Source organism: Apodemus sylvaticus, chromosome 21, assembly GCF_947179515.1.
Source record: "Apodemus sylvaticus chromosome 21, mApoSyl1.1, whole genome shotgun sequence".
Taxonomy (NCBI): domain Eukaryota; kingdom Metazoa; phylum Chordata; class Mammalia; order Rodentia; family Muridae; genus Apodemus; species Apodemus sylvaticus.
This window is the reverse complement of record NC_067492.1, coordinates 58,089,325-58,161,413: the sequence shown is the minus strand read 5'-3', so window position 1 is coordinate 58,161,413 and position 72,089 is coordinate 58,089,325. Positions and strand designations below refer to the sequence as shown.

The 72,089-nt window shown below is 40.6% G+C and overlaps 1 protein-coding gene across 1 annotated transcript; it reads right to left on the bottom strand.

The window, feature by feature from the left end:
* Positions 1 to 37,297: 37,297 nt before the first annotated feature.
* On the bottom strand, positions 37,298 to 53,260 carry LOC127671602 (NACHT, LRR and PYD domains-containing protein 5-like). The gene is given in 6 exon segments (XM_052166438.1): positions 37,298 to 37,469; positions 40,048 to 41,618; positions 45,143 to 45,192; positions 46,568 to 46,642; positions 48,183 to 48,260; positions 53,197 to 53,260. Coding segments are annotated over 6 exon segments (2,010 nt in total).
* Between the last annotated feature and the right edge of the window lie 18,829 nt (positions 53,261 to 72,089).

Here is a 72,089-nt window from a genome sequence, read left to right as displayed (position 1 = left end):
GGCAGTTTTGTCTTTGTAGCCATCTGGTGTTAGTTTGTTTCATTACACCATTCTTAATAAAAGTTTTAAAAAGCTGAAAATTTGTGATCTTCTTGTAATGGCCAAACAGAAAACATGAAGGGTGGAGTGGATACAGCTGAGAATTCTCTACTGTCTCCTACTTTTGGTTACAGGAGTAACTGGTGGTTCTTGTTCAAGGAAGTCCTCAGGGACCTTAGGCATCCTGTGTCTCATGTGTTCTGGGCCATATGAAAACCAGCACACAGCGGGCAACCTTGAGCATTTTGAGAAAAGTTTTTGCTGAATCACAATGCATGACAACTGATCTACACAGATTCTTCCCCTCCAAATTAATGTAGGGGTCTCCTTCAATTTCCATTTTATCCCTTCTTCCTTATGTGTAGAGGAGGCTAGTCCTGAACTCAAATTCACTTTGCCTTGCCTACTTATTATGGGATTAGTGGCCTGTGCCACCACTTCTGCACAGGAGAAACTTTCTATGTTTAGCAATTTCCAGAGCAACATTTTGCATCACAAGTGAATACGCATGCAGAAAAAGGACTGGCTAAGATGGAAGCTCAGGGCAGGGCTGGTCCTGACACAGAAAACCCAGGCACCTGGCCTTGAGCCAGTGTCTTTTATGCAATCCCAATCTTGACAGAGCTTAGATTTTATAAGCCTTAGTTCTGCCATTGGTCTTCCTGAATGTTTTACCGATCAGCAGAAAATGGATCTGAGGTAGGAATGCTTACATAGGCAGGGGGATCTGTGTGACTTCCAGTCCAGACAGAGTTACAGATAATTCTAGGGAAGATGGTGATATATAGTGAGAGGAACAAATAAATGAAGGGTAGGAGGGAGGAAGGGAGGGAGGGAGGGAGGGAGGACTAAGTGATGAATGGGTCTGAATTACAGGACTTGCCACATTTTTGGATAATAAAAAGAAAGAAGCTATGTAAAGCAGTTCTCAGGAACTGTGAGAGTCAGTGATATTTCACCTAGGACTATACCTGCACAAGACAATGCCTGGGAAGTTAGTAGTTCTCACTCTGCAGCCCACCCTTTCCCTCCAGTACCAACTATGTTCTCTATGTCATGCTGAGGATGTAGGTACTAGTGTTCAAGCATGGTCATCATCTGCTCTGATTTAAGATAGTGTTTTTGTATTTTAATGGACTGTTGGTTGCAGGTTTACCTTTTCAGTATTCCCAGGTATTTTAAGTGATCTTTTATTTCCCAGTAAGAATTAATCTGTGAATTAAGTCATGGACCAGGCTAGAGAGAGATCACAGAGCCATTAGTGTGAGGAGGACACTTAAGTATCATCCCTTATGGTCTTGGAGTTTTCTCTCTGAATACCATTTTTCAGGAAGTCAATGCTTTTTTTTTTTTTTTTTTTTTTTTTTTTTTTTTTTTTTTTTTAGGAAAGAGACATTTTGCTGTTCCTAGGATCCCTTCCATAAACTCCATTTGTTGTATCTGGCAGTCAAACTTACACAGGAACATCTGAAAAGGAAGAGTTCTTTTCTTGCCTGGAACTGATATCCTGCCATCTGTGGGTGGACAATTCAGAAGATTTTAAGTCAGATTGTTCCATTCTTGTCATTGTAACCTCAGATAACTCACACCCCCTCATGTACCCAGGCTTACACTCTGTCCTCTTCTGGTAAACAAGATAAGAAATCCTAGTGTGTGTGCCACACTTTTGTCCCTACCAAGCCCGTTAATGCCCATACCCCAACCCTAACTCCACCCACAAGGAAATTCCTCCAAATTAATTAGTGACCACTTTCTATATCAGATTTGAATCCAGACTTTGACCCTGAAATGCAATCACACAGGTGGAGGGGAGGAAAGGTGTTTATTATGCACCCTTTCCATCAGAATGCAATGATTCTTCATAGATTTTTTTGGGAAAATTCCTTAACTTATGAATTGAACAGTCAGGAGGACAAAATACAGAGACTTCAAGACTTCTGGGCATGTGGGGCACAGGCCCAGCTCAGAAGACCACAGAGGCAGGATGAGGCTCTTGCTCAGTTTTGCTCTGGCTCCTCCAGGGGATATACTGAAGGATTCAAGGTGTATGCTCTCTACATTGCTTGCTTTCTGTCACTAGCCATAATGGGGCAAGCTAAATCCAAGCAGTGATCATCCTGCTTCGGGTTATTATATAATACTTGACAGTTGAGCTCTTATTAAGCAAGGCTGTGAGGAATAAATTTTAGGAATGATTCCTACTATTGATATGCTTTTCCTGTTATTATTAAACATGTATAATAATTAATAGGTAGAAGCACACCCCTTTAGAACAGATTTCTGCAGATCTACCAAGATGTGCTGTCTTAAAGTGATGCTATGTAGACAAATAGATGATTTAAGTGTTAATGATGATCCTATAAGAATTCCTAAAATTGGAACTGGTGAGATGGCTCAGCAGTTAAGAGCACTGACTGCTCTTCTGAAGGTCCCTAGCTCAAATCCCAGTAACCACTTGGTGGCTCACAACCATCCATAATGAGATATGAATCCCTCTTCTGGTGTCTGAAGACAGCTACAGTGTACTTACCCATAACTATAAGCAAATCTTAAAAAAAAATAATTTCTAAAATTATATCTGTGATTATTAAGCTCTTTCATAGGGGGGCTGCTATTAGATCCTTTTCTGATATTCAAAATTGCAATGAGAATTCTGCCATTCTCTCAAGTGTTACCAATTATTTGCTCTTAGAAAGTAACCAGACAAGCCGGGTGGTGGTGGCGCACGCTTGTAATCCCAGCAATCTGGGAGGCAGAGGCAGGCAGATTTCTGAGTTCAAGGCCAGAATGGTCTACAGAGTGAGTTCCAGGACAGCCAGGGTTATACAGAGAAACCCTGTCTCGAAAAAACCAAATCCAAAAAAAAAAAAAAAAAAAAAAAAAAAAGTAACCAGACTTTCTCCTACTCAGAGCACATTCCAAGAGGCTGTAAAACAATTAACCAAAAGTCATAAAAAGGGAACTATGATTTATTACCGGTGCTAGGACAAGAGACAAAACATTAACTGGGTTTATCTATACAAACTTCATTCATACCTTAGTTATGATTTTAAATCTTAAGTGAACCTCTGGAGCTGAGACAGGTGATGGAATTTTAGTTAGATGATTACTCCTAATGGATATGCATGTAAACATAATCTGTTGTAAACTTCTTTTTCAATTTATGATTTGAATTTTTGTGTGAACTCATGATGAACTTTGTAACACGTAATCAAGTATTCTGAAAGAAGTTTAGGTACTGAAGAAAAGGAGAAAGGGTCTCTATCTCTTTTTGCCTTTCCCCACTTAGATTTAGGGTAAAATTTTTTCCCTTCCTCACTTAGACTAGGAATTTTTGATTTTCCCCACTTAGACAAGAATTTTTCCCTTTCCCTGCTTAGGATCTTTCAGCTTTTCTCCTTAGATAAGTTTCATAGGAAAGTTTTTGCAACTTAGTAAGAAATTCTATAACCACTTCTCTAAGTGACCCATTTTCTTTCCCTACTTCCCACTACCAGGCTGAAAGTTAGACCTCAGAAGTTCCTGCTGAGATAGAACTAATGTCACATTGCTTAATCCTATTAGGTGGCAGGTCTCCTAAACCAGCAGTCTTTTACCCTCAGAAAGAACAAAAAAGTTTTCAGGACTTTTCAGGAGTTATCTTCAGCATTTCCATAGTTAGAGTGCTAGAAAGCCCTGAGATCCCCAGACTTAAAGCCAGCACCAGAGTCCTACTCTGTAACTACACCACTTCCTTTCAAGGTCAGGAGGCTTCTAGCACATTTGCAGGTTCTTCTCTCATGTAATCCTCTGTTTTTAGTCATTTCTAGGAGCCCCCTCAGGCTCCTGTGTGTGGTCACATCCTTTCTGGTCCTGGGGTAGTGGAAAGTGCTTCAGCAGAGTCAGGCCAGAGACTTCCTGGCAGAGCAGATTCTGTGTGACAATAGCTGCCAGTGGCTCTCAGACTGTTTGGAAGATTTTGATTTTTTTCAGCCTAGGCCTTAGTCTGTGTACTTCCCTTTTGCTGAAGGTAGGCCAGTGCTGGGGGCCATCTGGACCCCACTAAAGTTGGGAGGCCCCCAGTGTGGTGGTGCCTGGATAATGCTGTGCCTTTTCAGCAGGGCCCTGACTATGGCCCATAACTGAAGATGAACTCCAGATTCCCCAGAAATTCAGGTCTCATCCCTGCCACCTACAGGCTGGCTTTGAGGTGTGGCTTGGCAGCCTCCTCTATTTTCCCTCAGCTGCCCTCCAGAGCCCTGACCTACAGTGCACACTAATTTTCATGCCTAGGATCCACTCAGTACCAGGCAGTCTTCAGTTCTTTTTCTTAGAAAATGGTTTCAATGAATCTCCCCCCCCCCCCCGGCAACATTTGGGATTGGTTCTGGGAATGATATAAATTATGTCCTCTCCTCTGTGCTTTCCTAGTGGTTTTGGACCTCCCTCTCCAATCCCAGCCCCATACATTCCCTCCCCTGTTGTGGGCTGGCAGACAAGCCACTGTCCACAGCCACCATGCTTCAGCCATCTCTTCCTGGATAGACTATAAACAGGTGAGCTGGCTGTCGGGCCGGGCGGTGCCTCATGCAACCCAAGCTGCTGAGCAGGCCCTGCTTTCCTGAACTGTGTAATTGAGAACATCTGAAACAAGGAAACTAGTTCAGGGGGCAACAAACAGGGATCCTCCTGGTGTCTGGACAGTTTATACCAAAGAACCCAATTTGCGGTCTGTAAGAGCAAAAGAGGCTGTGAATGCCTCCAGTAAATTAGGGACAAAGCCTTAGCCTTAAAAGAGCTTAAAATGGTGATGATATTGTTGTTGTTGATGATGATGATGATGATAACAGCCTTTGGCCTCTTCCTTGCTACCTTGTCTCAAGAGATTTCTCCTTGGTGTGCTTGTTTCTCTTGAAGAAGCTCCTTGCAGGCTGTTTGTGGACTTGCTCTTGGAAATGGATTCTGTCACTACACAGAGCCAGCTCTGCTCCTGCCTTTTTTCGTGGAAGACAAAATCCCACGGCACAATTTGCAGAGAAGTACCCTATTCTCTCTCATGGCTGGATAGCCCTGGAGTATGCATTCTCTCCAGGATACCTAACAGAACTGGGAGACTTCTGCACCAATTATTGGTGACAGATAGACCACACAGCAACATGCCTCCCTCCGATTCAGAGGTCTGCACATGCTCTGTGGGTACCAGGCTGGGGACTGCTCCAGGTGTATGTTAGAGTCACAGCACTGCCTTGCCTCCCAAAACTCTTCTGAGAACTCAACCTCTGGTTTCCTGCTTCCAGGACAGAAGGGAGGAGCAAAGCTGCCAGGATTGCTGTGTACTCTGCAAGGATCAGGTGTCCAAGATGTAACTGTCACCCAATTATAAATCTCCTAAACCGTGGGTAGGCCCAGGCCATGGCTGAAGTTTTTCCCAGGTGGGGACACAAACAGGCTGAGCCTCTGTAGCTCTCCCTGCTCTGTCAATCTCACACACAGGTAACTGGGCTCCATAGCCAAACATAGTCCTCAGCAGGAGGAGGTAAAGAGCTAAGTCCTGTGTAGCTCCATCCTCTGAAGTTTCTCTGTTTCATTGTGTCTGTATTGCAAAGTTTAGGACAGTGTGCTTGCCTAGAAATGTGATGTGCTAGAGCAAGACCTTCTGTAGCCAGGTGGCTCTGCATTTAAAAGTCTACCGGTCAGCTACACCAGCCAATTCTAGGAGGCATGTGGTAGCACTCCAGCCATGTTATGGAGGACAGTCCCTGCTCACCAAGTCAGGCAACGAAACACCCAGGAGGGGACTGCACTAGTTAAGGAACTGAATTAAACAGGAACTACAAAGTAGACTGTGTGCAGCAGCAGAATCAATACCATCTCTGCCAAGAACAGTTTCTACCTCAGGATCCTGAACATCAGAAGATACTAAGTAATTCTCATGGTGTAGACAATGAACTCTGGTCTGGGGTAAGTGTTTTCAAATTACAATAGAATTTGTCATTTTCCTGCCTGCTTTTTCCCTCCATCCCTTTCCATATACCCCTGTGGTAACAGCCTCTCTGTTAGTATTTGTAGCATACATGTGTTGTTTTTGATATTTGTATATATATATCCTACAGTATGTGTGTTAGTGTGTGTATATCCTTAAGTAGGTCCGTTTCTGTGTGTGTTCCTAATATACATATACACCCTGATTAGTCTGTACAAAGTCACTGGTATATATGATTTCAAGGCTGAGCACTTGGTTTTGAACAATCAATTTGGGAGCTCTTCCCTGGGGAAGAATGTTTCTCTTGCTCTCAGATTCCTTGTGCTTTTGTTGTTGTTGTTTTTGTTGTTGTTGTGGATGCTGTTAAAGTTAGTTATTTGGTTAGTTTGTCGAATACTGAGGGCTGCTGGGCTCCTCCACTTCTAGTTCTGCGTGTCTATTGCTGTTCTCCTTGTCCAGTGTACAAGTCGGCAGCCACACTGCTGAGACTGCAGTGCTGCATCAAAAGGTGAATTTCTATTAGAAGGAGTGGCTTCAACACAGGGGTGGAGATTTTTGTTGTTGTTTTAAATGATTGACTTCATTCAAAAAAACTCACTTTTTATCAAATAGATTAGGTTTTTATTTAAAGCTTGGATTTTTTTACAAGAAGGATTGACTCTACGTTAAGTAGGTTGATACTTTATTCCAATGATGAAGATTTTTTTGTACTAGTTGAATATTTATTTAAGGATGGAATTAATAATAATTCCAGAAATTACCAACAGACAACCATTCTAATGAAGCCTGCTAAGTTTTAAGTGCTTTTTTTTAACGGTCAGATAAAGAAAAGTCTATGAAAACCAAGATCAGAGGCACAAAATATTTAAAGGCTGGACCACAGATTGTTATCAATGTTATATCATAATTAGGGAAACCTTAAAATGTTCATAAAAATAATTTTGTCAGTTAGTTTTAAACCTGTAAATTTCTTGTTGATTAGGCCACTTTAGTTATTTTGGTGACCACATCTTGACCATGGGGTAGGCCAAGGTAATCTCCAATGTGTGGACTTTGGAGAGTGGAGTAGAGGGCTCAAAAATGTCTGGGCAAATGAAATTGAATCAGAATAGGATGCTGAGACATTAGCATCACATTAAAGCGACTGACTTTTCTTGAGCATGGCTGATTGTATCTTGCAGATTTATCACTTATTCATAGAACCGTCTTGAACTTGAAAGACTGATTTTTTGAAAAATTTAGCTTTTCTGTGAAGCAGTAACTTATCATTTAGATCATGAAGGCAAAAAAAAGTACAGGCTGTAGGAAGGAACACTACTTTTTTTCAGAACTGGGTATCTCCATTTTCAGATCAGTAGAGTTTTGTGAAACTTGTTTCATGTCCCCAACTATGTACAAGTTTTATAATGTCAAAAGTACCAAGGATCTTTCATATTGTTTAATTTGTTTCATTCTGTTAAATTTTTATTTTTCAATGTGTTGATTTATTCAGGGCTCATTCCTAAGTCTCCTGTCTCAGGAGCTGTGGAGCAGAAGATGTGTCTTAAAGCAAATCAACACTGTAGTTTCCTGTAGCATTGGGATGCCCCAAGATCTATAGTGTTCCTGAGTATGATAACTTAGGGAGAAAGGTACTCTGAGTTCATTCAGGAGTAGAGAGGTATGGGCGGGTCAGTAAGTGAGACTGCAGACCACCTGTGCAAGAGCAGATCCTAAAGGACTTTAATGACCTCACATGGAGAATTTGAATTATCAAGAATGCCCTCCATTGAAGTAGAGATCAAAGAAGCTTTTAGGGAAAAGGAGGCTAAGAACAGAGTTTCAGCAGCAGTCCATTCAGAAAGGACATCTTGAACAGAACTCTGACCTCTAGAAAGGAAGGTGAGCTAGGTGCTCAGCCCATGAGCCTCATGTGAATTCCTCTCACATAAGCATCTCTGGGCTGCAAAGTCAATGGTCTGCTTCCTGTCACATAACACAAGAAAGAACTTTGAGCCATGTGACTATTATGCTTCTGTCTCATGCTGCCATGCCTGCTGTCTGTGATGCTGGAGTCTGTACCCTGAGATTCAAACTGGCTTAGAGGTTTGAAAGCCTGGACCCACTTCTTGTATTTCTTAAGTGTTCATGTAGTAAGAACAACTGGCCTCTTCCTGCTGCTGTGCCTCTCCTCCTGTGTTGGACTGCATCCCAGTGAACTCTCTCACACAAAAGAAAACTTTCTTGTGTAGGTGGGGGGAGAGAAAAAAGATCTTTTTTAGAATTTAGAGACAAAATGACCAAACTGCTTGACATTGCCTTTGTTTTTTTTTTCTAGGTATGGAACCCTAGATAACCTGAGATCTTGCTGGTGCTTCAGTCTTCAGAAAGCTGCAGGAAAGATCTTGACACCCAGATGCAGTGTTGTAACTACTGTACCTCCCAATGCATGCACCCTGACTTTAACTCACAGTGTATAAGCAAGTAAGCTTTGTCATTTTTATAAATATATTGTTTCATTCATCCATCCATCCATCCATCCATTTTTCATTCATTCATTCTGTGGTGGCTCAAAGGTGTTTCTCACAAGGCTCATCATACTGGAATGTTTGGTTCCAAGTTGGTTGATCTCTTTTGGAAAGACAAGAATGTGTGATCTTTTTGGAAGGAAATGTCAGTAGATGTTCTCTCTCTCTCTCTCTCTCTCTCTCTCTCTCTCTCTCTCTCTCTCTCTCTCTCCCCTTTCCTCGCTCACACCCTCTCTCCCTTCCTTTTCATGGTGGCAGCAATCTCAGCCATTCCTGCTTTCTGCCCTCATGGACTCTATCTCCCTGAAACCATAATCTAAACCAACCACTTCTATCATATGTAGCTTTGATTTTTATTTGATTATTTTGTTTAATACAAGCCATGGAAAGTAACAGACATATTTACATAATTCCTGTTTATAATGATGTGGTGTTATATGTCGTTAATTTCATGCAACTATGTGTTCTCTTTCCGATTATTTCCCATCCTACCTCTCAATTATCCTTGAGTTTTTTAGTCAACCTTTCTCCACATATGTCACCCACCTAGTCTCATGTGACAAGTGGAAAACCTGATTTCGTGTATCTAGTAAGTCTAGGGACCAGGAATGAGAGACATGGGTTCTCTGTCATCTAGACACTTGGTGTCATCCATTGGGCATGACTGTCTCCGGGCACAAGCATCTTTCTGCAGAGGATATGTCATTCTTCTTATGAAAGACAATAATCCTGGAACATCTGATACCCACATTTTCTTCATTCAGTCTTTCACCACTGGAAAGGATACTTTAATTGGTTATATCACTTATAGTATAGAAACAGGGCTGAAAGAATATCTGCGGTCTATTGATTCTCTGGGCTCCAAAAACATTGGGCATGGAAATGCTATTAAGCCATTTATGGGCTTCACACATAGAGAGGTCAAATAAAACCACCAATAGCATCAAACCAAACCAAACCAAACCAAAACACGTAGATGCATTAGCAACTAGATGCAGCATTATTTGAGTTATAACATTAAAATCTATTAATGTACATAGAGACCTGCTACACTGTCATGCCAGGCATATAGTTTGAAACAGTATAGGCACATGGAAAGGTTATATAGGTACATTGTTATAAGGAGAGTCCCACAGAGGATCCTGCAGTGCTATAGTAGAAGAAGCCAGAGGCCTCAAACCGGACTGATGACCCATTGCAATGAATATTTTCAGGAAAAGCTCTTTAGACAAAAGTGTATATTGTGTGTCACACCATGATACACCTCAGCTGTCACAGAGAGATGGTTTGTATTAATTTATTTGTTTTTATATTTGGTTTCTTTTGCAGGGGATTTATAGGGCAGAGGGAGGATATGGAGGGAGAAGAATGGGAAGGTGAGTGGATGGGGGTGCAAATATACAAACCACAGCAAACCAATACAAAGTTAAAAACATTAAAGAGGTTATAATTAGTCATATCTATAACAATGCATGAAATAGCAATGAAAGAACAAATTGGCTACAAATTTGAAGGAGAGCTGAGATATATGCATGGGGGGGGGTTGGAAAGAGAAAAGAGTAGAAATATGTTCTCACTAAACAGTTATCTCAAAATTGCACAAAACTATCTGAGAGTTATCAGATATTGCTACACTACCCAAGTCTAGCATTGAAACCATACAGCATTAAAAAAACATACAGAAAAATAAAATCCTAAGACAGAGATTTGCAAATGATTCAGTTGAAAAGTTCTAGTTCACATAAAAATTGGTAGCATACTGTAAAAATTATGTGAAAGGAAGGCTTTCCACAGAGAAAGAAATTTTCCCATACAAAAACTGAGCACAGCTGTAGCTGAGATTTGGTGCAGACACCACTTTGTAATTTTCTGGGGTCAGATCACTTGGGAAACATATCAGACTCAAAAAGTGCTTTTGCCTAAGGCTCTGCCCATGCAATCCACAAACCTTAGAAATCAGAAGAATTGCCAGAATTTAGAATGGATGGCCAGGGGAGAGGACCCAAAAACAAAATCAAATCATGTATAGATAATATTTCCTGTATATTGGTTTGTACCAAGGGTTTCATCCAGCCTTTCTTCCACCCCTACCAATGGTTGGGCTTAAACCCGAACGGTGTGAGTGAGAAGCCATCAGGCCGGCATTGTCTGCCGCTTGCCCGCCTCACCAAGTGTATGCTAGGGCAATGATCAGGAGGCCACCTCAGAACCGGTGACTAAAGAGAGGCCAGCGGACATGGCACAGTTTTAGCTCTCTGGACCACGGTCTTCTGAGAAGCTGGAGAGCAGAGGAGGCTGGGCTTCTAGCACAGCAGGGGCAGAATCCCAAGCCTGCTTCACTTGCAGGGACCAGAAAGTCAGCTCCATGCTTGAGCACCACATGCCCTGGGAGGACAGCAGCAGAGACAGAGGTGCCTTCTGCAGGCCCCAGGCCAAGGGTGTTTGTAGTCTTCGAGGAAGGTGGGGTTCCGATGCATTAGCAGCATTTTCAAGCTGGAAACGTTATGAAATCAGTAAACAAAAGAAATGAGACAAAATTTCGAAGTCGGCCTCTCAGAGCCTTTTTCCCGCAGCAAAACAAAAGAACCAAGGAACAAAATCCAGTAAGCAGTTTGAAATCAGGGTCAGATTTCGTCCATAGTCTGCTGAGTGCAGAGCTGAAGTTGGCTCAGGGGACTACCCCAAGCCTAGAGAATGAACTTTGGGGATAAACACTAGGCAAAGAGCAGGCCCCAACAGCGACCCCTGCTGTGAAGAAATGACTGGAGTCAGAGCTCAGATCTTCAAAGCATTTTGTCTCCTGGCTAGGACTCCTTCCTGGGCCCCAGCTCCAGCTGTGTCCCCAAGCAGTGTGGACAAGTGAGCAGGCTTGTTAACTACTGACTTCCCCAGTATCAGATACCCCAATGCACTGGGAATGCTAGTGAGAAACAGTCAGCTGGCCTTCTCCTTCCTTTTGCCTGCTGGACAACTGCCTTGGCGAGTGGGAAAGGGATGCTGAAGTGGAAAGGGCCAGTCAAGAAAAAATGGCAGGAGGATCACGAGTTCGAGGCCAGCCTGGGCTTCAAGAAAGAATGGCTCTGGACCATTAAAACAGTGGTGCATGGAAAGGGAAGCAGACCCTTAAAACAGTAGGTGCATGGAAAGGGAAACAACTGTATCAGGGGTTTGTGTTCACACCAAATTTGTCATCTTTCTGGTGTCCTTTTCTCGTTTCTTCGAAAATTTCCCATTTGGAAAATGTAACTATTCCAGTGGCTCACAGCACGGAATCTGCACACAGAAAGAACCTGGACGATTTTCAACTTTGAGAAACACATAGAAGCCAATATGCCCAGGAAACAAACCGAAACCCAGGCGATCACATTGCATCTACTCAGTACTCTCTCCAGAATCTGTGGGTTCACACAGTTGTCCTCTGCAGCTGGACAGGCAGAGTCCAGTGCCCCTGCAAAAAAAACAAAACAAAACAAAACAAAACAAAATAAAACAACAAAAAAAAAGCACACAAAAAAGCATAATCACGTACTAAGTCATGAAATAAAATAATACACGAGATTTGAAATCACCCTCAGATTTAAACTCCACATTACTAAGAGCCAAGCTGAACATGCAGCTACTAGGGAACTTGGTTCAGAGAACTTAAAGTTCCAGAAGCTCACCATCATTACTCTCCATCAGTCAGAACGCCAGTGCCGCTGTGCCCCCTGTTGTAAAGGTGTTGTCAGTGCCTGCAGCTCCCAAGCCAAATTGGCAGTTTGAAATATTTTGGCAACTTTTCCCTTCTGGGCAGAATTGCTTTCTTGATTCCTGCTCCAAGGAAGCCCACTACCAATGCTGAAAAGTGGGCAGGCACACTAACCACAGATTTCTCCAGGAGGTCAAGAATGGGCTCAAACCTGGACAGTGCCAGTGAGGCTCCATCAGGCCTCTATCTTTGGCTGCTTGCCCACTGGAGAAGTACATGCCTGCAGATAAGAGGAAGGTCTCCTCAGAAAAGATGGCTATAGAGAGGCCAGCAGACAGGGCACAGCTTTAGTGCAAAGGACAACACCTTACCTGAATCGCAAAAGCCTAAAGTCAGACCTACCATCCCACTGGAGTCCTTTCTATGAATCCTAGGTATAGGCAATCCCAGCTGCAATCAGTGCCTTCGAAAACAGGCGGGCACTATCTGGAACATTCCCTTTGAAAGTATCTATTAAAAGATTAAGAAATGACATGGAGCATCGAAGGCAAATCCTGGGTTTTATTTTGGAAGCAGGGACTGCACTGAATATAGTTGGCTTCTGGAAATGGGGAAGTGTAGGCACAGATCCTGTTTGGCTGAGATTTCACACTAAATCACCAGAAAGGTGCCTGCTGCTCTCTAAGGCTTACTACTGCCAAAGGCCCACGGGCAGCAGCCACAGATTAGGCAGCTTAGCGAGCAACAACTGCACCCTAGGAGTCCTGACAAGGTGCAAAATCTAGACAGTCTCTAATGACCAGTCTCTGGGACTTGCTGGAGCAACTACAGCTATAGGTCTCAGGGATATGTGCATAGTCGCCACGGTGGGGCGCTGTAGAACAGGACCGGGGCTATATAGCCACTCTGAATGATTCTTCTGCACCATCCTCCAGGGTTCCTTGAGTTTCAGGTTTCTCTGACTGTTTCTCCTGGAAGGCTCTCACAGAATAAGGAATGGTGGGCTCTGGCATGCTCTGGATCCTGCAAGAGTAGGTCCTGGGGTAGATTCCCGTGAAGTTGCTGTGAAGGCTCCCTACAGCATTTCTGCCCCCCTCTCATGTCCAAATGGAGCTTCATCTAGCAATGTGGCTATTCTGGAGTTCCCAGGCCCACAGCACCAAGGGTGCTGGCAGGAAGGACAGCTCAGGGCCTCAAAATTATCCATTGCTCAGGCCCATGACCGTGCTTGTGTCATATCTGGAGGGAGGCATGTGGGGCTCTGGGTGGTCCTTCCGTCCAGGCAGCTCTTCCAAGGGTGTTACAACAGAAGCCATGACTTCTGTTCCCTGACCAAGTAGCAGAGTTTAGCATGTGGTGTTTCCAAATTATATTATAATATGAGAAAAATGGAAAAAACAATTAATATATATTTACCTCTTATCTTATATCCTGTTTATTTCTCCTTTAATATGTATTTAATATATTTACTCAAGCAGATATAGCTCATTTATGACATGTATAAACAGGTGCAGCTAATTATATAAATACATCAAATACTTTTAACTGATATCTCTTTTATGATAAGTGCTTTCTGTATTTTGCCTGTATTCAAAAACAGAATACCATGTTAGTGACTGTGGATGTAGCTCAATGGTAAACACAGAGGAATAGACCTTCTTCTCATCACCTCAGGGATCCATCTCCAAACTGATCATATCCTTGATCCCAAACCAACATATACAAGAAAATTGATATAACACCATGTACCTTGACAGACCATGGGTTAAAGCTGCCCTTCAACAACAGAAACACCATGAATCTACGCAGCTCTCTCCTCACTGATCTCTGGGTAAGGGAAGAAATTAAAGACTCTCTAGAATTCAGTGATAATGAAGGCGTATTCATGAAACTCAGTGAAATTAGTCCTAAGGGCATAGTTCATAGTACAAGACCTCCATAAAGAAAGTAGAAAGTTCTCATATCAGCAATGTGAAAGTTATATTAGGTAGGGTTGTCTGGAGCCATTGAACCGATGGAAATTCTCTCTATGTGAAGGGAATTAATTGTAATGACGTACAATCTGCAGTCCAACCAAGCCAAAAATGGGCAACTGTGAATGGGAAGTCCAATAATAGCCTATTAGTTTCAGTTGGTCACCTGTACAAGCTAGAATTCTGAAGAGCTACATTCCAATAGATGTGCTGGCAAGTAAGTGCAAGCAGGCAAAGAGTGAGTCTTCCTTCTTCCACTGTTCTTATTTAGGCCTCCAGCAGAAGGTGTGGCTCAGATTAAAGATGTATCCCACCAGGCCCGGATCTGGAACTTGCTTTGTTCAAGACTGATTTTGAACTCAGAAATCTGATTGCCACAGTCTCCTAGGATTAAAGGCATGAACTACTTTGCCTGGGGCTATGTTTTTCCTGCCCATTCTCCTTCTAGATCTCCTTGCCAAGTTTCAATTCAGAAGCCTGTATCTTTCAGCCTCAAGATCAGGATCAGAGGTATGCCCTTCATTTTATGATTATAGTTCACTCTAGATGTAGTCAAGTAGGCAGCCAGGATATCTATCAAAAAAGTACATCTGAATCCCTCAGGGGTGGGGAGTAAAAAAAAAAGCAATCATACCATAGAGGAGTAGAAGGTCGAAAATAATGAAAATTCTGGATGAATGGAATAGAAACAAACAAACAAAAAAACAATATAAAGGATCAACCAAACCAAGAGCTGATTGTTTCAGAAAAATCAATAAGATAAACTGTTAGCCAAACTACCCCAGAGATAGAGAGACAGCATCTAAATCAAGAAAACCAGTAATAAAAACAGAGGCCTAACAACTGACAGTGAGGAAGGTCAAAAATCATTAGTTCTCATTTCAAAAACCTGTACCCCGCAATATTGTTAAAACTTAACAAAATGGAGGACCTTTTAGACACATTCCACTTACCAAAATTAAATCAATATCTGGTTAATTATTTAATCTGCCTGCAACCCCTAAAGAAATAGAAGCAGTCAATTAAATCTCCCAACTAAAAAAGTCCCAGGGCCAGATGGTTTTGGTGCAGAATTCTACCAAACTTTTTTAAGAAGAATTAATTGCAATACGCCTCAAACTATTCCACAAAATAAAAACAGAAGAGACACTACCTAACTCATTACATGAGGCCACAGTGACCCTAATAACTAAACCACGCAAAGACTCGACAAAGAAAGAGAATGTCTAGAATTCTCACAAACATAATCCAGGAACACATTTAAGAAATCATTCAAAAAGAGCAAGTATGCTTCACAGCAGACATTCAGTTATGATTCAATATAAGAAAATCCATCTATGTAATCCACCATATAAACCAAGTGAAATTTTAAATAAGTGATTTTCCCATTAGGTGGTGAATAAGCCCTTGATAACATTAATACTACTCCATGCTAAAGATATAAGACAAATCAGGGATATAAGACACATACCTAAACACAATGAAAGCAAAATACAGCAAGCCAGTAGCCAACATCAAACTAAATGGAGAGAAACTTAAACCATTTCTCCTAAAATCAGGGACAAAACAAGGCTGACCACTCAGTCTCTATCTATTAAATGTAGACTTGAAGTTCTAGCTAGAGCAATAATGCAACAAAAGAAGATCAAGATGATTAAATCTGGAAATGAAGAAGTCAAAGTATTTCTTTTTGTGCATTATATGGATTGTATACATAAGTGACCCCAAAAATTTGACTAGAGAACTCCTACGGCTGATCATATCTTCAGCTAAGTGTCTGGATACAAAATTAACTCTAAGAATTCAGTAACCCTCCAGATAAATTGTTGAGAAGGAAATTAGAGAAACAACACACACACACAACAGCTGTGAATAATATAAAATATCTTGTAACTGTAACCAAACAAGTAAAAGATCTGTATGACAAAAACTTCAAGTCCCTGAAGAAAGAACTTGAAGAAGATATCAGAAGATGGAAAGACTCCTATGCTCATAGGATTGGCATAGTGAAACTCTTACCAAAAGCAATCTACAGAGTCAATTCAATCCCCCATCAATATTTCAACACAAATTTTTTATAGATCCTGAAAGAACAATTCTCAACTTCATATATACATACATATATACATATACATATAAACATACACATATACATATATAAAAATAAGAAAGACCAGGGTAGTCAAAACAATCCTGAACAACAACATAACTTTGTAAGGAATCACCATCCCTGACCTCAATCTATACTACAGAGTAATAGTTATTTTTTTAAAAAAAAACACATGATATTTGTACAGAAACAGACACATTGATCGATGGAATTGAATTGAAAACCCAAAAAAAAATTCATACAACTATGGACATTGATTTTTAGTAAAGAATCCAATACCACACAAAGGAAAATTGAAAGCATCTCCAACCAGTGGTGCTGGACTAACAAGATGTCTACATAAAGAAGAATTTATTTATTTATTTATTTATTTATTTATTTATTTATTTATTTATTCAATCATTCATTTATTTGTTACACTGAACCAAACTAAAGTCCAAGTGGATTAAGGACCTCAATATAAAACTGAATGCACTAAAACTCATAGAAGAGAAAGTTGGAAATACCCTTGAACACATTGGTACAAAGAGAAAATCTCCTCAAAAGAACACCAATGACTCAGGCTCTAAGATCAGCAATTGATAAATAGGATCTCATGAAACTGAAAAGCTTTTTTATTAAAGGCAAAGGATAGTATCAATAGGACAAATCAGTAGCCCATAGATTGGGAAAGGATCTTCACCAACCCTACATCTGTCAGAGGGCTAATATTAAAAATTTACAAAGAACTCAGGAATTTAGACACCAACAACCAAAATAATGCACAAAAAACCCTCAAAAAACAAAACAAAACAAAACAAAAAACTACCCAACTAAATAAAAAATGTGTTTCAGAACTAAAGAGTGAATTCTCACCCGAGAAAACTTGAATGGTCAGAAGCACTTAAATAAATGTTTAAATTCCTTAGTCATCAGGGAAATGCAAATCAAAACACTCTGATGTTCCATTTTATACCCATTAGAAAACTTAAGATCATAAACTCAAGTCAAAACAAATGCTGGTGAAGATATAGAGCAAGGGGAACATTGCTCCATTGCTGGTGGGAATGCAAATTTCTATATCCAATTTGGAAATCAATTTAGCATTTCCTCAGAAAACTTGGAATAGTTCCACTTCAAGACCCAGCTATATTACTCATGGATAAATACCCAAAAGATATTCCACCATCACACAAAGACACACACACACACACACACACACACACACACACATTCACACATGCACACACACACTCACACAGATGCACACACCCACACATATACACAGAGACACACAATCATACACATAGTCATATAAACACACACACAGGCATGCAGAGAGAAAGATTGGATAAACAGACAGAGGACAGAGAGAGAGAGAGAGAGAGAACACAGGAAGACATTCAACACAGAATGGAAACACATGGAAAACACACACACACACACACACACACATACAAATAAAAGTTACTATCATATTAGGAACTTGTCTTTATTCAGGTGCTTTATCTATTTTATAAAAGACAATCCTGAGATATGCACTGAACCACAATTTCAAAAAAGTGTTCTCTCCTTTTGTGTATGTTAAAGAACTTTATAGATTAGGAGCCATTTGGTTTAAATCAGGATAGGTATAAAAATTGTATGTTAACTCCACAAAGTTCAGGATATTTGAAAACTACTATCATTATAAAAATATTCAAACAAAGTCCAGGCCAAAAAGAAAAAGGAAAAGAGGATCATAGAGAAGCCATCTGACACTTGTTACCATTTCTTGTTAGGAAAGGCAGTTCTCACTATATGTATTTAGTGATGCACTGTGATCCAGGATGATCTCAAACTCATTGTGTCCTGTCTGAAGATATTTTCCAAGTGTTTCCTTTCTGCTCCAACTCCTGGGTTCTAGGGTTATAAACATGAACATTAAGTCTAATTGTAAAGTACTTGTGAATCAGACCATGTCTTTGCACACATTCAATAAAAACTCACCAGGCAGTGGTGATGCAAACCTTTAATCCTATAACTTGGGAGGTGGAGGCAGGGGGATTTCTGAGTTTGATCCCATCCTTACCCACAGAGTGAGTTCCTGGACAACTAGTGTTATACAGAGAAGTCTTGTCTTATTAAACAAAAAACAAAATAAATAAATAAGAAAAATAAAAAATAAATAAAAACCAAAACTAAATAAAAAATAAAAAATAAATACCCAAAGAATCAAAAAACAAAGAATGGAAAACAAAGAATAAATTTTAAAAAACCCAAAAAATCAAAAAACAAAACAAAAAATAAAAAATAGCAAAAATAAAGAAAATCAAAGTCAAAAAAAGAAAAATAAATAACCCCCCAAAACAAAAAATAATTAAAAAAATACGAAAAAACACAAAGAAGCAAAACAAAACAAAGCATCAAAAAAAAAACCCCAAACAATTAAGAAACCTCTATAAATTATCATTCCCATCAATATCTATTTTAATTAAATTGGAAGTGTCTCCTGAGGAGCAGTGCACATGGTAAAAACTACACTGGCAATGTAGACATGAATAAACACTTAAATAGAACAATTAAAATGATATCATTTTTAATAAGAAAATTTTGTAATACATGTGTGTGTTCTGCCTGCTGAATGTCTTTGTCCCCCATGCATACAATTTCCACAGAATCCAGAAGCAGGCATCAGACTCCACCAGAATTCAAATTAAAGAAGTTTGTAGCTGTCAGTTGAGTCCTCTGAGACTGAAACAAATGTTCTTAATGGAGAACACATCTTTCCAGCCCACACTACACTTGACTTTTGTCCTTCCTGCCAAATGTGCTGCATCACTCCCAATCAAAGAGCAAAAACTGTGGAAACCTTTAGTGACAGGAACATGAGGTAGGCATGCTAATTGTCTTAGGCTGTTAGATATCCATGCTAGGATCTTTTGAGTTCAGGAATCAGCCACAGGATCAGTGATTGTCAGTTTGCATCAGATTTGTCACCTCTCATCTAGTATATCAGTGCAGATTAGACCCATCAGATGACAGATACAGTTGAGAAGACCTTCTGGGCTGTGAATGTAGATAAGAGAATGGTGGACGTCTGAGTAGGCGATGGTGGGAGGAACCTACTACCAGCTGCTGTGGATAGAGCCTGCCTCAGGGTCCACAGGCTCCTGGTGGAGAGTGTGTCTCTGCAAGGCTAAGGATGGAGAGGGTTAGTTAGTGCTGCTTTTATTGTTCCTTTCAGTATTTTTTTCTTGTGAAGATCCCTAGAAAGAATGAGACTGCTGAGACTGACAGTGAATCAGAGAGTCAATGTGTGGAACAAGAGACCTTGAGGGTCTCCAGACCTGGCCACGCCCATGCAAACTGTGCTGATGCCCCTCCTACATGTAGGTCTTGCCAACAGCTAAGCCATACCCACCAGTTGGACACATATTAATGATATGCAAATGTATGCAAATGAACGCTAAAATGCACAGATTTATTAAAATGCATGTGGGTCATGCCCCACTGACATGGCCGTGCCAGCACAGACCGGGTCACGCCCCTCAGATCTTCAGTGATTTTCCAGATAACAAGAATTTACTGTCATCTGATCTTCGTGTGAGTGGGGTGCCAGGTCTAGGCCTACAGAAGCTAAACATGTGATTTTCCATTCCTCAATGAGAAGCCAAATCTTTTAACTTCAGACTCCATTTTAGAGAACCTGACCTAAGTGTAAACTCAAATAAGCTAACAGGCTGACACCTAGCATTAGTTTCCAAGTTGCCCCCCAACAAAGCCTGAGCAGAGCTCCAGTCTAATCCCCTACAAGACCAGCATTTCCAGGTTACACCCTCAGCAAAACCTGCATCTCAGGTTATTCCCCCAACAAAACTGCAGCCCAGGTGACAGGCTGCCGCTTGCCTAATGACCCCCAAGGCAGAGGGCAGAAATTAAGTTTATGCTATGACTCCCAGAAGCAGCCAATTATGTAAAAAAAAGGCTACAGTAGCTTTCCAGTTACATGCTTGCACATATATTCCATGCATTCTGCTCACCATAAAGCCTCGCCCCTATATACATACATTTGTGGCTCCACCACCATTAAACCATCCTTAGTGATGGTGGTGCATTGTGGGGGCCCAAGCTAGCTCAAATAGGATACAGACCCTGCTGTGAGTTTTCATGTGATTGGTTCCTGTGTGTCTTTTTGGGGATCACAAATATTTCCCTCGCACAACATTTTGGCACACTGGTTGGGAAGTTCCCCATGATGCACAGGACTGCCCATCTGGAGGGTCTTGAAGCCAGCAAAGCTCATCCAGGTATTTATGTTTTTATGTTGGTAATACTGTGAAACTTCCTGCATTTTCCCTTACTGAGCACTGAATTTGATTGAGCTTTCTGTGAGATCTGCAAAACGGAATGAAAGCAAAGCAAAGTGCATGCAAATATATGCAAATGACCTGATGGACAAAGAGGAGGTGTGGATGCAAATTCATGCAAATGAGCTTGCGATCTTATGAATAGTCATAAATGTGAGGACATGCAAGAGACCCTGCAGTCTAATGAATATTCATACTGAGGGGCTGTTTGGAAATAAGTTGAAGGAAGCATGCAAATTTATGCAAAAGACCCAATGTGAGGGCTTCCATAAGGGGAGTAATGCAAGCTTGTGTGGAGGTAAATGTGGAGCCATTACCACAGTTCTGAGATGATGATGATGATGATGATGATGGTGTGTGTGTGTGTGTGTGTAACCTGGTGGCTTGTGTTGTCTTGGTAATTCTAGGTTTGAGCCAAGTTGAGGAATCTCTCCCAGTGTCAGAAATTTTCGATGTGTTATGAACTGTTGAGTCCTTGTACCTTGGGGTAAAATCTTGTGATTGATGTGGGGGCAGATTTGTCTGAATGTCAGAAATTGTTTGTGAGATCTACAGAGTGTAATGAAAACTTGTATCAAGGTGAATGACACACATTGCCATGGTGATTTTTCCAGATTTGAGTAAACATTTGTGCAGTACTGAGGGTTGTCATGTATTGTGCGTGAGCTTCACCTCCTGGTTGGTTGTTGTTACTGCAGGCTGTATCCTTTCCATTCAGGGCTGAGTGGTGCCACATTTGTCTTCTGTGTGTGTGTGCCACCTGCTGGTTGGCTGTGTTATTACAAGCTATAGTTTTTAAATGGTGTTGGTTGATTTTTTTTTTTTTTTCTGGTTGTGCCTTTATCTGTTCACTGATTCTACCCAGTGTCACATCCTTCTCAGAACAAGGCCTTGATTTTGTGTCTGTGGCAAGTGTCAGTTAGGAAAGATATATCTGGAAGCTGTGGCTATGGCAGGGCAGGGGGGCATCCTGAGACTCAGTCTGAAGTATGCAATTATCTGCTGACCAACTGATGATTGGTCATTAATCAATGATCATAGATTAGGTATTAATACATTGATTGATTATTCGTTATTTATCAAAGATCAATCCACGTCCTGCCCCTCATTAGCCATCATCCTCCAGCCTCACACACACATGCATACACACACTGCACACATTTAGTGAAAGCTACTAATATATGCAAATTTATTCAAATTCAATAGTTCACGCAAATTCATGAATTTATCCCGGGCTCAGGGCAGCTGAGAGATGCCCACCACTCTGGTTCTTTTCTTGCGGGTGTGCCCCACTTCCTGGTTATTTCTCATATCTGCCTGATAGAGAGAAAAAGGTGGACTTGTGTTTGGGGAGTCACAGAGAGGTCTTTCTCATGAGTGCCACTTTCTGGTTGCTTATTGTGTCTGTGATGGACAGGGAAGGTTTTATTTGTGTTTTTGTGTGCTGCGTCTGTATTTCTCAGAACAAGAGGACTTTGAAAATGTGAGTTTAGGGGTAACCTTGACTACTGACTTTGATGAGGTGACTTGATGAAGTGACTTTGACTTGATGGACATATTCATGTGAGACAGTCCATGTCTACCATATTTTCCAGGTTCCCTTCACCACAGAAGAGGCCAGAAGAGTTGGTTACTTGCCCCACCGTGGACTTCTCCCAATATGCTTTATTTCCCCCATCTCACCCAGACTGCGATTGTAACACCATTTAAGGTAAGAGGAGGCCTTTTGTCCACTGTTCATCTCTGCTTGCAGGACTGGAGGTGGGCACAGATGGCTCATGAATTTGACCAGAGTGTATAATATTAGACAAAGACAAAATAAAAGTCCTACAGCTTTTTTAGACAGGGTCATGGAGACATTTTTGACAATATACCCCCAAGGACTCCAAATCACCAGAAGCAAAGGCAACAGTTGCTTGAACTTTTGTCAATCAGGGAACATCAGCTATGAAGACAAAGCCCCAGAGGGTTGAGTAATTAGGAAAAAGTTGTAAGAGATTTAAGAATAATGGCAAAGAGAATGTTTAATGGAGGATAGACTGCATAGGGGAAGCAGATGAGAGGACAGAAGCAACAGACTGAAGATTTGACAGCCAAGGTCAAATCAGAAGACCATAAGTGATGCCTAAAAAGGACAGCCTCAATAAAGTAGATAAGGGGGCCCCGAGAATCAAAAGTGTCCCCACCACAAGACCAGGGTGAACCCTAAATGTAAAATGGAAACACAGCAGCTTTTGTTGATAAAGTTCAACATTCCGTTTTGCTAAAACCTACAGATTGAGTATCTTCATCAGTTTACAAATGACTTCCCAGTGACTACAGAAAAAAAAAAAAAAAGAAAACATGGAGGACTTCTTAGATGCCTTTAAAAATTCAGACTAAGACTCTGATAATAAAAAAAGCCTTACACTGCCAACTTCAGGTGACCTTTGTAGACCCGTGGATTGCATACTCAGACCAGGGATCCTGGCATTAGCCAATAGCCAATGTGTCACCAATGGGCACAAGCTAACCACCACTCTATTTACACCTCAGTGCACAATGGCTTCCAGGTTAAAAATAATGCCAGAATGACTCATTTCCCGCCTCTCTTCTTGAATCCTCCCAGTGTAACTACTCAGCTGCCCTGCTGTCAGACTCTGACCTCACTGGAAGGGCCTCTGTATGACTTCTCAAATAGATGTAGGAGTAACAGGGTTCACCAATGACAACTGCCTCATTCAGGATGGACAGAGGTATGCTAGGGCACTGGTGGTGTCAAATACCGAGATCACATGTGGAGTACCACACCTGGCAAGAATGTCAGCCCTGAAAGCTGAACTAGCAGCTCTGAAATGTCATTAGAACTGAGAAAAGTCACAGATGGCTAGTGTGCTATTGCTACCTCTCATATCCATGGGGCCATTTGTAAGGATAGGACCTTTCTGATGGGGAAGGACTAAACTCCATCCCAGAGAGCAAAAAGAAAGCCCAATGGGTGGCCCCTAGAAATTGGGTTCCTCATGTCCTTGATTGCACCAGACCCAGGAGACCCCACACTCTCTGATGAGACAAAATATATGATCTGCGCCAAAAACCTGTTGATGTCTCAGTGTTGTAAGACATGAGGGAGAACAGCTAAGTGACTACAAACTAATGTGTGAGAGAAAATGGGTCTACACAGAAATAAAGGAAGAAATCAGAGACTTTCTAGAGTTCAATGGAAATGAATATGCAACATGCAGAATCTCATGGAACACAAAGAAAGTGAAAGTGGAGCTAAAAGAAAGTTCATAGTACAAAATACCTACATGAAAAAATTGGAAAACTCCCATGCTGCAATTTAACAGCATGTTCTAAAGGCTACAACAAAAAGAAGTGAGAGAGCAAAGAAAATGAGGAAGAGGCATCAAGAAATTTTCAAGTTGGGGGCTGAAATCAATAAAATAGAAAGAGAACAATTCAAAGAATTAATAAAACATGGAGTTGGTGTTTTGATCCTTTTATTAGAGAAGATAAAGCCTTATTAAAAGATAAATAATATACAAATTAATGAAATCTAGAATGAAATTGGTGATCAAATAACAAACAATGAAGAAATCCAGAGAATGGTAAACAGGTTTTAAAAAGAGTCTACTCCACCAAACTGGAAACTATAAAAGAAATGGATAATTTCCTCAATAGATTCCACATACCAAAACTAAACTAAGAATATCAACTTGAACAGACATAAACAGGAAGGAAAACAGAATTCATTAAAAATATGCCACCAATATGAGCCCATGTCCATGAGTTTTAGGGTCAAATCCTACCAGATTTCCAAAGAGGATTTAACAAGAATTCAGTGTGTTTAATCATATAGAAACAAAATAAGTATTAGTCAATGTATTTTCTGAACCCCTGATTACTCATATATCCATTCAGGAAAGACTGAGCAATTAAAGAAAATTACAGACCAATTATCCTTAAAACCACAGATGTAAAAATACTTAATAGACAAAACAAATAAAATAAAATATAAAATACATCAAAAGATTATCCACCATGATCAATTAGGAAGGCTTCATTCTAGAAAGTGAGTGATGGTTCAGCACACTGGGATTAAAGTGTAAGAAAAAACAAGAATTGATCATCTCAAGAGATGAACAATTCTCTGACAATATTCAACAACACTTTTTGATAAAATTCATGGAGTGATTAAGGATATAAGAGGCATGCCTAAACATAAAAATTTCACTTTACAGCAAGCCTAGAGCCAACATTAAATTAACTGGAGATAAATTCAAATTAATTCCACTAAATCCCAGACTAGAGAAGGTGGACCATTCTCTCTATAACTATCTACTCAATATATTGAATATCAAGTTCAATTCAATATATCAATAAAGCAATAATTCAATTTATTGCTTTATTAGCTAAAGCAATAAAACTGAAGGAGAGGAAGGTAATATAAATTAGAATGGAGAAAGTAAAATTATCTTTCTTTGGGATGATATGATAGTTTGCATAAGTGAACCAGCACTTCACAAAGGCAGTTCCTAGAACTGATGAACACTGTTAACAATGTTGCTGGATACATGGTTAGCTAAAAAAGAAAATAAAAAATAGGGGCCTTTGTAGGTAAAATGAGTTTGCAAGTACAAATAAAATAGAGAGATATTATAAAATTTTAATTGATTTTTGACACTTGTTATATTTTTTCTTCATAATAAATAACATTGAGTAACTCAATATAGGTGTTTTGGCAAAGAACTTATCAAAATCTTTTTAGTCACAGATTACTTTTAGTATTCTTGGAGGTTCTCAAAATCTACTGTGATATGCAAAGGCTTTAATAAATTAATTGCATGCTTAAGAATTTGCTCTTGTATAAAAATACTAGAAAGTAAAACTTTTAACACATTGCCTATGTTTATGAGATTTCTCTGCATTATTACTTTTTCTTATGGTTTCTAAGAGAACTACTACATGCAAAGTTTTTCTTTACCAAATGGCATATTCATAGCATTTCTCTTCAGGATGTATTTTTATGCATTCATAGATAACTGTGGTGAAATATTTTTTCACATTGGTTGTATTTATAAGATTTCTCTTCAATATGTGATCTGTTATATATCCAAAGATGACTATGATATACACAGGTTGGGAACAAGCAAAAGAAACTTTCTCTAAGGACTGCCTTTTGGTTGTAAACCTCCATTTAATCATGAGTTGTAACTAAGTTCAAGTCCTAGGTCATAGGGGACCTGAATACTTAAAAATATTTGGCAAGCTTTCATCACTTCTTTTATTCCCAAGAACATAATGACTGTTCTAAGCAATAATTTCTGTTATCCATCTTTTACTCCTCAAAATAAAACTCCTGCTCCTAACTACAAAAGAACCAGTGGGTGTAATAGGCTAAACAATAAAACGTATATTCTCTGTCATTTCACAAAAAGTAACAACAGAAGAAATCCTCATTGGTGGGAAATGTAGCTGTAAGTTTGCATTGATGTTTGTGGTTTACAGGTTTGAAATCTATATCAGATTCTGGCTTGGGGTGGGGACAGAATGGGGAAATTCAGATAAGTTTCTTAATATTTTCTTCTGGGATGCATTAATCAGTAACGATTTGACTACAAAAGCTTTTTATCATTTGCATTGTCCTGGTGTTTGAATAGTGTTGGAACTCAGTGGTTCCCATAACATAAAGGCTTTACCACATTGCTAACATTCATAAAATTTCTCTCCAGTATAAATAGTTTCATAATGATGAAGACTATAGAGGTGTACAAAGGCTTCATTATACTAATTACATTCATAAAGTTTCTCTCTCACATATATTCTTTCATAAAAATGAAGACTACAGAATTGTGCAAAGTCTTGATCACATTAAAAGAACTCACAGTGTTTCTGTCTTATCATGTCCATTGCTATGAAAAGTCATAATGAACCAGGCAACTCCTATAAAAGCAACAGTTTAATTGGGGCAGGCTTATAGTTTCAGAGGTTTAATTCATTTTCATCATAGCAGGAATGCAGACAGACATGATGATGTAGATGAAGCTGAGAGTTCTGCATCTTTTTCCAGTGGAAGCTAGAAAGAGAATGTCTTTCAGGGACCTAATATGGGGGGGTCTCTTCAGCACTGGTAGGAATTTCAAAGCCCACCCCACAGTGATACACTTCCTCCAACAAAGCCACACCATCTCATAATGCCACTCACTTAGCTTAGCATATTTAAACTACCACATCCCACTGCATGGCCCCCATATGATTGTTCAGACACATGAGTATATAGGGATCACATTTAAACAAGCAGAATACATGAGCTCCTACTTCAAAATCCCCATCCTTTATAGCAGTCTCAAAAGCGTTAAGAGTCCAAAGTTCAAAGACTCTTCTGAGATTAATCCATTCATATAATAGTAATCACATATATTTTCAAAAACAAAAACCATATCATATGTCTTTATATAAACAGGATACACTTCACTATTCCTAAAGGTCATTGTAAGGAAATCCTGTACCTAAAAATGACCGAAAGCCAGCTGATCAATTTCTAAACTCTGCAAGTCCAGATATGATGTCAAAGCATTCTTCTGAGCTATAACTCCTTTCTGCATTGTTTACTGAAGTACAATTTTTTCACTTTGAGTGGTTTTATTCCCTTAAAGAAGTTTTCCTGAGCAGGTAACACACATTTCTAACATCTCAAAATCTTGGTGTCTGTCTCCAAGGTAATTTCAATATCACAGCTTCTTGTTTCAATGTCTGGGATCCACACATAATCATCTCTGGTACTCTAAAGAAACTGGGTCACTTTTCCAGTCCTGCCCTCTCTATCACTCTAAGGTCTGGTTGACACAACTTTCCTGCTCCTGCTGTTCTTGCTGCTCATCCCATGGTACTTGCATATTCAGGATTCTGAGTTCTCCTGCTGCAAAAATGCTTAACCTATAGCCTCCCTATGATCACTCAGTGATGCCAAGCCTCAGGTGCTCTGCATGTCAACTTCATGCATTCAAAACCAGTACCTCTTGGGTGATTCTTATACATGAACAAATCCAGCTGAACCACTAGGTCCAACCTTGACTATCTCTGGAACACACCCTCTTTTTCACTCAGAAAATACTACCCAGAAAATTTCACCTCAGTGATGCTTAATTCTTCCCCATCACCTCTAATTCTTGAATTACAACTATCCAGCATTAATTGTCTAATTAGTCCCTTCTATTCTTGCCCCTAAATCCAGAGCCATATAGACAAAGCTGCTGTGTTCTGCCACTTGGTGTGGCTGAAACATGACCACTTCAATTACATTATCACCCACTTTATTTTTCAAAAACTTCACTGCCTAAACTTGGCAGTCCTGGAACTTGCTCAGTAGAATAACCTTGAACTCAGAGATCTCTACGGCTCTGTCTCCTGAACTCTGGGATAAAAATCATGTAACAACATGCCTGGACCTAAGCTTTTCCTTTTAGATGTTATATTGAAAACCCAGAATAGCAATCAAGACCCATCCCTTCTCAGTTTGACACAAACTTGTATATTTGTATCTCCACATGAAAACAATAACCAGGTAATAATAATTCCTAACATGACACAGTTCACAGTCATACAACTGCAAATCCATATGGTTAGCTGGATGGAATCCTGCCCTAATGTAAGCATTCCTTTAACACCATTGAATATCCTTGATCACAGGATTTAGCTTCCTTCAACTTCCTGATGATGCCTTGCATTTTGAACCTTACATTTTGTATTTTTCATTTCTTAGTTTTCTTCTTTTTTTAGTTTTCTATGCTTGTTAAAAATTGTAAGTCAAAATTCTATGTGGTGATTTTCATGACTTACTTTGTCAAAGCAATTAATGTAAATCTCTTTCACATAACTTCAAGGAAACTCTTCGGACAAGGGCAAAAGTCAGCAATCTTCTTTGCCAAGGCATCAAAACGACCATCTCCAGAGTGGAAATAATCCCAAGCACCAATGTCTATCATATTCCTAAAATGATAGCCCCCTAACTCCCACTTAGTTCATGATTATATTCAGTAGATTTCTTTCCAGCACAGAGAATTTGCAGATTTCTCCCTTGTGAATATACTTTACCACATAGACTACATTAAAAAGGATTCTGTCTGGTATGTGTTCTTTGATCATAGTGGAGATGAATAGATGATGCAATGGTTTTGCCACATTGATTATATTCATAAGGTTTCTCTCGGGTATATGTTTTCTTATGTCTTTGGAGATTAGTATGACTTGAAAAGACTTTAAAACATTGATTGCATTCGTAAGGTTTCTCTCCAGTATGTGTTCTTTTATGATATTGGAGATCACTGGATCTTGCAAAGGCTTTACCACATTGGTTACATTCATAAGGTTTCTCTCCAGTATGTGTCAGTTTATGTCTTTGGAAATTACTGGGACGTGAAAAGGTTTTAAAACATTGATTACATTCATGAGGTTTGTCTCCAGTATGTGTTCTTTTATGATTTTGGAGATCACTGGCTCTTGCAAAGGCTTTACCACATTGGTTACATTCATAAGGTTTCTCTCCAGTATGTGTTCTTTTGTGATTTTGGAGATCACTGGATCTTGCAAATGCTTTACCACATTGGTTATATTCATAAGGTTTCTCTCCAGTATGTGTCACTTTATGTCTTTGGAGATCAGTTTCAACTACAGCACAGTAGACACACAGAATAAATTTTGTCCCATCTAAAACAAAAGCAGGGGCACACCTGGAGCACAGAATGAGGGAATGCCCAATGAAAATTCTCCCAACTGGAAACACACCTTATGGACGATCTCCAATCCTTAACGTTATTGTGGATACAATGTTATGCTCCCAGACAGGAGACATTCATAAGTGTCCAATGAGAGGCTTCACCCAGTAGCTGACTGAAATAGATGCAGAGAACCACAGTGAAACATGGAATGAACCTTGGAGATTCCTAACACTTGTGGAAGTATTGAAGGCCCTGAAGATGGTCGGAACTCCACAGGTAGTCTAACAGACTCAATGAACCTTTAAACTTGAGGACATTGAGAGACTGAGCCATCAGCCAAATAGCAGACACCTGTTGGACTAAGGCCCCTGGCAGAGAAGTAGCAGAAGTTCAGGTTAGTCTTCATAAGGGTCCTCCAACAACTGGAACAGGGGCCGTCCCTAAAGCTGCTGCCTATCTTTGGTAACTGTTCCTTTGACTGAACTCCAATATCTTGCCTCAGTTGGAGAGGATGCACTTAACCCAGCAGAAACTTGAAACCCCATGGTGTGGGGATACCCAGGGATCCAATCAACTCCATTATGAACCTGGATGCTATAGGCCCATGTTTATCCTGTGATAAAAATGCATTCAATCTACAGTGATCCTAATAGTCTGCAGGGGCTCCTACATGGTTCAAATGTCTAAGGTGTGTTCTGACACTCAAGGCAATATCTTGAAAGTCAAATATTTTAAAATCAGAAAGCAAGTCATATCTTTCCAACATACACTGGTACAGAATACCCCTTCCTCTTCCAGTAGACAGTAATATTTACTCCTTTTTCAACCACATGCCACGCCTTCCAGGAGACAGTGTAGGCTTTCCATAAGAGTTACCACACTATTTGTTATCCTACATGCAATTTATACAGCTGTACCTAACACTGTACAGACACCAGAGGCAGCTTAAACTCTCTCCTGACTATGTCTCTTGGTGGACTACTAAGATCATATCTTCCTGCCTGCCACTTCTCTTGTTCCAGCTTTCAACATTAGAAAACATTCCCTGTTGAAAATACTCACCAAAGAGGTGAGTAAAAGGGGCAACAAACAGCCGATATTCTCTGAAAATTCAGACAGCAAATAGCAATTCAGGAAGAAAATTACCATCCTAACAAGACAAACCCAGAGACCAGTATCTAGACCTATTATCAGCACCAACCTAGACACCTACATATCAGCACAGGAATATAACAAAGATAAGCCAGAAAATATGTCACCAAGAAATCCTCTGTATACTGTTACAGCAGGTCCTCAAAAATTAAAATATGCAAGAGATCTGATACAAAAGACGTTGTTTTGTGGAAAAGACAGGAGTAAGAAACTGGGGAAGGGATAGAGGTACACAAGAGGACCTTCAGACTGGAACACAGATAGGGAGCAGAGAGTATGTGATAAGAGTAGAGAAAGACTATAGAGGGGGCGTGTGTAGAGAACAGAAACAGGGAACAAATATAGACAGCAACTGAAGCTAGTGCTCCATGTATATAAAGCACACCTGACAACAGCAGCAGTTGATGGAGTCAGGTAATGATTTAAGCAGGTGCTACGTCCCTGAGAGCAGGCCTTTGAAATTGCCTGCACATTGCCCTCTACCAAGGCAAGGTTCACATACCAAACAGGAAAGGAAGATAAATAGAATAAACGGACTTATTAGTCAAAAAAAATATTGTCTAAAATTTTCCTAGCACGAAATAACCACGAAGACTGCAACATGTCAAAAGCAAATACTACAAATGATGGTAATAGAAGATGAATATCAGCTCTAAGGACAAGAAAGTAGTTTTAATGAAACCCTAAATGAATAATCTCTAAACTAAAACTTTTATTCCTATTAAGGTACATGAAGCATCCAAAATACCAAATAGATTGGAACAAAAAAAAGTCCCCTTGCCACACAATATTCAAAACACTATACATATAAAGAAATAGGAATAGTGCAAAAAAGAAAACAAAATAAAACAAAACCCAGTCACATGTTAAAATAGACCTATTAGAATCATATCAGCCCTCTCAGTGTGTAGTGTAAAACACAAAAAGTTTTAGAAATGTGCTGCAAAATAAAAAAAAAGCAGCCATGATATTTCTAAAAGCAAACCAATGGTCCAAATGATTTGGAAAGAGACAGCCTTGATATGGATGATATTCAGAGGTCACTGCCTGATTTAGCAAGTAAGAAGCATCACTAGAAACTGCACACATACTCATATCTAACTAATGCTTCCCATCCAAACCTTGATAGGAGCATCTACCCAGCACCCACTGCTCAGCCACCTGTTCCTCCCCATTGTGGGCAGCTATCCTGTGCTTACCATGTCTCGATTTCAGAGCATCCCTGAGGTCCCCTCACAACACAGCACGGAACAGCAGAGCTCAGAGCAGGAAACAGTGAACTATTCAGGCCTGCACAGCAACAGTGAACTTGCAGAGAGGTACCCGGAACATCCCTCCTTTTTCTTTGAATGGCAGGTCTGCTTGGAGTTCTGGATAGGCCAGTAAGCCTTACCACTCCTCAAGATTAAAGTGTGCTTCTAGTCCAGGGCCAAATTTTTCCAAATCTTAGGAGTAGTTTGTTCCCCCTTAGCATTTGTGCCTGCCTTGCAAGAGGGCTTTCACACAAACCATCCCTAGGGTACAATCCACAATTCCAGCTCAGGCTACTCAGCTGCCTGCTCCTCCCCTTGTAAGCAAGGACACTGCACTTTCCAGGACCTAAATTCAGACCTTGCATAAGCTTTCTTCACAGTGCTTGCCTTCCTCTTCCTGTAATCAAGGTGAATAGCTTGCATAGCCCATTCCTCAGGTACAGTGGAGCTACCAATCTGACCCACAAAGGGAAAGGGTGCCCAGGCTATTAACTTTAAAGAGTGACTTTAGGAGACAAGAGTTTTGTATTCTGGCTTCATGCTGGGCTCAGGAAAATTGCAGCTCCTTTTCCCCAGAAGATAAGTCCTTGAATTTGAAGTTTCCCTTGTCAGACAGCCATTATTTGAAGAAGAGTACAACTGTCTCTGAGACATTATAATAAATCTCTTTTCTACATACACACACACAAAAAAATAACTCTCTCTGTGAGATATGTTGATCTACAGAACCTGTGCTAACACAACTGTGGGTTTTTCCCTCACATTGCCATTGAGAAAGAAGTGCTGACAAACTATAGAGCTCCACAGCGTTTGCCATCTGTTTCCTGGTTTTGTCCCATGGTTGTTTCATGCCTATCATCTGGTGGAAGGGAATTGTATGAAGCCATAAAGCAAAACACGTGTTTCCTAAAATCCCTCTTTAATGTTAAAAGCCTGGGCATCCTTCCACTGATGGGCCAGCTTTATAACGCCCATGCAAGTCAAGTAACAGGTTATCTACCTTGATTTTAGGAAGAAGAAGGGGAAGTGCTGTAGGGAATTCTCAAGTAAGCTATGAAGTCAGGTTGTGATGAGTGCAGGATCACTGCCCACAAAGGGGAGGAGAAAGCAGCTGAACAGCCTCAGTTGCAATGGTGTGTCCTCCTCCAGTGCTGGTTGGCAGTACAGATGGATGAGGTTTTTGGAGGACAGGCACAAATGCTATGGGAGTGCAAACCTGACCTGAGATATATGAAATGTATGGGACAAGACTGGAAACACCTTCTAACCTTGAGGACGGGTAAGATTCACTGGCCAATCAAGGACACCAGGCAGACTTGCCAGGCAGAGTAAGACAAGGGTTCTTCCTCGTGCCATGTTGAAGTTTGTTTTGGCTTAACATGCTTGAACAGTTCTCTGTGTCCTGCTTTGAGTGCTGTTCTTGAGTGCTGTGTAGTGACCTCAAGTAAGTTCTGATTTTGAGATTCTGCCCCTAATGAGAAGAATGTGGATGAGCAGTCGAGCTGGCGTGATGGGTCTTCCCTGATGCTAGATCGGAAGCATCAGTCAGATGTAGCCACACGTGGCCACCTGTGAGGTACCTTGTGGTGTTCCTCATTTGGTACATCAGGTGATGACCTCTGAATAACTTCACTACCAGGGCTGAATCTGCTCAAAACATTTGGACCAGGGGCTTGCTTGTAGAAATGTCATGGGCAGGATGCCAAACATGGACAGCTCTAGTTCCTTTTGATTCTTATACAAGTTCTGCCCTCAGCATTTACCACTTATGTGTAAGATCCACCTGCAGTTAATTGTGGAGAGCTCTTAAAAGACATCTCATATATTGGGGAGCACTACCATATTAACCTGTGATGTAGAAGAGTAGAATTTATAATGTAAAGGACTTACCAAGCTTAGGAAATAGTGGCAGTAAGTAGCATTTATTTGATAGAGGCCTGCCTCAAAAACACCCCACAGATGAGTAGTATTCTAAGCAGGCTGGCTAGAGATTAGGATGCTAGGATTCACATATTTGTTCACCAGGTTTGTCTAGATATATGGCTGCAAACAATAACAGATGAGGCAACTGTAATGTACAACATAAACGTCTGTTTGCTTGGCACATGCCCATAGCAAAATTCAGGACTCTCATAAGCATCTCCATGCGTCATTACAACATCATAACCAACAATAAAATCTGTTGTGCCTCAAGTGCCCATTTTCTAATTGAGAAAAGCATAGTTCTGCCTCATTGGAAAGACTACACTAGCTGACAGCTATTTGAGAGGGAAAAACACCTATGTACTTGTAGTCAGAAGCTGAGCATGACTGTCTTCAGAAAGGCTCTAACAACAACTGAGACAGATGCAAATACTTACAGCCAATCACTGGACTCAGGTCAGAATTGGGGGAAGACTTAGGGGAAGGAATGAAGAGGCTCTGAGAGATGACAATCCCTTAAGAAAACCAACAGTATCTAGTAACCCAGATCCCTAGGAGCTCACAGAGACTAAACAATCCACCAAAGAGCATGTATGGACCGGTGCATGGTTCCAGGAACATATATAGTAGAGGACTGCATTGTCTGTACTCAGTGGGAGACTATACACCTCATCCTGTAGAGACTTGATGCCATCAAGGAGAATGGCAGATGTGAGGTGGTTCTGGGTGCATGGATAGCAGGAGTGAAGGTGGGGTGATGGAGCACCCTCTAAAGTAAAAGGGGAGGGGGAATGGGGTAAAGAATGCTGGGAGGTGGAACAGGATAGTTGGGCAACATTTGTAATGTAAGTAAAAAAACAAAATTGAGAGTGAGTTTTGGAGAGAGACAGAGAGAGAGAGAATAGTCATATTTAATTGCTCATTTAGTTAATCACATTTAATCAATAACACTCTTCTGTTTACCCATCTAGCCATAATTCTTTGCATAGAACTTGTTTCTGAGACATTCTCACATAGCCAATGCTGTGTAAAACTTCTCCCTCTGTCACTCAAGTGCTGGGACTGCAGCCCTGGATGAACATTCCTGTCAGTTAAGTTTTCCTCTTCTGAGATGAGCTCTTAATTTATCCTAAGCTGGGCTCAAACTCACTATGTACCTGAGGATGACATGACACTGAACAACTTTTTAACAGTCTTAAAGGTTTTTGTGTGCATGAGCATCCAAGTACCCATGAAGGCCATCAGAGGCCACTAGCTCATGAGGGCTGGAGTTAGATGCTGGGAACCCAACTCTGCTCTTCTGAAAGAACCTGCTGACCTTGGACTTCAGGTCCACCTACCATCACTTCCCAAGTGCTAGGAATATAGACTTTTGCCCTCATGTATAGTTTATGCAATCCTGGTGATCGAAGTCTGCCTTACTGCATGGCAGACAAGAATTCTACATACTAAACCACTTCCCTCAGCTCTGTTTGCCTTTAATTGTATGGCCCCCGACAATGTGCCAGAAGCCCCAGGAGAGGGATGTTAAGCAATCCTGTTTTGGAGAGCTTTCTCCAGAGTGGTGGTTCTCACCTTTCCTAGTGCCTTGTCCCTTTTATAGTTCATGTTGTAGTGACCCCCAACCATAAAATTATTTTCATTGTTACTCATAGCTGTGATATTACTATTGTTATGAACCTTAACTATCTGATATGCAGGATATCTGATATGTGACCCCCATGAATGGGCCATTTGACCCCCAAAGGATCGAAACCACTTGTCTACAGGAAAGGATCGAAACCACTTGTCATGAAAAAGGATGAGAACCACTTGTGTACAGGGATACCAGATAGCATCAAACACAACACTTGTGCTTCATTACTGTTCACCCACATGGCCACACCAACCTGCTGTCTCCATTTTTTGTTTGTTTGTTTGTTTTTGTTTGTTTGTTTTTGCTTTTTTCTTGTCAACTTGATAAAGCTAGACTCTGGAGAGGAGGACTCTCAATTAAGAAAATGCCTTAATCAAATTGTCCTCTAAGCTCATCTGAAGAGTATTTTTTGGGTAATGATTGATGTGTGAGGGACCCACTCCTGGGCAGGTAGTCCTGGGTGGATAAAAAAACAATCTGAGCATGCAATGGGGAACAAGCCAGTTAAGCAGCCTTCCTCTATGACTTCTGTTTCATTCTGTGCCCTGATGTACCCCAAGGATGCAGTATGACCTGAGAGTTAAAACTCTTTCTCCCCATGTAGCTTTTAGTCATTGTCTCAGTTGGGCTTTCTATGGCTGTGATAAAACACCATCACTACAGCTTGTAGTCTAGGATCGAGGGAAGTCAGGGCAGGAACTCAGTGCATGCATTAGCAACTGAGAACTTGACCAGCCCCACGCTGATGTCACGTGGATTTTCCCTGGATTGGGATGGCAAGTTAAAGAGTAGGCTTTTGGTCTCAAGTAGAGCTGGGATTTATCCTCCCTCCCCAAGATGCCTGGCATCTGGAGCAGGATCAGATTTTTATTAGTGTTACAGCATAAGGCTGCCTCTAAAGGGTAGTGTTTCCAACCACAGGTCAGATCCCACAGCCTGAGGCAAACAGGCCATGCACCTTCCTGCAGCTCCCACTGGGACAGACCTAAGTGGTCTGTGCAGTGACTTGACAGCTCCCAATTGGGCTCTTCGCGCTCCTTGTCTCACATGCTATGCTGAACTAAATCATGTAATGGAAAACCTCTCACTATTCCTAAAAGCCACACTTTTCCTTTGTTCTGGGGATTTAATTCAGAGACACTTCTCAAAGGGATTTGCCGAGATGTGATAGTAGAGGGCTCATTGTGAAGAGGCTCTTTTGACTCAAGCTCAACACCCCTCTTGTGATGACTTGAGCATATTCTCTCATTAATGTGTATGCGTGTGCACCTGCATGACTGTACATGCATCACATATGTGCCAGGGCCCATGGAGGTGGCAAGAGGAAACTCGAATCCCTGGAGCTGGAGTTAGAGAGGCTGTGAGTTACCATGTGGATTCTGGTAACGTTGCCTGAGTCCTCTGCAAGGGCAGCTGATGCTCTAACCAGTGAGTCACTGTCTGGCCACTCTACCTTATTCTCTCTCTTAAGAAAGCTGCTCTCCAGTGTTTAAAGGAAAACCTCTCCATTTCAAAGGCCTCATTATGTTTGTATCCCTCTACATTGTATTGTTCCTGTAAATTCTGCTCTTCCTTCCATTAAACTGCCTCTTTCGAAGGGAATTACGTCAGCTTCTTCCTAGACTGACTCTCATTACCATTATTGTTTTTAACCAATACCTGTTCACATATTTGTACAGTTTCAGAGTTACTAAAGAGTGATCAAAGAATGACATAAATCATGCACCTTGACCAGTTGCCTCATGTTATATTATTTGCCTCATGTCCTCTCCTCATCCTCTTCCTGACTAACCAATTCCAACTTGTACTTCAAAATCCACAGCAATTAAGCTTGCCTCAAACCCATGTAACCCCTTTTTAAGGTCTTTTAGTCAGTTCCCATCCTGTGCTTCTGGGAACTTGGTTCATGCAAGAGATCTTTTATAGCATTTATCCTCTCAGAATGCATCTCCTCATGGTTTATAGAAGAACCTTGTCTTGGCAGGAGAAGCCATGGGAAAGACTGCTTGTACCAGGCTGGGTGGCACTTATGTCAGCTTCTCTATACTGCAGGAAGAATTCCTCAGCTTGAGGCAGAGTACATTCATGGCCCATCTGCCCAAGACACTGTCGCCAAAGTCCAGCTCCTTCAAGTTAGGGTGGGTGCTCAGCACACAGAAGTTTCCCCACCACTCTATGAGGATGGCCTTACATTGAGTCCTGTGTCTATGAGGGGAATAAGTGAGAGAAAATATGATTGAAATGCAGATCTGAACATGAGTGACTGCCACAGCAAGGCCAGCCCCAGGAGGCAGACGAGACTGTAAGGCAGCACAGGACAGCTGAGGAAATAAAAGCCAGCTCAGTGCATGCTACCTCGTATGAGCGCTACAGGACCAGCCCTACAGTCAGCCTCCTCTGATACTTCAATATTCCCTGGAGATATGCTAGACCACTTAGAGCCTTCAGTCCTCCCAGTCACCTGCTGACTTAAATTCTAGCTCTCTCTGATGGTGAAATGGTATGGCTCTGTTGTATTGCACTAAAAAGGATTGTATTTTTAAACTTGTGTAACTGTATGTGCATCTATGCATGAGTGTGTGTGTGTGTGTGTGTGTGTGTGTGTGTGTGTGTGTGTGTGTCTGTCTGTCTGTCTGTCTTCATGACTCTGGATCTCTATATAGGTACTCATGGAGGCCAGAGGAGGGCATCAAATCTCTCTGGGGCTAGAGTTATAGGCAACTATGAGTCACCGAAAGTGATGCTAGGAACCAAATCCAGGTCCTCTGGAAGAACAGGAAGTGCTCTTAACTACTGAGCCATCTCTTTAGCTTGGATTTGATTGTATTTTTACTCTGGGGATAATATCATTCCATCTCCATCTTGGAGTAGAGATTACCACTGCCTGTTAGTTATGGCAACTACCTGGACAAAAACAGTACAGGAAAAGCCAAGTATTTGGTGAGGGAGGAGTGGCTAATTCCTAGTAGCAGCAAGGGGAAGGTTTCAGGACCCTTAATAGGATTCTCTAGCTCTGATTTCTTTCCCTCCCTCAGCTGCAAGTGATCTTGGATGATGCTAGAATATAAGTGGAAGTGGACAATTGAAAACATGACTCCATGACAGCTCCCATGAGGGCATTAAGGATGTGAGGTGAGACTTTGTTGTAAGGCCTGAGTACCTGAGATGAAAACCCAGAGACATCTGCTAGGTGCTGTCTGATCTCCACACATGTCATGATATGCACACACATGTGCACACAAAGAGACACACAAAGATGGACACACACATACACACACACACACACACACACACACACACAGAGAGAGAGAGAGAGAGAGAGAGAGAGAGAGAGAGAGAGAGACTGAGAAAGAGAGAGAGAGAATACAAATGGAAGTGGAGAGTAGAATGGTGAAGCCACCAGAGACTGGGAGGAGGGGAAAGGCAAGTTGGTCAAAGACCACAAAATCACAGTCAGAAGGAACAAACTTAGATCTGTACATTGTGGTTTAGTATATAATGATGATATTGATGTGATCCATATATACTTAAAAACTGGTAACTTGTCTTAAAACTTGAACATCTGATCCTTTGTCTGTAACCAGCTTACAGAGACGAATGTATTTTATTGTAAAAAATGTTTAATATTGGGCTGGAGAGATGGCTCAGCAGTTGAGAGCACTGACTGCTCTTACAGAGGTCCTGAGTTCAAATCCCAGCAACCACATGGTGGTTCACAACTATATGTAATAAGATCTGATGCCCTCTTCTAGTGTGTCTGAAGACAGCTACAGTGTATTTGTACATAATAAACACGTCTTTTTAAAATATTTAATATTTTTATTTAAGTGTATTGCATGCCATGTGCCTGTGACTATGTGCACAAAAATGCAAGTGCCCGTGGAAGCCAGAAGAGGGCACTGGAGTTGTAGGCGGTGTGAGACAATCACTGGGTGCTGAGAACCAAACTCTGGAACTCTGGAGCAGCAGCACATGCTCATAATCACTGATTTCCCTCTCTTGCCTAGATACTTCTGTCTGGTCATCTGTCCAGCATTCTGACAATCAGATTTTGGAAACAATGAGTCTCAAAGTTTCTACCAGTCTCCAGGAATCTCCTTCTGGAAGAAGGGAAAGGCTGGAGTATGGTGCAAGCCAGAGGAGAACTTGCCTCCCAGAAAGCAATTCCACACAAAGCAGACCACCATTCTGGAGAGGCTGGAGACCAGGTGATATGTCAATGGTGGGCAGGGCTCATGAACTTTGCTCAGAACTACTGAAGCCATGTATGTCCCTGAACTTTTATTTTAACTTCATTTCAGGATCAAATGATAGGCTATGGAGAGGGGAGTCAAGATAGACATTTGATCTCTGTCCTTCTTTCCACTGTGGCCTCATTGAATGAATCTCCTTTTTCTGCATTATTAATTTGGCTGTTCTGATAGGCTTAATGGTGGAATCAAGGCTGACACCTCTGCCACCCAGAGTTCTGGGTTTGTAGGTATGTACCCAGTCTATGTAGCTCTGGGATGGAATTCCAGGCTTCATTCATGCTAGGCAACCACCCTACTGGCTGAAATATGTCTACCAGATGAGCTATATCCCCAGCATGGTGCTCTGCTTTAAAAGGGTTTTTCCTTGAGATAATGACAAACCAGACTCAGTTCAAGTCCCGTTAGTAAGCAAATCATCCTTTAAGTGCCATCTAGAACACCAAATATTTCCAAAAGTCACATCTATTTATAATAATATACAAAAATTACTAACTGGCTTTGGATAAAAATCATTGAATACTCACTCTGAGAGAGAAACAACAGGGCACAGTTCAAGAGTATTATCCATTGATAAAAGGTCTCTGATATCCACCTGGATTGCCTTCAAGTTCTGACAGTGCTGGAGACAGTAGGAAGATACAATCAAGTCCATCTTCTGGTTAACCAGAAGCCACACTTCTTGAAAGCCACTGAGAGCCATATGAACAAACTCTTCAGACTGAGACTCAAAGAGAGAATAGAAGGCATCCAGGGTGTCCATCGGGCTGGTGTCATTGACCTGCTTATCTATCAGAGAAACCCAGTGTTCCAGCTTCTGCTTAATGGTCGGAGTTATGGGACATCCAAACAAAACCTCGAGAGTTTTCAAGATACCCTTGTTCATGAGGCCAAATAAGAAGCGTCTCATCCCTAGGAGGTGAGTGATATCGGATCTCTTCACCTCCGTGATGCTCATTTGGATTTTAATAAAGGAAAAATGCTGATTCCATTTCCCCAGCCCTTCTAAAATATAATATAGGGCAGCAAAGAAATCCTGCAGGCTGATGTGAAAGAAAATATAACATTTCTCACTGCTGTGGCCATCCTGGAGAAGGATGTTCATGTGAAAGAGGGCCAAGATCTCAGACTCCTTTAGGCTGTAGGCCTTCAGGTCATCATCATAGAACACTAACCTCATGATCCACACTCCCTCAGTGGCCATCCTTCATAAAACCATGAGGGTAATTTGCTCTTCATGACTGAGTGTGCCCTGGGAAGGCCTTTTCAAGGTAAGCTTATGGAACACTAATGAGGCATACAAACCAGTGAGAGTTTGGCAAGGTAGAGTGCATCTGTTTCCCAGCTCCTTCTGCAGCTGTAGAGCTTCACAGACCAGTGAGCACACAGAGGAGGCCTGGCATTGGTCAAATAGCCGGTGATTCTCTATCACTGAGTGAAAGACTTGCATTCTCTGAGAGTCATCAGAGATGTTCTCGAGGATCAGCTGAGATCTCCTTAATGCAGTCAACCCTTTGACCAGTATATAGAGGGTTGACACCGCCATCAACTTGAGCTTTTCTAAGCCAGTGTTTCTGGTGGTAATGATGAGAAAGGACTGGGGTCGGAGGGCCTTCCTTAAGAGGCTGTACATTAGGATGTATATGGGCTGTTCATCCTTCCAGTCTCTGCAGGGTATCATATTGTCAAGTTGGAGGACAGTGTGCACATCATCCAAACCATCTGTGACAAAGAGGAGTCTTTCTGGGTAGGACATAATCTTTGTCACTGGAGCCCAGTAGTCTGGCCACCCCTTGGCAATCAGCTGTGCCAAACTGCTCTTTTCTGTCCACTTTCTTTCTCTTCTAGAGAAGAAGACATAGGACAGGTCTTGGTAAAGTTTACGATGTGCCCATCCCAGAACAATACTCCTGGCCAAAGCTGACTTCCCAACTCCTGGTCGTCCATGTAGGATAATGGTGTGAGGCCTGAAGGTTTTCTGTTGTAGTTTAAAAGCATCAGACAATACTTTCATCTCTGGGCTGTCATAGTGTAGATCCACACTTCTGTCAAATTTAGCTATCCTGTGAGCTTTGTAGTCTTGTAGGTTACCTCCATGATATGAAGTCAGATAAGAGGACAGAAGAAAAACAAAATGTCAACAAAGTCTTAGTTTTAGAGAAACTGGCATGTATAACGAAACCATGAGGATAACTTACAATGACTTAAAACATCTCAAAATAGGTGGGAGGAAATCTGAAAGGATTTTTAATAAAGAAATGATGGAACCGTAAGGTGATTGATAAGCTAATTTCCTTTAATTGGCCACTACTATATAATGAATCAAAATATGTTGTAATGAATACATACAAATATGTGCTAACACATGCTCTCTCCTTGGTTTTAAATCAGATACCTAGATACAATGTTCTTACTACTTCAATATCTGTTTTGAGAGAAGAGTCTCAAAACTCAAGCTGGCCTCAACTTTGCTGTGTAGACAACAATGGCTTTGAACTTCTGATCCTCCTGTCTATGTCCCAACTCCTGGGATTACAGGTGTGTACCACCATTCTTAGTTTTATAGTGAACTGAGGAGTGAACCCCATGACTTTATGCATGTTAGAAGATACTCCACAAACTTAGTTATAACCATAGTTCAGTCTTGCTTCTTCTGAGCCACATATTCGCATGAGATCCAAGTAGACTGGGCTATGTTTGGCCAGTGAGCTGTAGAGATTTGCCTCCCTCTCCATCCCATCTGTGATTATAAGCCATTGCTTAAGTATAAGCACAGTGCCATAAGACCCAACTTTTTATGTTACTCTAGAGTCCTAAACTCAGTCCCTCATGTATGCAAGATCATACGTTCTATTTGCTGAATTGGACCAATGCAATATCTTTATATTGAACATTAGTCATGCTAAAGGATTTAGGTTTGCATGGAGAGTCCAAAGGCAGCCTGCAGTCGGACTTAAGACTTCCTGGCTTCCCCCCCTCACCTACATATGTAATTATTACACCCATGCTCCAGACTGCCAAATAAATCATTTCCTCCCCAACTTACTTTTCAGACATGGTGCTTTGTTGTAGCAATAGAAACCCTGATGATGACAGGCAGATATTAAATCCTTTAACAAGGTAGTTATGGAACAAGTGATGTGACAATGAGTCTAAGTGCACTACAGCACCTGGCCTGTAGTGAATGGCTCAAAATGCTACTATACTATTAAATACGTATACTATTAAATACTTACATTTAATAGTATGGATTCCAGTCACACAGAGGTGGCACTTAACTGTAATCCTAGCATTCAGGAGGCAGAGGCAGGTGGATCTCTGAGTTTGAGGCCAACTTAGTCTACAGAGATGATTCCAGGACAGAAACCCTGTCTTGAAGACTTACTCTTCCAAAATAGTAAGGATTCTAATTTGGAAGGCACTGCAAAATATCAGTTTTCAACATGGCTGAATAATGATGGTATAATTCATGCAGAGTCAACATGATGTGTTTTCCAGAGGTACAAGCTCTGCCTGCAGTCTAGAGCAGTGGTTCTCAGTCTTTCCAATGCTGTAACCCTTTAATACAGTTCCTCATGTTTAGTGACCCCCATCCAGTTATTTCTATTTCATAACTATACTTTTGCTACTCTTATAAGTCACAATATAAATAGCTGATTCTTAGGATATTGGATATGTGGCCCCAAAGTATTGTTTGACCCCCAAAGGGGTCGTGGTCTACAGGCTTAGAGTCATGACTCCCAGCATTGCCTCCCATAAGACTCTTGAAGCAAAGTGGGATGCAACTTGGACTCTCTTGTCTGAGCTGGTTAGATCCTCAGTTCTACTAAGCATACAATGTAAAATATCTCATCCAAGTCCCACCACTGCTTTTAATCAGTGCCTCAGTGGACACCATATACTTACAGCTGGATTAACCACTAAAGAAGAAGAAATAGCAATGGAAAAATCCCGCCAGTGGGAGAATAGAGTGCAGCTTGCTCATGCAATTCATAGGGCTTTTTATAAATTAATATTTAGTTGTATAGAGTGTTTTCCACCTATGTATGTATGCATGTATGTATGTATATGATATGCTGCCTGGTGTCTGAAAAGGTCAGAGGTACCTTAAGTTGCTGGTAACTGGAGTTACAGAGGGTTGCAAGCTGCTCAATGAGTGCTATGAATTGCACCACAAACCTCTACAAGAGCAGCAAGTGCTCTAAACATTGTGCCATCTCTCTACAGCTGTACAATGGAATATATTTACTTATTTTTCACTATGTAGAGTTGACTGGACTAAGACTTACAAAGTTCCACTTTCGTTTGCCTCTTGAGTGCTTGGATTAACAATAAATATTACAAGGCAACAGAAGAATGAAAAATTAGTGGTGTATTTACAACAGATTTTTTTTTCTGAGACAGGGTTCTCTGTGTAGCTCATGCTATCCTTCAAGTTGTTCCTGTAGACCAGGCTGGCCTCAAACTCATAGAAGTCAACCTGCCCTTGCCTCTTAAGTGCCAGGATTGAAGGCATGAGCCACTGTCAGCTGGCTTTACTAATGGAATTCTATTTATTCAGCAAAATGGAAGGAGCTGGCAATTGCTGTTAGACAAAATATGCCAGACTCAGAAAGACAAATACTGTATATTTCCTTCTAGATTTTGTTTATCAACACACACACACACACACACACACACACATACCATAAAAGTAGAAAGAGATCTTGGAGAAGAGGAGAACGGATCTTAAGCAGTGGAGGAGAGAAGGAAGTGGGTGACAATACATGCAACATGAGAGCGGAAGGTGAGCTATGGGGTCAAAGGCAGAGGCTGGAATTGGGAGAGGATGACAGATTAGAGGAAATTATATGAACGATGACACAGTGGGTCTGGGGAGGTGGCTCAGAGAAGAGATTCACTTGCCTTGGTGTTAAACCCCTAGTGCCATATAAACCAGACCTGTTCGGACACACCTGTAATTCTATTACTCAGGAGGATTAAGTGTTCAAAATTACCCTCAACTACATAGAGAGTTTGGGGTCAGCCTGGACTACATGAGGTCCGGCTACTGCCTGAGGATCTGTTGGCAGTTAATGGTTGATAGGGAAATGAGACTTTCTTTAGTGGTGTATCCACTGGTAAGGTGCCCATGCCTCTGTAAATAACCATTCTCCCAAGCTCCTGTAAACAACCCAATCAAACACATTGGGTGACTACAAATCAAAGTAGAGGTAGGACAGTTGTATGAAAATATCAAAGTTAAACTCATTATATATAATATATGATAATAAAACCACTAACAAAAAAGAACCAAATTCATGTTGTATGCCAATTTGAAACCTAATAGAATCTGATCAGTGTGGTTAACTACTCTCATCTATGCTTAGAATTAAACGACCTTTGGCTTGTGTTGTCAGTTCACTGGATTTATGGGTTATTTGAAATTTTCATAAGCTGTGACCCAACAGAAATTACACTGAGCCATATGGTTTGGTCTGTGATGTTCATCCCTAGGAATCAGAGGGAAGGTTAAGGCAAAGACACTAGTGAAACCAGAACCCCACACTCCTATCCTAATGTCATATGCTGCTCTCACCCATCTATCCTATAGATTGACCACAAATAAGAATTTTAGTCACCTTGTTTACTTGCCTTTCTCATTGCATCTTCTTCCTCAGTTTGTAAGGCTTCTGGAAAAGGGAGGCAAAAAACCCAACCAACATGATTTTACTTTCTGTATGAACTATCCCCATTCTTTGATAACAGAGGATAGGGAAGAGAGCTGTGAACTGCTGTCCTCTGGACATGATACAGCTATTGGCCACATGAAATTAGGCAGCTGCTGCTATTTGTGCAACATCAAGACACATAAAATTGAAGCATCAGAATTTGGAGTCACTTCTCTGTAGAAAATGTCCTTTACTTGGTTGTTGAGGCTATGTGTGGACATGTGAGTAGGCAGGTTCGTGTATACATTTGTGTGAACATGTGTGGACCAGAGGTTGACATTTCATGTCTTTCTCAGTCACTCATCTTAATTGGAATTATTAAAGATGTCTTTATCTTTAAGAATGCTTTGCCTTTAAGAATGTGCCCTCCCGCTGTTGGGCACAAAATGTCCCTGTAACATTGTGTAGGTTGTGCCTGCTGAGATCACAAGAGGGCATATATATTCCCTGGAACTAGATTTGCAGATATGAGCTGGCATGTGGGACCTGAAAATTGAACCTAGATCCTCCAGAAGAGTGGCAAGTGATCTTCTTCCTGTCTCTGTCTATATTTTGTGGTGGTACTATAGGCACATACCCCTCCCACCAGAATATTTACATAGGTTCTGGGATTGAACATTGGTCCTAGTGCAAGAAACATTTCTTTGAGCAGAACAAGCCTCAAGATTCAACCTTATTAATAACAGTTTTATACCCAAAACACCTGCAATTTAATGCAGTCAATATAAAGAGACTAGATGATCATTTCCCTCCAAGAACTGTCAAGTGATTTTAAATTCATGATAGAATCAATGGAACCAAGAAACTCCCCACTTCAATCTTGCAGACAAATATACAGAGTCATATACTTTGAAGGAAACAACACTGAAGCTAGGAGAGATAGCAGTATAAGGATAGGTACAGAGGCCTGTCAACTAGGACTGAAGCACTCAACATTACCCTTGACAACTCTATCCAGTAAATTAGAAGAATTGTTTGTGTACATATATATGTGGTATGTCATAAGTGTCAAGTATGTGTGTGCAAGTTGATGTGGATGCCAGAGGTCAACCTTAAGTTTCCTTCCTTAAAAAAATCCACCTTTAAAACAAAGACTTAATTTTTAATTACATGTCTATATGTATGTATGAGCCTTGTGCCAGCAGAGGACAGAGGTGATAGATTTAGTGGAGCTGGAGTTAAACATAGCTCTGAACTACTTGATGTGGGTGCTGGTACACAATTCCAATCCTTCAACACACACATTAGAGCTCAGGGATTCAGTTCTTCAGAGAAAAACCTATACAGCATGTGGCTTTAAGTGTACCCATCTTTACACCGTTTCATAGTAGCAAACCTGATGTCCATTTCCAGTCTGGTCCTTGGTATTTTAGGATTTTATCATCTTTTTCTGGAGGAGTCATTGTGCTTTCTGCAACAGAGAAAAATAGTTAATAAGTCAGTCTAATTGCACCAGCTTGGAATGAGAACTCTCATGTCCAAACTACATAGAGCAGTAAGGCAAGCTTTATGCTCCTTGTAGTCTGGGATGTCAGGGCCTTATGCCTCAGAAGTACAGTAAAGCAGCAGATTGGCAAAGATGTTCCCATTTGAAACCTAACACGCGCATTCTACACTAGTTCTTCTGAGTAGCTTAGGGTGCCTGTCACAATGAAGTGCTGGGTTACAGTCATTAAGGGTTCATCTTCATTAATCATGCACAATGCCTTCAAATTTCAGACCTGTGTTAGCAGCATGCAATTAGATTGAAATTAGATTGTAATTGATACTTATAATTAGATTTTTCTTCAGCTTTGTGTCTGTTGTTGTGGGTGTATAGGTGTTCGCCATGGTCTACTTCCTTTGGTGGGGACATGCAAGTGGGCAAGGCCATGTGCACATGTGTGTACATATATGGACCAGAGTTTGACATTTTTTGTCTTTTTCAGTCACTCTGAATCTTAATGGTAAAACAAACAAACAAACAAACAAACAAACAAACAAAAAAAAAAAAAACGGCATTATCGTAACATGGGTAAGCTGTGCGTGCTGAGACCACAAGAGGGCAGTTTGCCAGAAACTAGACTTTAAAGAAATGAGCAGGTAAGTGGGAGCTAAAACCTGAACCTAGACTCTTAGGAAAAGTGGTCAAGTGATATTCTTCCTGTCTCTGATACATTGTTGGTGGTATTATAGATCATACCACTCCCACAAGGCATATTTTGATAGGTTCTGGGAAATGAATTCTGGTCCTAGTGCAGAAATCATTTCTATGACTGAACAAGAGAAGCCTTAAGATTCAACCTTATTAATAACAGCATCATAGGAAAACATAGATGCAATTGAAAGCAATCAATATAAAGAGCCTAGTCAATCATTTCCATCCAAAAATATTCAAGGTTGTTTCAAAACTCATGATGGAATCATTGGAACAAAGAAGCCTCGACACCAAAAACTTGCAGACAAATAGAGTCGCATAAGCCATGAAAGAAACAACATTTAAGGCAATAGAGATAGCTGTATGACTACAGGCAAAGAGACCAGTAAACTAGAGCTCAGAAACCAAAAATTTCCATCCCACACCTCTTGACAATGTAGAAGAAATATTCCTGTACATATATGTGCGTGGTGTGTGATAAGTTTTAAATGGCTGTGTGCATGTGGCTGTGGGTGCCAGACGTCAACCTTAGGATTCTATCCTCAGGAAACATTAAGACAAAGATTTCTTTTTAACTTGTATTACATATCTATGTGTAGGTATGTATGAGTCCTGTGTCGGCAGAGAACAGAGCTGTTGGATTTCTTGGAGCTGGAGTTACACATAGATCTGAGAAACTGATGTGGGTGCTGGTAAACAAACTCCAACCCTGCATCACAGACATAAAAAACAGGGGTCCAATTCTGTAGATGGAGACCTATAGCGCACGGGACTTTAAGTGTACCCATCTTTACACCCCACCCTGCTTGCAAACCTGGTGTCTGTTCCTCCACTGGTCCTTGGTCTTTAAGAGTTGCTTTACTGTCTTTTTCAGAAAGACTCATTGTGCTTTCTGCAATAGAGAGGAAAAGTTAGTAAGTCAGTCTAATTGTCTCAGCTTGGTATGAGAATAAATCATATCAAAACTACATAAAGGATTAAGTCAAGTCTCTGCTCAGTTCAAGGTCCATGCAGTCTGTGATGTAAAGGCCTTTGCCCCAGAAGTACAGTAAACAAGCTGAGATAGGCAGGCAAAATGCTCTCTTTTGTTTTTTTTTTATTTTGTTTTGTTTGTTTTGGTGTTTTGGTTTTGGTTTTTGTGTTTTGTTTTTTTTTTTTTATTTTCTATATTCTTTGTTTATATTCCAAATGATTTTCCCTTTCCCGGTACCCCTCCCCATAAGTCCCATAAGCCCTCTTCCCTCTGCCCAATCAATCCCCTCCTACTTTTCTGTCCTGGTACTCCCCTACAATGCTGGGTCAAGACTTTCCAGGACCAGAATCCTCTCTTTCCTTCTTCTTGGGAATCATTTGATTTGTGAATTGTGTCTTGGTTATTCAGAGCTTCTGGGCTAATATCCACTTATCAGTGACTGTATTCCATGTGTGTTCTTTTTGTGATTGGGTTACCTCACTTTGGATGATATTTTCCAGATCCAACCATTTGCCTAAGAATTTCATAAATTCATTGCTTTTAATTGCTGAGTAGTGGGCTGGAGAGATGGCTCAGCGGTTAAGAGCACTGACTGTTCTTCCAGAGGTCCTGAGTTCAATTCCCAGCAACCACATGGTGGTTCACAACCATCTTTAAAGGGATCTGATGCCCTTTTGTGGTGTGTCCAGGAAGAGTGTACTCCTATAAATAAAATAAATCTTTAAAAAAAAAGCCTCAAAAATAATTGCTGAGTAGTATTCCATTGTGTAAATATGCCATATATTCTGTATCCATTCTTCCACTGAGGAACATGTTGGTTCTTTCCAGCTTCTGACTATTGAAAATAAGGCTGCTATGAACATAGTGGAGCATGTATCCTTATTGCATGCCAGGGAATCCTCTGGGTATATGTACGGCAGTGGAATAGTAGGGTCCTCCAGAAGTATCATGCCCAGTTTTCGGAGGAACTGCCAGACTTATTTCCAGAGTGGTTGTATCAATTTGCATTCCCACCAGCAGTAGAGGAGTGTTCCTCTTTCACCACATAAATACCATGAAAGAAACAACATTTAATAGGTAGAGAGAACTGTATGAGCACAGGCACAGAGACCAGTCAGCTGGGGCTCAGAAACCCAAAATTTCCCTCCCACACCTCGTTCTTGAAAATGTAGAAGAATTATTCCTGCATGTATATGTATATAGTATGCAATAAGTATTAAAATGGTATGTGCATGTGGCTGTGGGTGCCAGACATCAACCATAGGTATCTTTCCTCAGAAACATCCACTGTTATAACAAAGACTTGTTTTTAATTTGTGTTACATATCTACATGTGAGAATGTATGAACCATTTTTTTGCAGAGTTTTTTTTATGCGATATAATTTATTTACATGTCAAATGATTTCCCCTTTTCTAGCCCCCCCACTCCCCGAAAGTCCCGTAAGCACCCTTCTCTTCACCTGTCCTCCCACCCACCCCTTCCCACTTCCCCGTTCTGGTTTTGCCGAATACTGTTTCACTGAGTCTTTCCAGAACCAGGGGCCACTCCTCCTTTCTTCTTGTACCTCATTTGATGTGTGGATTATGTTTTGGGTATTCCAGTTTTCTAGGTTAATAACCACTTATTAGTGAGTGCATACCAGGATTCACCTTTTGAGTCTGGGTTACCTCACTTAGTATGATGTTCTCTAGCTCCATCCATTTGCCTAAGAATTTCATGAATTCATTGTTTCTAATGGCTGAATAGTACTCCATTGTGTAGATATACCACATTTTTTGCATCCACTCTTCTGTTGAGGGATACCTGGGTTCTTTTCAGCATCTGGCAATTATAAATAGGACTGCTATGAACATAGTAGAGCATGTATCCTTATTACATGGTGGGGAGTCCTCTGGGTATATGCCCAGGAGTGGTAAAGCAGGATCTTCTGGAAGTGAGGAACCCAGTTTTCGGAGGAACCGCCAGACTGCTTTCCAGAGTGGTTGTACCAATTTGCAACCCCACCAGCAGTGGAGGTATGTTCCTCTTTCTCCACACCCTCTCCAACACCTGCTGTCTCCTGAATTTTTAATCTTGGCCATTCTGACTGGTGTAAGATGAAATCTTAGGGTTGTTTTGATTTGCATTTCCCTAATGACTAATGAAGTTGAGCATTTTTTAAGATGCTTCTCCGCCATCCGAAGTTCTTCAGGTGAGAATTCTTTGTTTAACTCTGTACCCCATTTTTTAATAAGGTTGTTCGGTTTTCTGGAGTCTAACTTCTTGAGTTCTTTATATATATTGGATATTAGCCCTCTACCTGATGTAGGATTGGTGAAGATCTTTTCCTAATTTGTTGGTTGCCAATTTGTCCTCTTGATGGTGTCCTTTGCCTTACAGAAACTTTGTAATTTTATGAGGTCCCATTTGTCAATTCTTGCTCTTAGAGCATACGCTATTGGTGTTCTGTTCAGAAACTTTCTCCCTGTACCGATGTCCTCAAGGGTCTTCCCCAGTTTCTTTTCTATTAGCTTCAGAGTGTCTGGCTTTGTGTGGAGGTCCTTGATCCATTTGGAGTTGAGCTTAGTACAAGGAGACAAGGATGGATCAATTCGCATTCTTCTGCATGCTGACCTCCAGTTGAACCAGCACCATTTGTTGAAAAGGCTATCTTTTTTCCATTGGATGTTTTCAGCCTCTTTGTCGAGGATCAAGTGGCCATAGGTGTGTGGGTTCATTTCTGGATCTTCAATCCTGTTCCATTGATCCTCCTGCCTGTCACTGTACCAATACCATGCAGTTTTTAACACTATTGCTCTGTAGTATTGCTTGAGGTCAGGGATACTGATTCCCCCAGATTTTCTTTTGTTGATGAGAATAGTTTCAGCTATCCTGGGTTTTTTTGTTGTTCCAGATGGATTTGATAATTGCTCTTTCTAACTCTGTGAAGAATTGAGTTGGGATTTTGATGGGTATTGCATTGAATCTGTATATTGTTTTTGGCAAAATGGCCATTTTAACTATATTGATTCTACCGATCCATGAGCATGGGAGGTTTTCCCATTTTTTGAGGTCTTCTTCCATTTCCTTCTTCAGAGTCTTGAAGTTCTTGTCATACAGATCTTTCACATGTTTGGTAAGAGTCACCCCAAGATACTTTATACTGTTTGTGGCTATTGTGAAGGGGGTCATTTCCCTAATTTCTCTCTCAGCCTGCTTATCCTTTGAGTATGGGAAGGCCACTGATTTGCTTGAGTTGATTTTATAACCTGCCACTTTGCTGAAGTTGTTTATCAGCTCTAGGAGCTCTCTAGTGGAGTTTTTTGGGTCACTTAGGTAGACTATCATGTCGTCTGCAAATAATGATAGTTTGACTTCTTCCTTTCCAATTTGTATCCCTTTGACCTCCTTATGTTGTCGAATTGCCTGAGCTAGTACCTCAAGTACAATATTGAAAAGATAAGGAGAAAGGGGGCAGCCTTGTCTGGTCCCTGATTTCAGTGGGATTGCTTCAAGTTTCTCTCCATTTAGTTTGATGCTGGCTACTGGTTTGCTGTATATTGCTTTTACTATGTTTAGGTATGGGCCTTGATTTCCTGTTCTCTCCAAGACTTTAAGCATGAAAGGATGCTGAATTTTGTCAAATGCTTTTTCAGCATCCAATGAAATGACCATGTGGTTTTGTTCTTTGAGTTTGTTTATGTAGTGGATTGTATTGATGGATTTCCGTATGTTGAACCAACCCTGCATTCCCGGGATAAAGCCTTCTTGATCATGGTGGATGATCATTTTGATGTGTTCTTGGATTCGGTTGGCAAGAATTTTATTGAGTATTTTTGCATCGATGTTCATAAGGGAAATTGGTCTGAAGTTCCCTTTCTTTGTTGGATCTTTGTGTGGCTTTGGTATCAGCGTAATTGTGGCTTCGTAGAAGGAATTGGGTAGTGTTCCTTCTGTTTCTATTTTGTGGAATAGTTTGAAGAGTATTGGTGTTAACTCTTCTTTGAAGGTCTGGTAGAATTCTGCACTGAAACCATCTGGTCCTGTGCTTTTTTTGGTTGGAAGACTTTCTATGACTCCTTCTATTTCTTTAGGCATTATGGGACTGTTTAGATGGTCTAGTTGGTCCTGATTTAATTTTGGTATTTGGTATCTGTCAAGGAAATTGTCCATTTCCTCCAGATTCTCCAGTTGTGTTGAGTACAGGCTCTTGTAGTAGGATCTGATGATTTTTTGGATTTCCTCAGTTTCTGTTGTTATATCTCCCTTTTCATTTCTAAGTTTGTTAATTTGGATACTTTCTCTGTGCCCTTTGGTCAGTCTGGCTAAGGGTTTATCTATCTTGTTGATTTTCTCAAAGAACCAGCTCCTGGTTTTGTTGATTTTTTGTATGGTTCTCTTTGTTTCTACTTGATTGATTTCGGCCCTGAGTTTGATGATTTCCTGCCTTCTACTCCTCCTGGGTGAAATAGCTTCTTTTTGTTCTAGGGCTTTCAGGTGTGTCATTAAGCTGGTAATGTATGCTCTCTCCATTTTCTTTTTGGAGGCACTCAGGGCTATGAGTTTTCCTCTTAGCACCGCTTTCATTGTGTCCCATAGATTTGGGTATGTTGTGTTTTCATTTTCATTGTGTTCTAAAAAGTCTTTAATTTCTTTCTTTATTTTGTATGAACCTTTTTTAGGCAGAGGATGGAGGTGTTGGATTTCTTGGAGTTGGAGTTACACATAGATCTGGGAATCTGAAGTAGGTGCTGGTAAACTCCAATACTGCATGAACACTTATTAGAAATTGGGCATCAAACTCCTCTTATTAAAACATATGAAACATGTGGTTTTAGGCTTACCATCTTTTCACCACCACCAAGCCTGCTAACCTGATATCTGTTCCTCTTCTGATCCATGTTCCTTCAGGATTGATTTACTTTCTGAAAAAGTCATTGTGATTTCTGAAAAGGAAAGGAAAAATTACTTAGGCAGTCTAATTGCCCCACCTGTCTAAACTACAGAGTGGTTTAAGGATAAGCATCTGCCTAGTTTATGCCCAAGTTGTCTGTGATGTCAAGCCCTTTGCCTCAGAAGTACAAAAAAGCAGCAGAGAGAGGCAGGCTAAGATGCTCCAATTTGCATCCAACCACATGCAATTCTGCACTAGTTCTGCTGTGTGGCTTAGGTTAGGAGCCACATTGAAGTGCTGGGTTACAGGCCTTTAGTACTCATCTTTGTAAGTCAACCTCAATGCCTTCAAGTTGCAGACCTGCATAAACAGTTATTCACTTAATACTTGTAAATAGAGCTCTCTTTAGCTTTGTGTGTAATCATGTAGGTGCACCACTGTCAACCATGATCTCTTTCCTCTGTTGGCATCCACATGGGAATTGAGAAAAGCACAGCATATGTATATACGTATATATACACATGTCTCTATGTGTTTGGAAGTAACCTTGGAAGCAAGAATAGGATATCAAAATGAGGAACAGTAGTAAAGGGAAGCTATGAGCCATATGAATGTGGGTGCTTTGAAGAGAACATGATTTTACTTTTTGTTCAAAGCAGAGATACCATTGGTAACAACTTCCTTCCCCCCACCCCAGGTAAGGGAACATTTCCCATCCTTAGGGAAGAAAGTACTGGGATGGGAATGATAATCTGTTGTCTTCTGGCTATGATACAGCTGTTGGGAACATGAAGGCATGTAGTTCTGGCCACCTGTGCAACATCAAAACACTTAAAATTGCATTAGAGATTGGGTAGTGTCTCCTGAGGAAATGTCAAAATTGAAATCAGTTTTCTGTAGGACCTTCTCCCATGCTTGTCAGAACTCTCCCTGTTGGGACAGGCAAGTGGTCAACACCACGTACACATTTGTGTGCACATATATAAATCACAGTTGGATTTTCATGTCTTTCTCAGTCACTCTCAATCTTAATGTTTAAAGATGACTTTAAGAATCCTTTCCCTCCATGTATGTTACTGTGGGCATGTGAAGGCTGTGCCTGCTGAGATCACAAGAGGGCAGATTCCCTGAAACTAGACTTTAAAGGTATGAACAGGTAGGTAAGTGGGAGCTAAATCCTGATCCTGAATTCTTCAGAAATGTGGTCAGGTGACATTCCTCTTGTCTCTGCTTCCTTGGGAGGTGATATTATGGGCCCAAACCGCTCCTACCCAGCCTATTTCCATAGGTTCTGGGAATTGAACTCTGGTCCTAGTACAGAAAGCTTTTCTCTGATTGAATAAGACAAGCCTTAAGATTCAACCTTCTTAGAGTCTGGCCCTGCAGAGCAGAGGATCCAGTCCAGAGGCCTCTAGCAAGAGCCTTATGGTGTCTGCCTCTAGATCAGGAACCATTTCCAAGCAGTGCAGGAAGCCAGCTATACACCCAGTGTAGCAGCCAGTGAGGAGGAGACAGCCAGCACAGCTTGCATCCAAAGCTGATTGGTACCACAGAGGTACATACCCAAATACAACTACAAGAGAGTAGGTCTCAGCTGCCATCTTTGCTTCTGTGACTGTGCGACAGATTGGTAGGCAGGTTTCACCAGAGTAGAGGATCAGTTGGGACACACCACACCAGCGCTCCACCTGCACCCAGGAAGTCTGCAGCACCACTGAAATTTGTGCCAGGAGAAAGCAGCTTACCCAGGGTTGCTGAGATAGGCCTACAGGCACACACATAGGAGGGGCAAGCTCCAGCCTGTGACAGCAGGCCCAACTAACACCAGAGATAACCTCATGGCAAAAGGCAAACCTTGGAACATTGCTAACAGAAATCAAGGCAATATGGCACCATCTAAAAACAATTCTCTGACAACAGCAAGTCCTGGATACCCCACCACACCAGGAAAGCAAGATTTGGATTTAAAAATCACAAGTCATGATGCTGATGGAGGGCATCATCGAGGGCTTCAAGAAGGACATTAACAACTCCCTTGAAATACAAGAGAATACAAGTAAACATCAAGAAGCCCTTGAAGAACTAAGGGAAAACATAACAAAACAGGTGAAGGAATTAAACAAAGCCATCCAGGATCTAAAGAAGGAGGTAGAAACAATAATGAAATCACAAAGGGAGACAACTCAGGACATAGAAAACCTAGGAAAGAAGTCAGGAGTCATGGATCCAAGCATCAACAACAACATACAAGAGATAGAAGAGAGAATCTCAAATGCAGAAGGTACCATAGAAAGCATTGGTACAATAGTCAAAGAAAATGAAAAATGCAAAAAGCTCCTGACCCAAAATATCAAGGAAATCCAGGACAAAATAAGAAGACCAAACCTAAGGATTATAGGCATAGAAGAGAGTGAAGATCTCCAACTGAAAGAGCCAGTAAATGTCTTCAGCAAAATTATAGAAGAAAACTTCCCTAACCTAAAGAGATGCCCATGAACATACAAGAAGCCTACAGAACTCCAAATAGATTTGACCAGAAAAGAAATTCATCCCCTCACATAATAAAACACCAAATGCACTAAACAAAGAAAAAATATGAAAAGCAGTAAGAGAAAAAGGTTAAGGAACATATAAAGGAAGACCTATCAAAATTACACTGGATTTCTCTCCAGAAACTATGAAAGACAGAAGAGCCTGGGCAGATGTCATGAAGACACTAAGGGACTGTTTAGATGATCTATTTGGTCCTGATTTAATTTTGGAATTTGGTATCTGTCTAGGAAATTGTCAGTTTCCTCCAGATTCTCCAGTTGTGTTGAGTATAGGCTTTTGTAGTAGGATCTGATGATTTTTTGAATGTCCTCAGTTTCTGTTGTTATATCCCCCATTTCAATTCTAATTTTGTTAATTTGGATACTTTCTCTGTGCCCTTTGGTCAGTCTGGCTAAGGGTTTATCTATCTCGTTGATTTTCTCAAAGAACCAGCTCCTGGATTCGTTGATTCTTTGTATGGTTCTCTTTGTTTCCACTCAATTGATTTCAGCCCTGAGTTTGGTGATTTCCTGTCTTCTTCTCCTGCAGATGATATGATAGTCTACCTAAGTGACCCAAAAAAACTCTAGAGAACTCCTAAAGCTGATAAACAACTTCAGCAAAGTGGCAGGTCATAAAATCAACTCAAGCGAATCAGTAGCCTTCCTACACTCAAAGGATAAGCAGGCTGAGAAAGAAATTAGGGAAATGACACCCTTCAAAATAGCCACAAACAGTATAAAGTACCTCGGGGTGACTCTTACCAAATATGTGAAAGATCTGTATGACAAGAACTTCAAGACGCTGAAGAAGGAAAAGGAAGGAGACCTCAAAAAAATGGAAAATCCTCCCATGCTCATGGATTGGCAGAATTAATATAGTTAAACTGGCCATTTTGCCAAAAGCAATATACAGATTCAATGCAATACCCATCAAAATCCCAACTCAATTCTTCATTGAGTAAGAAAGAGCAATTCTCAAATTCATCTGGAATAACAAACAAGACAGGATAGCTAAAAGTATTCTCAACAACAAAAGAAATTCTGGGGGAATCAGAATCCCTGACCTCAAGAAATACTACCGAGCAATAGTGTTAAAATCTGCATGGTATTGGTACAGTGACAGGCAGGAGGATCAATGGAACAGGATTGAAGATCCAGAAATGAACCCACACATCTATGACAACTTGATCCTCAACAAAGGGCCGGAAAACATCCAATGGAAAAAAGATAGCCTTTTCAACAAATGGTGCTGGTTCAACTGGAGGTCAGCATGCAGAAGAATGTGAATCGATCCATTCTTGTCTCCTTGTACTAAGCTCAACTCCAAATGTATCAAAGACCTACACATAAAGCCAGACACTCTGAAGCTAATAGAAAAGAAATTGGGGAAGACCCTTGAGGACATTGGTACAGGGGGAAAATTCATGAATGGAACACCAATAGCATAGTTCTTATGCTCTAAGAACAAGAATTGACAAATGGGACCTCATAAAATTACAAAGTTTCTGTAAGGTAAAGGACATTGTCAAAACGACAAAACAGAAACCAGCAAATTGAGGAAAGATCTTTACTAACACTACATCCAACAGAGGGCTTATATCTAAAATATACAATGAACTCAAGAAAGTAGACTCCAGAGAGCCAAATACCCCCCTTAAAAATGGGGTACAGAGCTAAACAAAGAATTTTCACCTGAGGAATATCGAATGGCTGAGAAGCACCTAAAGAAATGTTCAACATCCTTAGTCATCAGGGAAATGCAAAATAAAACAACCCTGAGATTTCACCTCACACCAGTCACAATGGCTAAGATGAAAAGCTTAGGAGAAAACAGGTGCTGGAAAGGATGTGTAGAAAGAGGAAGACTCCTCCACTGCTGGTGGGGTTGTAAGCTGGTACTACCACTCTGGAAGTCAGTCTGGCAGTTCCTCAGAAAACTGGGAATGATACTTCCGGAGACCCCACTATTTCACTCCTGGGCATATACCCAGAGGATTCCCCAGCATGTAATAAGATACATGCTCCACTATGTTCATAGAAGCTCTATTTATACTAGCCAGAAACTGGAAAGAACCCAGATGTCCCTCAATGGAGGAATGGATACAGAAAATGTGGTATATATACACAATGGAATACTATTCAGCCATTAGAAACAAAAGGTTAAGTAAGGCAAAAGGTTAGTAAGTGTCAAAGGTTGAAAAATAATTTTCCAATCAAATGATCCCTAGAAACAATCTGGAGTGGCCATTTTTATATTGGATAAAATGGACTTTCAACCAAAAGTTGTCAAAAATGGTAAGGAGGGATACTTCATACTGTTCAAAGGAAAAAATCTACCAAGATGAGCTCTTAATTCTGAACATCTATGATCCAGATGCAAGTACACTCACATTCATAAAGAAACATTACTAAAGCTCTGAGCACACATTGCACCCCACACAATAACAGTGGGAGACTTCAATACCCCACTCTCAGCAATGGACAAATCATGGAGACAGAAACTAAAAAGAGACACAGTGAAACTAACAGTTTTGGACCATATGGATCTAGCATATATTTATAAAACTTTCCATCCTAAAGAAAAAAGAAATATGCCTTCTCAGCACCTCATAGTACCTTATCCAAAATTGACCATATAATTAGTCACAAAACAGGCCTCAATAGATACAGGAGTAGTAAAATAACTCCATGTGCCCTATCAGATCACCATGGTCTAAAGCTGGTCTTAACTTCAAACAAAACAATGGAAAACACACATATACATGGACGTTGAACAGTGCTCTACTCAATACTCAATAACATGGTCAAGGAAAAAGTACAAAAAGAAATTAAAGACATTTTAGAATTTAATGACAATGAGGACACATCAGACCAAAACTTATGGGACACAAAGAAAGCAGTGCTTTGAGGATAATTGATAACTCTAAGTGCCTCCAAAAAGAAACTGGAGAGAGCTTACACTAGCAGCTTAACACACCTGAAAGCTCTAGAACAAAAAGAAGCAAATACATCCAAGAGGAGTAGACTGCAGGAAATAATCAAACTAGGGACCAAAATGAACCAAATAGAAACAGAAAGAACTATACAAACAATCAACAAAACCAGAAGCTGGTTCTTTGAAAAAAAATCAACAAGATAGATAACCTCTCAGCAGACTAACCAGAGGACACAGACACAGTACCCAATTAATAAAATCAGAAATAAAAAGGGAGACATAACAGAAAGTGTGGAAATTCAAAAAATCATCATATCCTATTTCAAGAGCTTATACTCAACAAAATTGCAAAATGTGGATGAAATGGACAATTTTCTAGAGACATACCAGGTGCCAATGTTAAAACAGGATCAGATAAACCATCTAAATAATCTCATATGTCCTAAGGGAATAGAAGAAGTCATTAATAGTCTCCCAAACAAAAAAGCCAAGGACCAGATAGATGGTTTTAGTGGGGAATTCTATTAGATCTTCAAAGAAGACCTCATACCAATACTCTTCAAAGTATTTCACAAAATACTTTGTGAAACAAAAGGAACACTACCCAAATCATTCCATGAAGCCACAATAATGCTTATACCTAAACCAAAGACCAAACAAGGAAAAGAACTTCAGACCAATTTTGCTTATGAACATTGATGCAAAAATACTCAATATAATTCTTGCTAATCAAATCCAAGAATTCATCAAAATTATAATTCACCATGATCAAGTAGGCTTCACCCCAGGGATGCAGGGATGGTTCAATATGGAAATTCATCAATGTAATCCACTATATAAACAAACTCAAAGAAAAATCCACATGCATATTTCATTAGATGCTGAAAAAGCATTTGACAACATTCAGCATCCCTTCATATTAAAAGTCTTGTAGAGATGAGGATTTTAAGGCCGACACCTAAACATAGTGAAAACAAAATACAGTGAATCAGTAGCCAACATCAAACTAAATGGAGAAAAACTTGAAACAATCCCACTAAAATTGTGGACCAGACGAGGCTGCCCACTCTCTCCCTATCTATTCGATATAGTGCTTGAAGTTCTAGCTAGAGCAAGTAGAGAACAAAACGAAATCAAAGGTCTACATAGGGGAAAGGAAGAAGTGAAAATATCACTATTTGCAGATGATATGATTATATATTTACATGACCCCAAAAATTATACCAGAGAATTTGATAAACTGATAAAGCCAATAAATAACTTCAACAAAGTGGCAAGATATAAAATTAACTAAAATCAGTAGCCTTCCTCTATTCAAAGAACAAGCAAGCTGAGAAAGAAATTAGGGAAATGACACCCTTCACAATACATATAATATTATATACCTTGGTGTGACTCTAACCAAGCAAGTGAAAGATCTGTAAGACAATAACTTCCAAGCCTCTGAAGAAAGAAATTGAGAAGATCTCAGGAGATGGAAATATCTCCTATACTAGTAGATTGGCAGGATTAATATAGTAAAAATGGCCATCTTGCCAAAAGCAATCTACAGATTCAACGCAATCCCCATCAAAATTCCAAAACAATTTTTCATAGATCTAGAAAGAGTAATTTGCAAATTCATTTGGAATAACAAAAAACCTAGGATAGCAAAAAGTATTCTCCACAAACAAAAGAACTTCTGGGAGAATCACCATCCCTGATTTCAAACTCTACTATACAGCAATAGTGATTAAAAAAAAAAAAAAAAACCTGTATGGTATTGGTACAGAGACAGGCAGGAAAATGAATGGAATAGAACTTAAGACCCTAAAATGAACCTACACACCTATGGTCACTTGATATTTGAGGAAGGATCTAAAAACATCCAGAGGGAAAAAAGGCAGTATTTTTAACAAATGATGATGCTGGATCAACTGGAGGTCAACATGTAGGAAACTGCAAACCAACCCATTCTTATCTCCTTGTACAAAACTCAAGTCCAAGTGGATCAAGGACCTTCACATAAAGCCTAATACACTGAAGCTTATAGAGGAGAAAGTGGGGAAGAACCTTGAACACATGGGCACAGGGGAAAATTTCCTGAACAGAACAACAATGGCTTATGCTCTAAGAACAAGAATCAACAAATAGGACCTCTTAAAACTGCAAAGCTTCTGTAAGGCAAAGAACACTGTCAAAAAGACAAAATGGCAACAGATTGAGAAAATATCTTTACCAATCCTACATCCAATAGAGAACTAATACCCAATGTATACAAAAACTCAAGAATTAGACTCCAAAGAGTAAAATAACCCTATTAATAATAGGGTACAGATGTAAACAGAGAATTCTCAACTTAGGAATATTGAATGGCTCTGAAGCACCTCAAGAAATGTTCAGCATCCTTAGTTAACAGAGAAATGCAAATCAAAACATCCTTAAGTTTCTACCTCATACCAGTCAGAATGGCTAAGATGAAATACTCAGGACAGCAGATGCTGGTGAGGATGTGGAGGAACACTCCTCTGTTGCTGGTTGGATTGCAAGCTGGTACAACCACTCTGGAAATCAGTTTGGCAGTTCCTCAGAAAATTAGACATAGTACTACCAGAGGACCCATCTATACCACTCCTGGGCATATACCCAGAAGATGCTCTAACAGGTAATAGGGACACATGCTCCACTATGTTCATAGCAGCCCTATTTATAATATCCAGAAGCTGGAAAGAAACCAGATATCCTTCAACAGAGGAATGGATACAGAAAATGTCATGTATTTATACAATGGAGTACTACTCAACTATTAAAAACAATTAATTCCTGAAATTCTTAGGCAAATGGATGGAACTAGAAAGTGTCATCATGAGTGAGAAAACCCAATCACAAAAGAACACACATGGTATGCACTCACTGATAAGTGGATATTTGCTCAAAAGCTGTTGAAAAGGATGATACTCACAGACCACACAAAGCTCAGGAAGAAGACCAAAGTGTGAGTGCTTCAATTTTTCTGAGAAAGGGAATAAAATATGCACAGGAGCAATTATGGAGACAAAGTGTGGGTCAGAGACTGAAGGAAAGGCCACCCAGTGACTGTCCTACCTGGGGATTCATTCTATAAACAGTCACCAAACCCTGACACTCTTATGGATGACAAGAAGTGCTTCCTGAAAGGAGCCTGTTATGGTGCTCTTCTGAGGGGCCCTGCCAGAATCTTACAGATACAGAGGTAGATTCTAGCAGACAACCATTGGACTGAGCACTGGGTCCCCAATGGAGGAGTTGGAGGGAGCACTAGAGGAGCTGAAGGGATTGCAGCCCCATGGGAAGAACAATGATGTTGGCCAACCAGACACCCCCAGGACTCCCAGGGACTAAACTGTCAACTAAGGGGTACACATGATTCCAGCAGCATTTGTGGTGGAGGAATGCCTTGTCGGGCATCACTGGGAATAGAGGCTCTTGGTCCTATGATGGCTTGATAAATGCCCCAGTGTAGGGAAATTGATGGAGGTAGGTGGAAGTGGGTTGCGTAGAGGGGCATCTTCTTGGAGGCAGGGAGTGGGAAAATGTGTTGGAGTTTTCTGGGAGGGGGGACCAGGAAAGGGTATAACATTTTAAATGTAAATGAAGAATATATTAAATAAAAAAATAAACATAGTCCCCCCCAAAATCTAATGCATATTTGAAAAAATTACATTTTCTCTCTTTATATAATGCTTTAATTCTTAACCTGTTAGGTTGCAGCCTCTTTGTGGTTAAACAACCCTTTCACAGAGGTCACATATCAGACAACCTACATATCAGATAATCTATATTACAATTGAGAACAGTAGTAAAATTAGTTATGAAGTAGCCACAAAAATAATTTTATGGTTAAGGGAGTCACCATAATATGAGAAACTGTATTAAAGCCACAGCATTAGGAAGGTTAAGAACCACTGATATGCTGAGAAAGAAGTTAGGGAAATGACACCTTTCACAATAGCCACAAACAATATAAAGTATCTTGGTGTGACTCTAACCAAACAAGTGAAAGATCTATATGACAAGAACTTCAGGTCTCTGAAGAAGGAAATCGAAGAAGACCTCAGAAAATGGAAAAATATGCCATGCTCGTGGATTGGCAGGACTAATATAGTTAAAATGGCCATCTTGCCAACAGCAATCTACAGATTCAATGCAATCCCCATCAAAATCCCAACTCAGTTCTTCACAGAGTTAGAAAAAGCAATTCTCAAATTCATCTGGAATAACAAAAAAAAAAAAAAAAAAAAAAAAAAAAAAAAAAACAGGATAGCTAAAACTATTCTCAACAACAAAAGAAATTCTGGGGGAATCAGTATCCCTGACTTCAAGCAATACTACAGAGCAATAGTGTTAAAAACTGCATGGTATTGGCACAGTGACAGACAAGTGGACCAATGGAATAGAATTGAAGATCCAGAAATGAACCCACACGCCTATGGTCACTTGATCTTCGAAAAAGGAGCCAAAAACATCCAGTGGAAAAAAGATAGCCTTTTCAACAAATGATGCTGGTTCAATTGGAGGTCAGCATGCAGAAGAATGCGAATTGATCCATTCTTATCTCCATGTACTAAACTTCATTTCAAGTGGATCAAGGGCCTCCATGTAAAACCAGACACACTGAAACTAATAGAAAAGAAACTGGGGAACCCTAAAGGACATGGGCATGGGGGAAAAGTTGCTGAACAGATCACCAATAGCTTATACTCTAAGATCAAGAATTGACAAATGGGACCTCATAAAATTACAAAGTTTCTGTAAGGCAAAGGACACCGTTAAAAGGACAAAATGGCAACCATCAAATTGGGAAAGGATACACCAACCCTACATCTGATAGAGGGCTAATATCCAATATATACAAAGAACTCAAGACGTTAGACCCCAGGGAACCAAATTACCCTATTAAAAATGGGGTAGAGATCTAAACAAAAATTTTCACCTGAAGAAATTCGGATGGCTGAGAGGCACCTTAAGAAGTGCTCAACATCATTAGTCATTAGGGAAATGCAAATCAAAACAACCCTGAGATTTCACCTTACACCAGTCAGAATGGCTAAGGTCAAAAACTCAGGAGACAGCAGGTGTTGGTAAGGATGTGGAGAAAGAGGAACACTCCTCCACTGCTGGTGGGGATGTAAGATGGTACAACCACATTGAAAATCAGTCTGGTGGTTCCTCAGAAAACTGGACATGACACTTCCGGAGGACCACGCTATACCTCCCCTAGGCATATACCCAAAGGATTTCCCGGCATGCAATAAAGACACATGCTCCATTATGTTCATAGCAGCCTTATTTATAATAGCCAGAAGCTGGAAAGAACCCCGATGCCCCTCAAAGGAGGAATGGATACAGAAAATGTGGTACATTTACACAATGGAATACTACTCAGCAATTAGAAACAATGAATTCTCAAAATGTTTAGGCAAATGGTTTGATCTGGAAAATATCATCCTAAGTGAGGTAACCCAGTCACAAAAGAATACACATGGAATGCAATCTCTGATAAGTGGATATTAATTAGCCCAGAAGCCCTGAATACTCAAGGCACAAATCGCATAACAAATGACTCCCATGAAGAAGTATGGAGAAGGTCCTGATCCTGGAAAGGATTGATCTAGCATTGGAGGGGAATATAAGGACAGAGAAAAAAAGCAGGGAGGTGATTGGAGAATGGATGGAGAGAAGAAGGTTTATGGGACATATGGGGAGGGGGGATCCAGGAAAGGGAAAATCATTTGGAATGTAAACAAAGAATATAGAAAATAAAATATTAAAAAAGAACCACTGATATAAAGACAGTGTGTGCAGTACTGTATGTAGTCATATATACATACATAGCAAGTATACCCAAAATACTTATTCATATGTATATCCCAAAACATATTTTAATAAAAATGACTTGTTGAAATAGTCAAGAAAACATGTGCAAATAACTTGGTTACTGTTTACCTAACCATAAGTTTATAAATGGTTATTATGTTCTGTCTTCTGATACAGTTGCAGGTTTGGACCAGAAAGATATTTCACTTCCCCAAACAAAACCCAGCACAGGCTACAATTCGGTGTATTGCCTTCTGAACACTCTTGGTTGGATCACTATAAGGAAAAAGTAGGAAATAGGTTCCTACTTTTACTGACAACTCAGTACACAGATTGTAGATCTGTTTTGCTTGGTGCCAGTTATGGGAAGTTATGGAAAGTTGGTAAAGTTTTGGCATTAAAAGTAACTGAAGCCCAGGCATGGTAGAGCACAACAGAGGCAGGCAGATCTCTAAAAACTCCACTCCAGTCTACATAGAGAATTACAGGTCAGACAGAGCTACATAGTGAGAGCCCATCTTAACAAAAAATAATACTTACAAAGTGAATACAAGAACACACAAAAAGAGATCACCCACCTTGACCTGGTGGGCTTCAACCCAGGGATACAGGGATGGTTCAATATACAAAGATCTGTCAGTGTGATCTACCATATAAACAAATTGAAAAAATTGATTATCTCATTAGATATTGAGAAGGCCTTTGACAAAAATCCAACCCTTTAATGATAAAAAACTTGAAGATAAGGGATGCAAGGGACATACCTAAACATAGTGAAGGTAATAGGCAGTAAGCCAACATCAAATTAAAAGGAGAGAAACACAAAGCAATTTTACCAAACTCAAGGACAAGAGAAGGGTTTCTACTTTCTTCATATCTATTCAGTATAGTACTTGAAGTTCTAGCTAGAACAACAAATTGGAAAGGAAGAAATCAAAGTTATCATTATTTGCAGATGATATGATAGCATACATAAGCAACCCCCAAAATTCTATCAGGGTACTCTTACAGTTGATAAATGCTTGCACCACAGTGGCTGGAATTCAAGATTAACTGAAAAAAATTAGTAGCCCTCCTATATACACACAACAAATGAGTTAAGAAAGATCAGGGAAACACCACCTTGCACAATACCCACAAGTAATATAAACTATCTTGGAGTAGTTCTAATCAATCAAGTGAAAAACCTGTATGACAAGAACTTCAAGTCTTTGAATTAAAAACTGAAGATATCAGAAGATGGAAAGATTGCCATGCTCATGGATTAGTAGGATTAATATATTAATAATGGCTGTCTTACCAAAAGCAATCTACAGATTCAATGCAATGCTCATAAAAATTCCAATTCTTTATAGACCTTGAAAGAATAATATTCAGTTTCATATGGAAAAACAAACCTAGAATACATAACAATCCTGTACAATAAAAGAAATTCTGGAGGAATCACCATCCCTTATTTCAAGCGTTACTACAGAGCTATAGTAATAAAAGCCACATAGAACTGGCATTAAAAACGGACAGGTTGATCAATGAAATCAAACTGAAGACCCAGATGTAAAACTGCAAAGAATGAAAATACATCCATATTTATCACTGTGCATAAAACTCATGTCCAAGTGGATCAAAGTCCTCAACACAATATACCAAACCTGATAAAGTGGGGAATAGCCCCAAACACATCGACACAGGAGACAACTTCCTGAACAGAGCACCAATAGCACAGGCACTAAAAACAACAATAAATGGGACCTCATGGACCTTCGGTATGGCTAAGGACATCATCAATAGGACAAAATGCCAGTCTGCAGAACAGGATGTTTTACCAACTCCACATCTCACAGAGGGCTAATTTCCAAAATATTTAAAGAACTCAAGAACTAGACATTTACAAACCAAATTAATTCAATTAAAAATGATGTAAAGATCTAAAAAGACTTAACAACAGAGGAATCACACATGGCCCAGAAAGGCTTAAAAGTACAGCATCCTAAACCATAAGGGAAATGCAAATCAAAATGACAGTGACATTACACCTGTCAGAATGGCTAAGAGAAACTCTAGTGAAAACTCATGCTGGTGAGATGTGGAACAAGGAGAGCACACTTCCATTGCTGGTGGGATTGCAAACTTGTACAGCTATTGTGGAAATCAATATGAACATTTCTCAGATAATTCGAATCAATTGACCTCAAGGCCCAGATATACCACTCCAGGGCATATACCACGAGGGCAGTTACTCCACTATATTCACTGGAGCTAGAGACAACATTCAGCCAAAGAATGGATAAAGAAAATGTGGTATATTTACCCAATGGAGTATTATTAGGCTGTTAAAAATGATAAAATGTGTAGGCAAATGGATGGAACTAGAAAAAAATGAATGTTTTTCTGAGTGAGGTAATCTAGATTCAGAAAGACAAACATGGTATGTGCTCACTTATAAGTGGACATTAGCTGTTAAGTAGTACAACCCACAGACCAAGAGAGACTAAGTAACAAGGAGGGCTCAAGGGGAAACTCATGAATCTCCTGGGGAAGGGGAACTAGAATAGAGATTTCTGGGAGAATGGGGGTAGGTCAAGACAGGAAGGGTTATGTTGGTAGGAGGGGGAGTGAGGAGGAGAGAATGCTAGGAGAGAAAAGTGGAATTATGGGGGCATATGGGGATGGGGTAGAAACCTTGTACAGTGGAAACTCTTCAGAATCTACATGGCTGACACTTGCTAAGACTCCTACTGATGGGGCATACAGAGCCCGAACTGCCATCTCCTGTAACCAGGTCAAGACTTCTACTGTAGGGACTGGGACACCAACCTGGCCTCAAAACCTTCAACCTACAAAACCTTCAGCCTACAATTTGTCCTGCCTACAAGATGTGCTGGGGTAAAGGTGGTGAAGAAATTGGGGGAATGGCCAACCCAATGACTAATGCCTGATCCAGTTTGAGACCCATGCTACCAGAGGAAACTCACACCTGACACTGCCTAGAGGGCTGACCTGAGCCCTAGGATAGAACATGACTAAAAAAAATAATAATAAAAAATAAAAAAAAGGCAAGAGTCAATGATTCCTCATGATAGTCTGCTATACTTATAAACAGGAGCCTGATTGTCATCAGACAGGCTTCATTCAGTCGCTGATGGGAACAGACAGGATGAAGACATTCATGGCCAAACATTCGGGAGATCTTGGGGAATCCTGCAGAAGTAGGAGAGAAAGGATTGGAGGAACCTGAGGTATCAAGAAAACCAGGAGAACATGACCCACAGAACCAACTAAGCAGGGCTCACAGAAACTGAAGCAGCAACCATGGAGTGTGCATGGGTCTACACTAGGTTCTCTGCATACGTACTGTGGTTGTTTAGCTTGAGGTGTCTCTGGAATCCCTAACAATATGACTGGAGGCTGCCTCTTGACTCTTGCTGCTTTTGGGACCCTGTACCTTCCACTGGTCAGCCCTCTCATTCTTAATGAGAGAGAAGTTGCCTAGTCTTACTGCAACTTGATATGCTATGTTTGGTTGATATCCTTGGGAGGCCTGTCCTTTTTTGAAGGGAAATGGAGGAGGAGAAGGTTATGGGGTAAGGGGAAGGAACTGAGAGAAGGAGGAAAGGAAACTACAGTTGAAATGTGATGTGATGTGTGTGTGTGTGTGTGTGTGTGTGTGTGTGTGTGACAGACAAGATACACAGAGACACAGAGAGGCACACACAGAGGCACAGGACACACACACACACAGATACAGAGAGAGACAAGGAAACAGAGAGACAAGGAAACAGACACAAGCAAATAGAGATGCAGAGAGGCAGGCATGCAGAGACACAGACACGCAGAGACACACAGACATACACAGACAGAGACAGAGACAGACAGAGACAGACAGACAGACACACACACACAGAGAGAGAGAGAGAGAGAGAGAGAGAGAGAGAGAGAGAGAGAGAGAGAAACAGACAAAGAGAAAGGGAGGGCCAGGAAAGATGGATGGGTAGAGAAAAAGGAATTCAGAGGTTGGCAAGATGGTTCCATGGGGAAAGATGCTTGCTGCCAAACCTACACATGTGTTTTATCTATGGACTTACATGGTGGAAGGAGAGAACTGCCTTCTCAGTTGTCCTCTGACCTCCAGAGGCATACAAACATCAAATAAAAAACTAAAATATGGACCCAATGAATGACCTAAATGTAGATAAGAAAACTCTAATAGGACCAGCAAGAGGGCTCCGAGGGTAAAGGCACTTGTCATAGAAGCCTGGTGGCCTGAGTTTAATCCCTGGAACACATGTAAAGGGTGGAATAACAGAAATATACTCCACACAAGTTGCGGTGACCTCTACACATGCAATATGGCATGTACACATATTCAGAAAAAAATTTAAACTCCAGGAGATACTTTCAAACTGGCTAAGGATATGAGTAGAAATTCCGTGAACATGTGTAAATCCTGGCGTACATCACCAGATGCATAGGTCACATTTGGTTCCTCAAGCACTAGCTCTATATACATGATGGTTATACAGTCTTACATTTCCTCTCATGACTTCTCAGTGTTCTTGATGACATAATTTAGCAGCCTTAAGATGAAGTGTAAGGCATTACTAACACTAAAAATTACTCTTAACTCTACAGGGCAGGTAACTTGGCCCATGCCCAAGGCTACATCTTCTCTTCTGAATTGGAAATTGGAGCCCCACCTCTCTGAGACCATCATGAGCAGCAAGTGAATTTATATAAGTAGGCAACAAGGGGGCTGCTGGGAGTCAGCACAGACTATTTTGAGACAGGGTCTCACTATATAATGTTAGCTGCTCTAGGACTTGCCATGTAGACTAGGCTGGCCTGAAACTCAAGGGAGCTGGCCATCTCTGTCTCTCAATCCAGGCATTGGGACTAAAGGTATATACTACCATGACTGTCTCTTCATGAGACTCTTGAAGGACTGCTGATATTCAAAAATGGTGCCTGCCCCTTGCCTCAAAAACAATAAAAACTAATGATGCACTTAGGTGTGTGGATATGAAGAGCAGGGCTCAGGGGCCTTATAAGTACTCAGTGTCTGAGATGCAGACACACAAGATTTTGTAAGACCAACAGAGTCAATTTTTTAAGGATTATGACTTCATCAAGAAAAAAGACAAGAACAAAGTTTATGTTGTAAGTGCTGTTGAAGCCAGGGCCTCACCAACAAGCCATTACTAGAGTTGAACTCAGAGCATCATTCATGCTAAGCACACAGAATCTCTACAGACTGAAGTCAAGAGCCTCCCACATGTGCACACACATCCCTTAGTGATGGAAGCCAGGGCCTCACACAAGTTGTGTGTAAACACACAAACCCTAGAGATGGAAGCCAGGGCCTCACGAATTCTAAGCCAACACTACAGCCAGAAGCTAAGCCTTGCACAATGCACACACTGCCAGAGACTTAAGTCAGAGCCTTGTGCATGCTGCATGTACACAACCACTAGGGATCCCCAGTGTCAAGAATGAGCAGAGAGATGGAAAACAAGGTCAGATGAGGAGCAGGTGTCACTTCTGAGTAGCAGGGGTGACTCGGGAGGCAGAGGCAGGTGGATCTCTGAGAGTTTGAAGCCAGCTTGACTACACAGCTAATTTCAGAACAATCAGAGATACAGGAGCCCTATATTAAAAATCAAAACAAAACTAGTTTTTAAAAAAAGAGGATATCAAGTTGAAAGGGAGACAGATTACAGAGCCTTGAGGAAACACAGAGAGAGGCAGGAGCAGACATATATAAAATATACAAAGAATAAAATAATTAAAAGAGAAGACAACAGATGAACTATAAAGCAATAGTCTCCAAGCTTCCTAATGCTGAGACTCTTTAATATAGTTCCTCATGGTGTGGTAGCCTCCCGACATAAAATTTATGTTGCTTCCTCAGAACTGTAATCTTACTACTATTCTGAATCCTAATGTAAATATCTGTGTTTTCCAGTGGTCTTAGGTGACCCCTGTGAAAGGGTTGGCCTCCAAAAGGGGTCACAACCCACAGGTTGAGAACTGCAGCAACCTGGGGACAGAAGGGTGGGGGCTGGTGAGATGGCTCAGCAGTTAAATGTGCTTGCCCCCAAGTCAGATGACCCACATGGTAAGAGAGCAAGAAAAGCTGTGCTCAGACTTCCATAAGAGAAATGTCACTCAGATGCCTACACACACCATCCCCACACCACACCTGCCATGCTCCCCATCCTCCACCTCCACAGCCTTCACCTCCCCCATCCAACCCCGAACCAAATCAAACATTTTAAAACAATGACTTGGAGCTAGTAAATTTGAGACATAGGATGAAGAATACTTTCACACTTTTAACTAATCCATAAAAATGACCAACAGTTTAACTTCATAAAATAGAGGACTGAGCCACCTAAACAACTATCTGTGGCTTCCAACTAAATTTGAAATCATTATTAAGGATCCTGGGGAATTTTTTTTGACATGCCAAGCTGAGAGTGCCTTTGGTGCTGCATTAGACAAGGCTATCGTGGCCCCTGTGAAGAGGAGCCACGCCTTCTCTGGAGCTTCCCTTTGGGACCTGGGCAATACTGAAATCTTGTAAATGCAAATATGACATCCAAACTTGCTGAAAACAGCAAGCATTATTTAGGACTTGAGCAGTGACACCTGAGTTCATTCAACCCTGAGGAGACTCTGCACCCTTGTAACACTCAGCAGTTAACAGAAAGAAGAGCCTCAGGTGTCAGAAGCCAAAGACCATGTGCCAGGAGCATGCACCCCTGGACTAAGATAAACACCTGATAGAGGGCTTGGGGAAACTAGATAGGCCAGTGATAGAGTGTGTACCAAATGGTAATCTTAACCACCATTTTAGTAAATGCTACTAGAAATAAACACATTTCACCAAGACAGTTTATCCATGCTTACATAAGAAGCAGCAATCCCAAAGCACTGATGATAACCTTGACCATCCAACACTGATGCTGCCTAATCAGAACAGAAGGTCAGTTGAGGGCAGTAGCTCACACCTCTAATCCCCTTACCCAGGGAGGGGCAGGGTGGGTTCTCTGTTTCACACAATACTTACTATGTAAAAGCCAAAATAGATGAGACCAAACAAGAACCAGACAAAGGCAAACCTAACGACCTCCTGGAAAGCTAGGAAGAAGTAAGCTTTTTCTTTTTTTTTATTTTTATTTTTTATTTTTTCTATATATTTTCTATACTCTTTGTTTACAAGCTTTCGGGGAAAGCTTTTTAGAAGTAAGTTTTTTCTATGTCTCTCTCTATAGACAGAATTTAACTGCAGTGTGATAAGACAAAAAATATTTAACTGGATGTGGTGGTACAAGCCTTAAATCTCAGCACGGGGGAGGCAGAGGCCTGTGGATCTCAGCAAGTTCCAGGCTAGTGCAGCTAGAGAGACCTGTGTCAAAACACCAATTAAAACCAAACCAAAACAAAAAGCTGTAGGACCTCCTTTTGGGGAGACGACCACTCAATTCTTTGGATAGTGTACACCCAAGGAAATGCTAGAGACCTACTTGATGCAAAGGCATGAGGTAGTTTATTATCAGAGCTCTAGACCGA